The 71,291-nt window shown below is 47.3% G+C and overlaps 4 protein-coding genes across 4 annotated transcripts; 1 reads left to right on the top strand and 3 right to left on the bottom strand.

Annotated features, from left to right (window-relative positions):
- Positions 1-20,148: 20,148 nt before the first annotated feature.
- Positions 20,149-21,999, bottom strand: LOC109746743 (caffeoyl-CoA O-methyltransferase 1). The gene is made up of 4 exons (XM_020305848.4): positions 21,339-21,999; positions 21,141-21,220; positions 20,910-21,054; positions 20,149-20,823 (listed from the first exon to the last, which is right to left on the bottom strand). Exons 1-4 carry the CDS (start codon positions 21,468-21,470, stop codon positions 20,398-20,400), a joined length of 783 nt encoding a protein of 260 aa, XP_020161437.1. The 5' UTR covers positions 21,471-21,999; the 3' UTR covers positions 20,149-20,397.
- A 4,994-nt stretch (positions 22,000-26,993) lies between these two features.
- LOC109746746 (early nodulin-93) lies at positions 26,994-28,239 on the bottom strand. Its single transcript, XM_020305850.3, has 4 exons — positions 28,037-28,239; positions 27,830-27,891; positions 27,678-27,753; positions 26,994-27,283 (listed from the first exon to the last, which is right to left on the bottom strand). Exons 1-4 carry the CDS (start codon positions 28,098-28,100, stop codon positions 27,201-27,203), a joined length of 285 nt encoding a protein of 94 aa, XP_020161439.1. The 5' UTR covers positions 28,101-28,239; the 3' UTR covers positions 26,994-27,200.
- A 6,538-nt stretch (positions 28,240-34,777) lies between these two features.
- On the top strand, positions 34,778-43,934 carry LOC109746744 (uncharacterized). Its single transcript, XM_020305849.3, has 3 exons — positions 34,778-35,945; positions 36,407-37,387; positions 43,217-43,934. Exons 2-3 carry the CDS (start codon positions 37,295-37,297, stop codon positions 43,667-43,669), a joined length of 546 nt encoding a protein of 181 aa, XP_020161438.1. The 5' UTR covers positions 34,778-35,945; positions 36,407-37,294; the 3' UTR covers positions 43,670-43,934.
- Positions 37,014-41,634, bottom strand: LOC109746745 (putative receptor protein kinase ZmPK1). Its single transcript, XM_073504130.1, has one exon. The coding sequence runs from the start codon at positions 40,490-40,492 to the stop codon at positions 38,645-38,647; it is 1,848 nt and encodes a 615-aa protein (XP_073360231.1). The 5' UTR covers positions 40,493-41,634; the 3' UTR covers positions 37,014-38,644.
- Positions 43,935-71,291: the final 27,357 nt, after the last annotated feature.

Raw genomic sequence — 71,291 nt, 5'->3', positions numbered from 1 at the left:
TGTTATCATGTTCTACCTGCTAGTATTAATTTCGTATTGGTCATGTTTGGTAGTAGTACATGTTGGGTTGGTCATGTTCTTCGGTGCATGACTAACGTCGGTTACCGAGTACCGTTGATGTGCAGTGTTCCTTTGTTGTTAGTTGGTTAAGTGTTTACTCGATAATGTTATTGATGTGTTCTTGCATGGTACTTATTCTTGATGCTAGTGGTCATGTTATGCTATGAGTGGTGTTGTACTTGTGATATTCATGCTCGTCATTATGCCATGCTTAGTTGGATATGATTCATTATTGATATGGTTGTCGCACCCCATGCTTATATCAAGCTCATGCATTGTAAGTGCATCATGTTATTTTATCATGGCTCAGCATATTGCATTCAAGTTTAACCGGATTAAATTGAACTTGAACAACTGTTGGCTGAGTCATGGTGCCACCATATCGAGCTGACCAGTGCAACCATGCTTGCCTTTATGGGAGGGTCCTAACTGGGTCTATTGTTGTGCCTCTCACTGGTGCCTCCAACGAGGGAAGGTTATGCGCGGGCGCTACCTTGGCCAGGTAGGACATAAGCCTTGTGAGCCCGAGTTTGGTTATGTGCACATGTCCCCGTTTGGGACCGTTTATTGGTTTTGCCACGACGGTGGCCATTGGTGTCTTTGGTAGGCACGGGGCCACCCAGGACTGAACCCTGAGGGGGTGTTGGTCGGAGTGGCCGGGAGAGTGTCATGGCAGTAGGACGGTTTTGTCGGAACGCCGTTGGTCCACCCGAATGGGAGTGCGAGGCCATGGGTTCCGTGGTGTGGGTACAGTGTGCTAGCTCTGCGGAGTGTATATTAAATCTATTGATAGCCGCGCCCATGGATAAGGGCCCAGTTCGTAGTTGGTCACACTATGGGTCAACAGTATTAATAATAACCTGATTAATAACAACCCCGGTTCAATGATGAGATAAGTGGGTTATGTGATCCATGAATGATCACCGTTTGGTTACGAGGTAACCCGTTGGGCCAAGAATGGCTCCGTTTGTGATCCGTGAATGATCACCGTGGTATCGAGGATACCGAGTTGTTGGATATTCTTAATGTTGTGCGAGAATCGTGGGTAAAGATCAAGCTCCTTGTGGTCATTTAATGATTACAACGGTATTGTTTATACCAAGCTTGATTTGATCCTGAGATGATCGTGTGATGTCCGAGGTTGGTAAGTGATGACGTGATGGTTATGAGGTAACCCGAGCAGAATAAGTGGTGCATATAGTGTCATCATGTTGCATGCTAGTATCGTCAGATTTATCTGCTCATGCCATGCTCATGTTGTTCTAGGTGTATCATGTTCATGTTGTTCATGCCATGTTATACTGATGATCTCATGATAATTACTGCTTAACCTGTAATTGCCATGTTGTTGTTTGTCTTGAATGCTTCTGGTTATTGTGAGCTTGCAAGTACATTCAATGTACTGACCTAGCGTGTCATGCCAGTTTGCAGGTCATGTCATGATTGCTTGATTGCTTGTCATGGTTTCCCTTCGTGCAAGCTAGGATAAGCGTTCCAGCCACAGTCCTTGCGGAGTGGAGTTCACCATCGTCGTTGTTGTTCCGCTGCTAGAGTTTTTCTGCTGCTTTGAGTTGTTCTGCTGCTTGCATAGAGCAACTGAGGATGGCGTAGTGTCGTCGTGTCGATGTTATTCATTGTAATATCGGAGACCTTGTATCCATATTCGTGTAATAATAGAAAGCTGATTTGTTCTATGCTAAGCAGTATCGTATTCCTGAAGACTTCCTCGATCTCTGGGCTGGAATACGGGGCGTTCCGGTTTCTCTGAGCCAGGATGCCACACAAATGTTTCAGACTTATGTTTCATTAAGTAGATATACCCATGTCTGCTCAAATCATCTGTGAAGGTCAGAAAATAACGATACCCGCCGCGAGCCTCAACACTCATTGGACCACATACATCAGTATGTATTATTTCTAATAAGTCGGTTGCTCGCTCCATTGTTCCGGAGAACGAAGTCTTAGTCATCTTGCCCATGAGGCATGATTCCCAAGCATCAAGTGATTCATAATCAAGTGATTCCAAAAGTCCATCAGCATGTAGTTTCTTCATGCGCTTTACACCAATATGACTTAAACGGCAGTGCCACAAATAAGTTGCACTATCATTATTAACTTTGCATCTTTTGGCTTCAAATTATGAATATGTGTATCACTACGATCGAGATTCAATGAACCATTTATATTGAGTGTCTGACCATAGAAGGTTTTATTCATGTAAACAGAATAACAATTATTCTTTGACTTAAATGAATACCCGTATTGCAATAAACATGATCCAATCATATTCATGCTCAACACCAAATAACATTTATTTTAGGTTCAACACTAATCCTGAAGGTAAAGAGAGCGTGCGATGGTGATCTTATCAACCTTGGAATCACTTCCAACACACATCGTCACCTCGCCCTCAACTAGTCTCTGTTCATTTTGTAACTCCTGTTTCGAGTTACTAATCATAGCAACTGAACCAGTATCAAATACCCAGGGGCTACTATGAACACTAGTAAAGTACACATCAATAACGTGTATATCATATATACTTTTGTTCACTTTGCCATCCTTCTTATCCGCCAAGTATTCGATGCAGTTCCGCTTCCAGTGACCATTTTCTTTGCAGTAGAAGCACTCAGTTTCAAGCTTGGGTGTAGCTTTGGGCTTCTTCATGGGAGTGGCAACTTGCTTGCTATTATTCTTGAAGTCCCCTTTCTTTCCCTTGCCCTTTTACTTGAAACTAGTGGTCTTGTCAACCATCAACACTTGATGCTTTTCTTGATTTCTACCTTCGCCGATTTCAGCATCGCGAAGAGCTCGGGAATCGTTTTCGTCATCCCTTGCATTTTATAGTTCATCACGAAGTTCAAGTAACTTGGTGATAGTGACTAGAGAACTCTGTCAATCACTATCTTATCCGGAAGATTAACTCCCACTTGATTCAAGCGATTGTAGTACCCAAACATTCTGAGCACATGCTCACTAGCTGAGCTATTCTCCTCAATCTTGTAGGCAAAGTACTTGTCAGAGGTTTCATACCTCTTAACACGGGCATGAGTCGGAAATATAATTTTCAGCTCTTGGAACATTTTATATGCTCCGTGGCGTTCAAAACATTTTTGAAGTCCCTGTTCTAAGCCGTAAAGCATGGCGCACTAAACTACCAAGTAGTCATCATACTGAGCTTGTCAAACGTTCATAACGTCTGCATCTGCTCCTGCAATAGGTCCGTCACCTAGCGGTGCATCAAGGATATAATTCTTCTGTGCGGCAATGAGGATAATCCTCAGATCATGGACCCAGTCCGCATCATTGCTACTATCATCTTTCAACTTAGTTTTCTCTAGGAACATATAAAAAATAAACGGGAGCTACATCGCAAGCTATTGATCTACAACATAGACATGCAAAATACTATCAGGTACTAAGTTCATGATAAATTAAAGTTCAATTAATCATATTACTTAAGAACTCCCACTTAGATAGACATCCCTCTAATCATCTAAATGATCACGTGATCCATATCAACTAAACCATGTCCGATCATCACGTGAGATGGAGTAGTTTTCAATGGTGAACATCACTATGTTGATCATATATACTATATGATTCATGCTTGACCTTTCGGTCTCAGTGTTCCGAGGCCATATCTGCATATACTAGGCTCGTCAAGTTTAACCCAAGTATTCTGCGTGTGCAAAACTGGCTTGCACCCGTTGTATGTGAACGTAGAGCTTATCGCACCCGATCATCATGTTGTGTCTCGGCACGACGAACTGTAGCAACGGTGCATACTCAGGGAGAACACTTATACCTTGAAATTTAGTGAGAGATCATCTTATAATGCTACCGTCGTACTAAGCAAATAAGATGCATAAAAGATGAACATCACATGCAATCAAAATAAGTGATATGATATGGCCATCATCATCTTGTGCCTTTGATCTCCATCTCCAAAGCACCGTCATGATCACCATCGTCACCGGCTTGACACCTTGATATCCATCGTAGCATGGTTGTCGTCTCGCCAACTATTGCTTCCATGACTATCGCTACCGCTTAGTGATAAAGTAAAGCAATTACATGGCGATTGCAATTTATACAATAAAGCGACAACCATAAGGCTCCTGACAGTTGCAATAACTGTTTACAAAACATGATCATCTCATACAACAATTTATATCTCATCACGTCTTGACCATATCACATCACAACATGCCCTGCAAAAATAAGTTAGACGTCCTCTACTTTGTTGTTGCAACTTTTACGTGGCTGCTACGGGCTTATAGCAAGAACCGTTCTTACCTACGCATCGTGGCCGTCGTGGGGGATGCGTCACAGGAGTGAGCATCTACTCTTCAAAATCTGGAGCTTGGATTCGTAAAGAAAGCCTCTTGGTTGTGAAAATTCTCCTAGAGTGTGGCGCTACAAGTGTCTTCTTTCATGGTATGCTGCACTTGCTTGGTTGGTCGTGCCCCATTAACATAAACAATGATGCTATGCTGCTAGCAGTGGACATGCAGGGGAAGGTGTGGAAGACTAACCGTGTCCCGTCTGGTGGTTTGACTTGTGGCAGAATTGGTTTATCACAGGGGTGCTTGCACTACTCTTCGATACCCAGGGTCAAGAAGAAAAAGGAGAATACCAAGGTAGCATCAGTCTGGTTCATGGAGGATTATGATAGTAAAGAATGGGTCTTGAAGCATAGTGTCAGCAATGGTGAGTTGCGGAACATAAATGGGGTGGATTACAAGGTGGCTGCTTTTCATCCAGACTGCGACACCATTTTTCCGGAAGCACGTCGGACCCTTCCCCGGACCCTGCGCAAGTGGGAGCTACATGCACCGTGCTGCCCATGTGATGTCGATGCATTGGCATCATACGATATGCAGCATCAGAAATTCCATCGAATCCTTAATCTTGGGAAAAACAAGACATCGAACTATCTACCCTATGTTCCACTTTTCTCAGACTCATTAGCTGTTAGAGTACGTAATGGGCCTGGGCTGGCGGTATAGCCCACTAGTCTTAGGGTTAATTAGAGATAAGGGTCGCTTGCTTAGGAATCAAGTAAACCTCTCTATATAAAGAGAGGAGATGTATCAATCTAATCAAGCAAGAATTAAGAAGGAAATCCCTTTCCTCTTGCCCGGCCGTGGGCAAAAAGGCCCCGGCCGGCCCTCTCGCGCCCACCTTCTAGCAGCGCCATAACAATTTGGTATCAGCTAGCTTCGGTTCGATCATGTCTTCACCGCCGCCCAACACGTCTCTCCCGCTGTCCTCCGCCGCGCCCGCCCCCGCCGTCCTCACCCCGGAGGAGGTGTCCGGGGTGCTGCGGGACTTAACCCAGGCGGTCCAGGAGATCCGCCTGTTCTTGGCCGGGTCCTACGGGCCGCACCAGGCTGCACCGCCCATCGCCGCCACCGCGTCGCCGTGGCTGCCGTGGCTGCCGCCGCACCAGGCGGCCCCCGCCGCACTCGCCGGGCCGCTCCAGCTGCCATCCACCACCCCGCCCTGGCTGCAGCGGCAGCCGCCGCTCTTGGCGGCCTCCGCCGCGCTCGCCGGGCCGCTGCAGCTGCCATCCACCGCCCCGCCCTGGCTGCAGTGGCAGTCGCCGCTCCTGGTGGCCTCCGCCGCGCCCGGCGCTCCGCCGCAGCAGCGGCCCACGCCGGTCAGCTCTGGCCCCGCATCGACCGCGCCGGCGGGAGTCCCGATCCACCAGATCAAGTTCCCGTCGTCGCCATCACCGCTTTCCCAGGGCGTCCCCATCTAGCAGATCAAGTTCCCGTCGTCGCCGTCACCGCTTCCGGCTTGGATCGCTACCCTCCACGTGTCGGCGGCGGTAAGGCTGCAGGCTGCTGCGCGCGGCCTCCTAGCACGTCGGCGTGTGCGGAAGATGTGTGGTCTGCAGCTGCCGCTCCTCCCAGTTGTCCTTCGCTGCGCAAAGGACCTTGATCTCGTTCCCACGGACAGCGACCTCAAAGTCTGCGACATCGGCGGTTGGGGGGCGCACCCCTCCTCGTCATTCTCCATCACAAGCCCTCCACTCTTCTCTGTGCGGTGCAGACCAACAGCCGTCCGGCGGGGAGAAGGCAGGGTGTCACCGACAGGAGCGCACCGTGTCCCAACTGCTGTAGTGGCTGGTGTCCATGGGATCCAGGTGGCTGTACACGTGCACGTCCGACGTGCGGATGGTGTCCACTTTTTGTTAAGTGGTCTAAAATAAAGCGTCCCAGTCCATTTCAGGTTGAGAGTAATAAAACAAGCCGAGATGTAAAAGGCTTGTTTTTAGGTGTTAGGTTTGTGTTGCAAATCATGGTTATAAGTTAGTTAGGCTGCAGCTCGAGGACAAGCTGCATGTCCAGGTGGGGTGTAGTGTTAGAGTACGTAATGGGCCTGGGCTGGCGGTATAGCCCATTGGTCTTAGGGTTAATTAGAGATAAGGGTCGCTTGCTTGGGAGTCAAGTAAACCTCTCTATATAAAGAGAGGAGATGTATCAATCTAATCAAGCAAGAATTAAGAAGGAAATCCCTTTCCTCTTGCCCTACCGTGGGCAAAAAGGCCCCGGCCGGCCCTCTCGCGCCACCTTCTAGCAGCGCCATAACAATTTGGTATCAGAGCCAACGGCCGGGCAAGAGGAAAGGGATTTCCTTCTTAATTCTTGCTTGATTAGATTGATACATCTCCTCTCTTTATATAAAGAGGTTTATTTGACTCCCAAGTAAGCGACCCTTATCTCTAATTAACCCTAAGACTAATGGGCTATACCGCCAGCCCAAGCCCATTACATACTCTAACATTAGCAGGTGCAGATGGGCAGTAGTTTTACCTACAGCCCTTGCTCCTGCTAGCTTGATTTTTTGTTTGGAGCAAATCCCCGGAAACCTTAGATGTTAAGCATACTGCAATTTTCAAAGAACATGGTTACTTTTTTTTTGTCTAGATATCGTACTGCAGACGAATTAGTTTCATGTGGCTAAATTATTCTGAAGTCTGGTTTTCTTGTCCATGATACTATTAAGGATTATGTGTCCTAAATCCCAATATCAGTGCGTCTCATTTCTAAACATTTTAGTGTATTGACAGTCCCAATCAGACTAGTGTAATGTCTATTTTTTATGTTATAATCCTCTGGATTTCGGTGATGTGGTGCCACTTAGCGAATTTTTATCTGCTTTTGCTGTAGCTATTCAGTCTTCTGCATTTGAAATCCTGTGTTTATTCTGCCTGTTAACCAAGGGACTGAAAAATTGCATCAATGCAAACAAAATACCAGCTTTACTAGAAGTCTTCTTGCTGGGTGAGATAACACAAAGAAATGGCTCTTCCCTATGCTGCATTATTCTCAGTTGATTTCTGAACCAACTTTAGTGATGCCGTTCAGTCCACTGGTGCTAACACTCCAGCTATCTTGATTCTTTGTTCGAGACTTCGGAGCAATGTCTGGTATCCCTACAGATTAAGCATATTGTGCACAAACAACATGGTTACTGCTGTTGTTTGTTTACCTTTTGGCCTAGACACGGATTTGTTCCACATGGCTTGTATTTTGGGAAGGAGGAAGTACTCCCTCCGTTACAAAATGTAAGACGTTTTTATGCCCTATGCAAAACCAGAAATGTCATACATTTTTGTACAGAGGGAGTAGTATTTAAGGAATATGAAAGTCTCAATATCTTAGTCCTCAGCGGTAATGCACTGCATCCAACAAGTTCCTTGTATCTATTTTTGTTCGAGCTAATATTTTTGTTCGTAAATAAGAAGTTGCACTACGGGAACATGTTCCAGCCTTCCATCTGCACAAGGGCACTACACATATTAGATGGGAATAACACGTGCACAAGTTTAACCCTGGATCCTCCATGAAAATACAGAAAACAAAATAAACTAAGTGAGTCAAATAAGCTACACATCATCGTCAGATGAGAAAAAAATAGGCTCCCCTATGTATCTCCATAGTATTTCGTTCGCTGCACTTGAACATCACAATCCTTCTGATAGATTTCTTTGTATGTGTACAATAGCTGCATTTGCACTGAGTTTCCATATTTGTCTTCAATTCGTATTATCCAGTCTACTAACCAAATGAGTGTTTATTTATCTTACAAAAACAAAATAAAGTGTAGCTTTGTGCAGTACCCTAACAAAACACATTAGCTTATGATAATATTAGACTAGAAGGGTTGGGTGCACTTTGCTGTGCTGTTGGTGTTGTTGGGTTTTCATAAAAAAATTTACTCCCTATGTTTCAAAACTGAAGGCGTATTAGTTTTTTGAAAAGTCTAATCTTTAAGTTCGACCAAACTAGTAGAGAAATATAGATTCATCATCAATTGAATTTTTATATCTTATTTATATTTAATATTGTGGGTGTTGGTATTTTTGGCTTTGACCTTGGTCAAAGTTAAAAAAATAATTTCAAAAAACAAATACACCTTACATTTTGGAACTGGCGGGTGGGGGAGAGGATGGAGAAATTTTTGGTTTTGGTGTTTATATGTACTATATTGGTGTTACAATATCACATGTTCACGCTTTCTTTTAGGTGGTGAGAGGGTGCGTCAGACTGATATGTTTTTGTGAGCCGATTGCTCTCAATTGATTTGAAAAATCGTTGACCCGGTCAAAATCATGAACCAAATTCAAAATTGAATGCCTCTATCAAATGGAAAAGCTCCAAAATTAAGGACTATAGTAAACTAAAAGAATTGAACGAGAGTGCTCCTTGAGAAATTGTTGACCCGGCCAAAATCAGATGACTTGGTTCTAAATTGGAGACCTCAATTTATTGTGAGGCCTTAAAAATTAGGGAGCATAGTGTATTTACTAGAAGGGTTGGGCATTGCTGCGTTGTTTGTGTTGTTGAGTTAAAAAAACACTATGTTTCAAAATTTACGGTGATTAGTTTTTTGAAAAGGCAATCCTCTTTAAGCTTGACCAAATTTTTAGAGAAATATATCATGCTTTATTTAATTGTGGATGTCGATATTTTGGGCTTTGAACTAGGTCAAAGTTGAAGAAATGTGATTTTTTTTAAAACTAATACACCTTATATTTTGGAACTGGGAAATATTGGGTTTGGTGGGTGGGGATATGATGGAGTGTGTTTTCTTTTTATTTATAATGTGGAGTTTTGGTGAGCCTTTCTCGGTTGTTATGTTTTTATAGGCCAGTTGTTACTGATTGATTTGAAAAATCCTTGAGCCAGTCAAAATGTGAACCAATTCCAAAATTGAATACCCTAATCAAATGGGAGAGCACCAAAATTAGGGAGTGTAGTTAATAGAATTAAATGAGAGAAGTCCTTGAAAAATTATTGACAAGGTCAAAATTGGGCAACCCAATTCTAAATTGAAAACTAGGGAGCATAGTGTAGTTAATAGAATTAAAAGAATCGAATAAAAGAACTCCTCGAGAATTGTGGACCCGGTCAAAATTGGGTTGTGGGCCCTTAAAAATTGGACCCTCTTATCTAGCGAACGTTCGCCAAAAGATGTGTCATTTGCAAACAGTTTCTTCAGAGCGACATAGCATTTACTAGGATGAAGTCACAAAACTGCCATCTTTCCAGAAAATGTTGTGTGGCTCTGAAGAAACTGTCACCCCACACACAAATAAAAATGCCACCTTTCCCGTCTAACTTCCGCCAGGGAACATTACCGTAAAAATTAGGGAGCATAGTGTACCAACCATTCCACATTTTTTTGCCATAGACGAGAAGCATCCCACTTTTTGCAAAAGCATATTCACCTATGAATAGGCAAACAGAAATAAGAGAAGATAGAAAATATATTTCAGCAGTTCAACATTAATCCGGTGAATACTTAACCTTAGGCACATGCTGAGAAAGAGTCCATCTAAAACAAGAATATACTCCCTTTGTAAAGAAATATAAGACCGTTTAGATCTCTGTCCATGACATCGCTTTCTTAAAAAAAAAAAAGATGTTTTACTACTACATGACTTTGTTGCAATCCTGCATCTAGATGTAGAAACCCACACAATGTTGCTAGTTTCAGAAAATAAACGACAACTGGTGGCTTATAACCATGGGCCAACACACATTAGTAGCATATTCATACTATGGTACTCGTGATATAATTCTGAGGAAAACGCATAATACAAACAAAACAAAAGGAATACCAAGCTTTGGTCTTAGAAAAGGATGCCCTCAATGTAATCCAGTGCACCCTCCTTTTCAAATGAAAGACACCCTCTTATGGAATCATCACATATACCAAGCAAATTTGAGGCAGATAGTTGCATATTTCTCTTGTGACGTACTATTGAGGAAGTGCATGCTAGGAGCTGCAGGTTTCAATTGTGGGGTGGTATTCGAGAATTGCACATCAATTGCTGCATGTTTCCATTGTGTTCTATTTGAGAAGTGCAAGCTCACAAAAATGAAAAAATAAATAGTAGATAGAAAATCATTGTAGCTAGTTTATTCCTTTTTTCTTCATACATAATTCACAATGTAAACTAATGAAAACCATGACAGAAACCACACCATAATGATAACAATATCAAATATACTGTCACAATAAGAAAGTGCAAAACAATATATTATTAGATCGGTAATTGTTGGTTCAATGTTACCATCAAACTATGGATGATGCAGTAAATTATATTTATTATTATTATTGAGCCCTAGATTATTTTGCATAAAACACATATTTTCAAATAATATCATGGACAAATATCCAGAAATCGGGTTATTCATAACTTGCCACATAACATATGTTCTTACTATGCATTTGTCCTTCGGGCCGTCCTTCCATGTTTAATCTCATTGAGATACAATTTTAGCAAGACTTGGAAATAGTGATGCTAGATTCCAAATATTAAAGATAAAATCATGAAAGAAATCAAGAGCTTCAAAGTACCATATTGGATGAGCAAAACTGAAATTTCGTGAAAAGACACTACTATAATTATTGACAACCATGGTAAATTGTTTCTTTTTGCATGGCAACCATGGCAATTTGGGCCAGGAATTTCAGAGAACTAATGTCCACAATTATATATTGCCTCCTGAATATTGGTGTGATTGTCTTATTTCTTAAGACTATCACGAGCAAAGAGGGCTTGCTTCTTGTTGGGAACGTAGCATGCAATTTCAAAAAATTTCCTACGATCACGCAAGATCTATCTAGGAGATGCATATCAACGAGAAGGGGAGAGTGTGTCCACGTACCCTCGTAGACCGAAAGCGGAAGCGTTAGGTTAACGCGGTTGATGTAGTCGAACGTCTTCACGATCCAACCGATCTAGTACCGAACGTACGGCACCTCTGAGTTCAGCACACGTTCAGCTCGATGACGTCCCTCGAACTCTTGATCCAGCAGAGGGTCGAGGGAGAGTTTCGTCAGCACGACGGCGTGGTGACGGTGATGGTGATGTGATCCCCGCAGGGCTTCGCCTAAGCACTACGACGCTATGATCGGAGGAGTAAACTGTGGAGGGGGGCACCGCACACGGCTAAGAGAATAACTGTTGTGCTTAGGGGTGCCCCCCTGCCCCCGTATATAAAGGAGGGGCGGAGGAGGCCGGCCACCAAGGGGGTGCGCCAAGGGGGGGAGTCCTACTAGGACTCCACTCCTAGTAGGATTCGCCCCTCCCCCCTTTTTTCCTTTCTCATCGGAGGGGAAAAGGGAAGGAGAGGGAGAGGGGGAGGAAAAGAGGAAAGGGGGCCGCGCCCCCTTCCCCCTTGTCCAATTCTAACTCCCTTGGGGGGGGCGCCACCCTGCGGGCTCCCCTATCTTTCTCCCCTATGGCCCATTAAGGCCCATTACTTCCCCAGGGGTTTCCGGTAACCCCTCGGTACTCCGATAAATATCCGAAACGTCCCGAAACCATTCCGGTGTCCGAATACTATCGTCCAATATATCAATCTTTACCTCTCGATCATTTCGAGACTCCTCGTCGTGTCTGTGATCTCATCCGGGACTTCGAACAATCTTCGGTCACCAAAACACATAACTCATAATACAAATCGTCATCGAACGTTAAGTGTGCGGACCCTACGGATTCGAGAACTGTGTAGACATGACCGAGACACATCTCCGGTCAATAACCAACAGCGGAATCTGGATGCTCATATTGGTTCCTACATATTCTATGAAGATCTTTATCGGTCAAACCGCAATAATAACACACGTCATTCCCTTTGTCATCGGTATGTTACTTGCCCGAGATTCGATCGTCGGTATCATCATACCTAGTTCAATCTCGTTACTGGCAAGTCTCTTTACTCGTTCCGTAATGCATCATGCCACAACTAACTCATTAGCCACATTGCTTGCAAGGCTTATAGTGATGTGCATTACCGAGAGGGCCCAGAGATACCTCTCCGATACTCGGAGTGACAAATCCTAATCTCGATCTATGCCAACCCAACAAACACCTTCGGAGACACCTGTAGAGCATCTTTATAATCACCCAGTTACGTTGTGACGTTTGATAGCACACAAGATGTTCCTCCGGTATTCGGGAGTTGCATAATTTCATAGTCAGAGGAATATGTATAAGTCATGAAGAAAGCAATAGCAATAAAACTTAACGATCATTATGCTAAGCTAACGGATGGGTCTTGTCCATCACATCATTCTCCTAATGATGTAATCCCGTTCATCAAATGACAACACATGTCTATGGTTACGAAACTTAACCATCTTTGATTAACGAGCTAGTCAAGTAGAGGCATACTAGGGACACTTTGTTTTGTCTATGTATTCACACATGTATCTAGTTTCCAGTTATAAATATTCTAGCATGAATAATAAACATTTATCATGATATAAGGAAATATAAATAACAACTTTATTATTGCCTCTAGGGCATATTTCCTTCACTTCTAAGCAAGATGCATAAATACGTGGCAACATACAAAATTAAATCAAATCAGAGCATAGAGGGCCTCCTTTTAAATAAGATGTACCAATACATGGGCTAGAGTAATTAGTAGTAAAGCAGAGCAAGGCAAACCAATTCACGGTTTACATACCAAAGGAAATCAATTGCATATGCAATAGCTGAATCAACATCAGTTAGATCAAGCGATGTGGATGTAGAGGGTGAATAGCTAATGCTTACAGTTGTGAGTGTCAAGGCCACGCTCCTGGTTAGAGTGAGACCATGGGCATGTCGAGGAGCCTGACAAGAGGAAGCTGCATAGAAAGGAGAGTGCGTCGTAGTGCTGCAGGCATGGTTATGGTGATATATGACTCGGAGAGGACAAGGAGGGTGGCCGTGGAGCTAGGGCTTCAAAGCTTGTTCATTTGGGAACGATAACATATGGCAATTGCTGGGGAGACGTGCTGACTCATGGGCAATGGAACTGGTGTGCTTCTTGCTTGGCTCTATCACACATTGCTGAGGAGAGTATTTGTCTGATATGGGGAAAGTTGCAGTGGAGGCCGAGCTCCGCGGTACCACTATCTGTATGGTTCACGTTCCAAGGGATGTGTGCCACTAATAGTGCTGCAGCAGAAGTTAGCAGTGCTATTAACAGAAGGTGTGATGTGTGCCGTCTGATATGTGGATAGAGTGAGGACTCATGGCAACATTCACTATTGGAATGCAGAATGGCACGCTGTGTTTCGGTGTGTGTCAACGAGGATTTGCATGAACAGGCGCGCAAGGATGCAATTCATGAGTATATTTCAGTCACCATTTGCAACGAGCAAGTTCATTATGAACTTTATTGGGGAGTGTGGGGCGGATGCTATAAGGACTGCATCCAAAACAGTTGAGCCGCCGATGCATGGTGTTGCATGGATTCCTCCAACCAGGGGTGATGTAAAGGGAAATGTTGATGGAGCATTGTCTGTGGAGCAAGGGAAGTTCTCGGCTGTAGCATTTCTTCATAGGGAAGATGGGAAATTCTTGGGCGCCTCTGTTCTAGTCATGGGAAATTACTTGTGTGGTGTTCTCCCTCAAACTTAACTAAAAACCATTAGTATACTCTTTAGATTTTACAGTTGAGCGACTCATTCCAGACTTTGTCGAGATTTGTAGTTAAGTTTGAGAGAGAACATGACACAAATAAAAAAGGTTAGAATAATAAGGTTGCCTTGTGGAGTTCAATTAGCTTTGTATGTTGATCCTATTGAGAACTACAATGGCAAGTAACGTGTTTGAGAACAGTGTTTGCTTGGAAAAGGGAGAAAAACCTCCATATGAATCCTTGACTCCTTTGAACCCAGCTTAAAAAACAATTGATAGTATAAAAGAATCAAAACAATTTCACATGTTTATATATGTGTATGTGTGTGAAATCAAATTCCTGTTCTCTTCAAGCTTACGCTAGTTCTTCTGTATAAAAAATGATGGAAAATTCAAATGAACAACATCATCATACACAACTTTCGAATATAGATACTCATGCATGTTATGAACGGTATGGTACTGATACAAAGTAAGAAGAAGCCACCCTCCCACCCCCACCCAACACATGCGCACACTACCCATCCGGAATCTGAAGATCAAAAAGGGGAAATTTGACCAGACGGCACAAACAATGTAATAGAGTGGTGGAGAGGATTCGAGAAATAAACTACATGTTGATAACTCAAACATGTTAGACATATTTATCTAGTTATTACACCTAAACTTGGTATTATTGCACTTTGGAAAACTCAATGAAGTTATTTGTTAGGTTTATACACTCTAGAACACTCTACCAAGTTAATATAAGGTCACAATTGATAAGGACACAGAACACAATAAATAAGGATACATAAACAGACCATATTACTATAATAAAAAATGCATTGATTAATTTGTGAAGTAATGTGGTACTTTTGGTTTGCTTACATGGGTAAAATTTCTTATAACAAAGTATTTTTCTTCAAAAAAAACTCCCATTGAACTAAAAGACATGGTTTTCGACAAATATAATTGCAGTTTAGCTCAAGAGATTTATTTAAGTGGATAATGCTATAATCATACGACGAACATGTATATATTATTGTACATAGTATGATTCCATTATTAATTCCAATATTTACACCTAAATATTATTGAAGACATATATCAAAGAAATTTTTGAAATATATTTAGTGAACATTAATTTACAGAAAAATTAAAAAGTTTAGTATAAATATGTGTTAATATTTATTTTTATATTAATTTTACTTAACAAAACCAAAAATATTTTGATTGTTTCAAGTAGCTGCATTAATTTTTATTGCTACAGCTTAACTCATTTATCAGTAATTTGTTTGTGATCGGTGATGATTGTGAAGATCATATATTTGAGTATTTTAGTACATTATATAAATATGAGAAAAATGCAAATGTAATTAAATTTCATCGATTCCCAGTGTAACAAAACATAAATAACCAAATGTATTTAAATAATTTTATGCATTTGGTTACGGTTTTGGAATAGTTATATTTTATATGTTGAATTCAGAAAACATGTATTGTCTTACAAACGTTTTAGTAATACTTGGCAGATTTATTTTCAATAATTCACGAGTTTAACGTAAATTCTAGAATATAAGTGGTATCATAGATAGCTTCAAGATCTGCTGAATTTAAATGGCAATTATGTAAGAATGACCAAATTGCTTGATTTTTCAAAGTGTGATTACTAAACTATTGTCATAAAAATATATTAGAATTATGTAATTCAATATTTTAACTGGACATGCTGAAAGAGTTGGATATATTCAAAATATGTATTATGTAATATTTAGATGGATAAAATTACATATACATATATATATATATATATATATATATATATATATATTATCAGTTTAATTATGAAAAAGATGATTGTCGTCCAAATTAATATAAGGCTTAACAAAACACTTGCAGTCATCTTACGTGATGACAGAAGTCTAAGGTTTAGTAGATACAAAGCCCAGGCAATAGATTACTAAGATGTGATTGTCACAAAAAATGATGTGATTCTCAACTATAGAGTACGGATCAACGCCGAAAGTACGAATGGTTTCCATTCAGGAAAACTGGAGCTGAAGCTTTCCATCATTTCAGAAAAAGTAAATGAAAATATAGCAAAAATATGAAAGGGAAATGAAAAATTATAAAATTGAAGCACAAACTATAGAATGTTTTTTGCTGGACAGGTGTAGAATGGAACTCCTGTATAGTCGTATGTGGAAATTTCCCTTTTATATTTTGTCAATATAGCCCACTTGAGCCCAGCCCATGTACACTTCTAGGCCTATAAGAAAAACTAATGCTCCCCTACTTATCGGGGTAGCACGGTAAGTGATTTGGAGCTGGCCGATGTGCGCAGGATCACTCTTCCTCTTTTGGGACTTTTTCGTTTTTTTCCTGTTATTTTTCCTTTTTCCTTTCCTCTTTTCTTTTTATTTTTTTATTGAATTTTATTTTTTATTTCACAATCATTTTTTCTCATTCGATTAAAAAATGTTCATCAAGTCCAAAAAGTGTTCATTGAATTCAATTTTTGTTTATACAATTAAAAAACATTCATCAAATTCAAAATTTGTTTATCTAATACAAAAAATGTTCATCATATTTTCCAAAAATTTCATGAATTTCTCAAATTGTTCATCAAACTCAAACATTTTTCACCAATTCAAAGTTTCTTCATCAAATTGAAAAAAGTTCATTTAATTCAATTTTTTTCATTGAATACAAAATGTTCCTTTTTAGAAATTCATAATTTTTTTCTGAATTGAAAAACATTTAATTAAATTCATGAACATTGTTTTGAAGTTGGAACATTTGTTTTCAAATTTATGAACATTTTTCCAAATCCATGAACATTTTTTAAATTCGTAAAAATGGTATTTTCTAAATTCATGATTGTTTTTAGAAATCCCAAATTTGATTTAAAGAAGCAAGAAACAAAATAAAAAATAAAAAAGGGTTGCCCTGCCCCACACATGGGTCGGCCCAAAAGGGTGCACGAGGGACTGGGTGTGTGTGTTTCAGCTATTTCCACCGTGTGGGTCGTCAACCCGGAGGTCCCCTACTTTTTTTTAAGGAAGGAGGTCCCCTACTTATCTGATACTCATCACTTTGACTACACGCCTCCTACTCCCATCCTCCACTCCCGCTCGTCAACGCACAACATTGCATCTTCATGGGTGAATAACTCAATAAGTTGTTGGTTTCGTTGTGTTTTCTGTATGGTTCCCGTGGTTTTTGAATTTCCGCAGACTTCAGTTGCATATTGTATCTGCACCATATTTTTCTGTATTCGTGTTCATCCTTGATATTTCATATTCGTTTGTGCTTCTGATAAAAATCATTAAAAGAAATGTGGCAGCACTCGCCTCCGTTCGTTCCAAATCTGTTTTTGCCTCTAGCTTTTTTTATCATACCATGGACTGAAATTTTTGTGATCGGCCGAATGTAAAAACTATAAACATCCGCCTCTTTTTTTATCATGATCAGGTGCTATGAATACCACAATTTAATTTGCTCATATTCCTATGCATTTGAAATAAAGGAGGCCAGAACTAGACGAACTTTTAGAGGATGCGGTTGGATGAATGACTCTCTTATCCGTGTCTATGAAGGAATATTGTGTCCATTCTGACGGTCGGCGTTGCCCTAAATATACTCTACAAAACTAGTACGTCTGGACTGTTCAAGAAGGTGGACGTTGTACAGTTACGGACTTGCACTACAATTAATTTTCGGTTACTTGTGAGATCAGGTTGGCAATATTTAAGTTCCTTGGCCGAGATGTGCATGCTGGAAGACGGGGAACAGAGATCTGAGTGTTTCCTATTGGGTCTTTTTACTGTTTTTTATTCATTGAAATTTTCCCAGATGGAAACGTCTCACCAACCATACACCAACAAACATGTGAGACAGGGACACGAACCCAACCAAAGCGCGGTAGCTGACTAAACTGCCATAGCTGCAGGAATAGAGTTTCATGGGTTGATTTGCTTTCACGCCGGCACTAGCGTGGGATAGCACATCCAGTATGTTTGACTCGAGAGTAGCAAACGGGGCCAGGAACTCACTTCATCTAACAGAACTTAGAGCACATTTGCAAAAAAAAAAAAAAAAAAAAAAAAAAAAAAAAAAAAAACTGAACTTAGAGCAAGGAATTTGAAGATTCAGAGCAATTCAGCTCAATTTGCCAGGGTTTATCTTATCAAAAGGGGAAAGTGGAGTACTGTAGATCGCCTCTACCAGCCAGGGTTACAACCCAGTTACAAGACATGATCCCGAATGAAAGAGAAATGGGGCTTTATGGCCAATACACTTAGGGAGCAGGTGAAAAGCAAACAGAAAAGGAAGAAGTCTTAGTCGGAAGTTGAACAGCGATGCACGACAGTCTGAGAGATGTCCGATCCTTGATCAATGGCTGAGAGCAAGAACAGTTGAGCGAACCTGTATCTTGCTTGCAGAGCCGTCCGGATGCGACATGCATGCCAACCACCTCATCGAAGACGCGGCAACAATAGAAGTGTCAAACAATCTTCAGATATTTCAGACAAGTTCCTGACAACTCTTGTCCATTAGTACATGTTGAAGAACACTCTTGTTCCTTTGAAAGAAAAAACACTTGTTCAGTACACTTCAATACACAGGTACACGGGGAAGATATCACATGATACCAAACGTTACATGCATGGTATCATGTTTCAAAACTTAAATTACGACGTGTCAAAAAAATCTGAAAACATTGTGAATGTTCACAAGACCTATGTCTACAATCCCTAAAAAATTCAGATTGAAAATCGAAATAACAAATCCACAGGTGAACAGTGTCATGTTTGCATTTGTCTCTTTGTGACAGTATTCATGCTGGATTTGTCTTTTCATTTCTCAATGTGTATTTTGAATTTGAATCTGATTTTTTTTTAGGGATAGTAGACATATGTCTTGTGAACATTCATAAAAAAAATCAGAATTTTTGTAACATGTAGATTTGAATTTTGTGACATGGTATTATGTAAAACATGGTATCACAGGGGAAAGATATCACATGATACCATGGTACCTGATGCTGCATCTGATCGTGTTAACTAAAGTCAAAGCAATAATCGAGGTAACCAAGTGATATGACAGCAGCCAGCAAGTCTCAACTCTTCACGTGAACAGCTCAACAACCGAACAAACCTCGACTTTTTCAGCTCAAAGCATTAATGGATCTACCTCAGACCAGCCTAGGAGCAAAGGACGCTTTATACTGGTCGGAAATACAGTACTCCATCCGTTGGACACTGTAGCGCCTATACATTGATGATATTTCTCTGACAAGTATTTTCAGACGGAGTGATATAAGGGAGTATGTATTTGTTGTTACTCCCTCTGTCACATAATATAAGAGCGTTTTTGACACTAGCGTAGTATAAAAGCGCTTTTATACTATGGGACGGAGGGAGTACATCTGAGTGTGTTAACTAAAAGTTAGTGAAGCAAATTGTAAATAGGCACAAGTTGATCTCAGAGAATGGGATTATCGTACGGGAGCCTAAAATAATGGGTTTCACCAACACCCTTTTCCAGTCCAGTAGTATACTACTCCATGTTAAAGAACACTATGGCTCAGTACACTTCAATCCAAGCACACGTACCATAACATGTACTGTACTACTACATGTTGTTAGATCTGAACTTATTTTAAGCGAAATCAAAGCAATAGTTTAGGTGACCATGTGATGTAACATCAGCCATTCAGCCAAACAAGTCATAAACTCCTCACATGACAGCCCAAGAACCGAACAAACCTTGACTCTTCAATTGGAGGAAACTTCTCCTTCCAACCTACCCTTACTCCAGACTTTGACATATGTGGAAGCCTTTGTCATTCAGCGATCGATCGACTTGTAGACGACCACATGCATCTGCATCATGCAGATGCAATGCCAGTCAGTCACCTACTTGTAGAAAAACAAATGTCAGCAAATATCTGCGCAACAACACAAGGCTGTCGCCGTCGACGAACCGTCCTCGAACCCCTGTGCATCCCCGTCAGAAGATGGAAATCTTCAACCAAAGGAGTAAAATTCGGTCAAATTTATTGTGCCCTGCCATGATTCATTCAACAGATTCAACGAAGGCGCCGCATCTAGACATGTTTTTCCTCCAAACACGCAGGAGAACGAAATGGAACACTCCGATTTGCACAATTGGATCATCACCTGCGCCGGCGGCCGCGGCGGCGGCAGCCATTGTCGCAAGCAAACAACAAGAAGCCTTTTTTATAGGAGTAATACTATTGATCATTTGTCTGGAGAAATCTTTATACGAATTGCAGAAGATAGATATAGAGTACGGAAGGCGAGCAAGAAAGACAAAATGGGGGAAATTAATTAATTCTTGTTCTTGGCATCTACGGCGGAGCGCGGAGACGGGTGCTCCGTGTCCGTTCACTTGGCGCGGCGGCAGAGGGTGATGCCGTCGCCGACGGGGAGCTGGCAGATCTCGACGCGCTGGTCGGCGGCGAGGGCCTTGTTGAGGTCGAGGACGAAGTCGCGGTAGTAGCGGATGTACTTGCGCATGGGGGCGTCGGCGGGGAGCACGACGGAGCCGTTCCAGAGGGTGTTGTCGTAGCCGAGGAGGCCGCCGACCTTGACGAGCTTCATGAGGCGCTCGTGGTAGTTGAGGTAGTTGTCCTTGTCGGCGTCCACGAAGACGAAGTCGAAGGTGCCGTGGTTGGCCTCGTCCTCCAGCAGCGCGTCCAGCACCGGGAGCGCCGGGCCCTCGCGGAAGTCGATCTTGTGCGCCACGCCGGCCTTCTCAATGCACGGCAGCCCCAGCTCGTAGTTCTCGCGGTTGATGTCCATGGCCAAGATCTGCATTTCCGTTTCATTTTCATTTTTCTTCAGTTTCTTGGTAAATTGGGAGTGGTAGATCTGGAGTGGAGAAGTTAGGAGCTTACGGTGCCGTCTTCAGGGATGGCGAGCGCGGTGGCGAGGAGGGAGTAGCCGGTGTAGACGCCGATCTCCATGGTCTTCTTGGCGCCGATGAGCTTGAGCAGCATGTTGAGGAACTGGCCCTCGTCCGCCGACGTCGTCATCAGGTTCCTGCGCACAGACGAGATCCAGATCAGAATATGTCTCGCCAGATCCGGCCGGGCCGAGACGAACACGGATGAGGAAGAACTCCGTACCATGGGTGGTTGGCGGTGATCTCGCGGAGCTCCTTCATGCACTCGTGCTCGCGCGGGTACACGCTCGTCTCCAGGATGTACTGCGCAGGAACAATCAGACCAAACCACATCAGAAACCGCGAGATCTGGCCGGCTCGCCGGAGACGGATGGAGCGGAAGAAGCGATTTTTTTTGTGCAGTAGTATAACTAAGTACTACCTGGTAGAGGGCGTCGCTCTGGAGCAGGCTCTTGTGGCCGACCTCGGAGTGACGCGTGACCTGCTCGCCGCCGGTGCTGGCGGGCTGCTCCTTGGGCGCCGCGGCCGTGGCGTCGGCTGCCGTGGTCGCCATTGGTGATGCTTGGTTCGAGGAAGGAAGGAGACGAGATCTGGGCTGAGCTTGCAGGGGAGGGGAGAGGTGGTTGGCTGGGTGATTGGATTGACGAGCTTGCCGGGAAGAGACTCAACGCGTGGCTTATATAGGAGCGCTGGCCCGCGCGCGGCAGCAGGAGGGGGAGGGGCGGCCGATGGCGAGAGGGGAGGAGGCAGGAAGGAAGGAAGGGAGGAGGAGGTGGAACAGTCAACAGGTGGTGGTCCGGGCCCGGGCGTCGGCGACAACACGCGACGCACGGAGCGGACGGTGGAAACACGGCGCTGGTTGGGTTGGTGAGGAGACTGGTGCGACTCGACTGGTGCGGGGCGGAGACCGAGCGAGCCAGGCCTCGCTGGGTCGGGGTGGGTGGTGCACGGGCACTGGCGGTAGCCGCGGCGTGGACGGACGACGGCGAGTTGGAGGCGGAGGCGGAGGCGGAGGGGGAGGGGTTGGTGGGAGAGAGACGGGTGGCGTGTTGGTCGTCGACGGTGCGGCGGGAGCTCGGCTCGGGTTACCTACCAACCATTGCTGCCTTTCGCGTGCATCATTCAGCCGTCGTCGCTTTCTCGAGTGGAAAACACTGACGCTCGCCGGAGTGCTCGTCAGTCTTCTTTCTAGTGCTAATCGGTAGATTTGGTGAGTGACTACTCGTGGAGTCGTGGTATCATGAGCTCCGTTTGTATACAGTCAGGGACTTTTTGACTTGCAGGGGTCCTCAAGGTAGTACTATTAGGATAGCAGTGGATAGATACTAGAATAAAGTAAAATGATGACGGTATGTGTGCGCGCACACATGTGATTGTAACGCACGGAAATGGAGAAACGATATTGTATATCTTACTTAAGATTCTCATCTCAACTGCGTCTAGTGTCTCTTTGTTAGTTTTCGTTGATTAAAGCCAAAATAGTCAAATGACTAATGTGTTTATGAGTACTACCATACACTTTGAACTTTTTTTATAAAATGACATTGTGGCTTGCTATATCTCTGCTGTTAAAGAGCAGTCTGTCATCGTTGTGGTCGGAGTGGTGATGGCTACTCCCCCTTCTCCTACTGCTCCCATCGTCTTACGATCCATGCAACAAAACCAGCACACGATACACCATGTTAATTCACGTCCCTATACGTGTAGGTTTTTGCCCCGCCTTATATATAAAGAACACATCAAACCACACGATCGAACGATACAATGTGACTGGGAAGCCGTCACAAAAGTAGATCAAAAGATCCAAACATAAAGCCTAGAACTAGCCTAACACCTCCTCGAGGCTCGATCGACGAGGCATGGGCTCCACATCAACGCCTCAGGAGGGTGACGACGCGTAGCGTCGCCATTGCCAAGTTTGAGCAAGAAGACAATGGTTTTCACCCGGAGGCCTAACACAAGGTCGAGATCCACGACAACGTCTTCATGAAGAGAACGACACCCATGGCGCCACCATCGCCGGCTCCAAGCACGAAGCTTTCGCTCGAACACTCGCTTGTACCATCACCGCAATGAGGGCCACTTACACCAGATCTGGGCACTGTGGGAGAAAGCTAGAACCTCCCACTACTTCACCCCTTGTCGCTCATATCACCAAGAGGTGCAGCCACCACCGCCACCATGGAGCCTGCCGGAAAAGCAACCGAGCCCACCATCCGGGGTCGCCACCGTGACGTCCTCAGGCGAACTCGTCACCACCGTCATAACACGCGGCCGTCACCCCAACCAAACAACAAAACACCGTCTCAACATGGGCAGAGCGGGACTAGAGCATGCGCGGGGAGCAACCAACCTCCGACATGAGGACCAAGTCCAACCCCTTCACGGGAAGTCAGCACATGCCGCCAGCTGGCTGCCAGCCGGCGCTGCCGGGTGGAGGAGCATCGCCCCGTCAGACATGACCACTCTAGATCCACATGTGGGAGCCCCATGGCAACCAACACCTCTGCCCGCCAAGCATCCACCTCCGTTGGCTCCCCACGGCTCGCTCCGCCACCGCCATCGCAAATGCCGAGGACTATCACGCCAACCTGCAAAAGCCCCACCACCAAACGCGCATGGGAGAAGAACGTCATCGCTAACCCAGCTCCATCAGGAAGGCCGGGCTGTTCGGTCCAGACAGACGCGAGCGGTTTAAGCGTCAGCGTTGGAGGTGCCCTTATCCCAGTTGGGATGTTCTTTATACGTATAAATTGCTCGAGGTGCTGGACTCTAGAAGAAGCAACAAGGGAGAGGTGATATGTCTCACTTAGAGCGAGACAACGGTTTGTGACGTCTTGCGTTCCCAGAATGGGCTAGCCCAATTAGGTTTTTCCTCACACCCACGTTTTTTCTGTTTTTTTTTCATGTTTTTGTTTTTATTTATTTATTAAATTTCATTTATGCTTTCAAATATTCTAAATAAATATATTATAAAAAACTTTACATAAAACATTTGAACAATGTTAAATGTGCATAGAGAATATGTTTCTCATGTATACGACAAATGTATTTTAAAAAGTTAATCCAAGCATTTGAAAAAATGTTAAATAATTATTTTCAAAATGTAGATCAAGCATTTGAAAATGTTAAATGTGTATAGCAAAATTTTGACCATATATTATAAAAATGTTAATGTTAAACAAGTATTTCAAAAGTATTAATCAAGCATTTAAAAATGATAAATATGTATAGAAATTTGTTGACCATGTATTAAAAAATGATTAACTCTATTGGTCATGTGTTTAAAAAATATTAATCAAGCATTTGAAAAAATGTTGAACAAGTATTTGAAAATGTTAATCAAGCATTTGAAAAATGTTAAATGGGTATAAAAAAATGTTGAGCATGTATTAAAAAATTAATTTTGTATTTGAAAAATGTTAATCAATCATTTGGACAATGTTAAATGCATATAGAGAAAATGTAAAAAACGTTGTAGAAAATATTAATCTTGCATTTAAAAATGTTAACCAAGCATTCGAAAAATGTTGACCATGCATTCAAACATGTTGATCTTGTATTTAATTTTTTTAACCAAGCAACTGAAACATGTTTAGAATGTGTATAGAAAAAATGTTGACCGTGTACTCAAAGAAATGATAAACTTGTAATTGAATGTTATCATTCAAAAAAATGTTGATAGTGTACTGAAAAATGTTAAACTTGAAAATTTGGAGAAAGTTAAACATGTAACTGAATAGTGCTCTTGACGTATACGAAAAATGTAGAATGATTAGTAAAAGAAACAAAGAAAAATGAAAGAACCAATGAAAACCAAAAAAACAAAGACCACCAAATAAAAATTTATGAAAAGGAAAACCGAAGAAACAGGTGCAAATAAAATGGAAAAGAAGGGAACCCGATAAAGAAACCGATGAAAATCAAACGAAAAACTAAAAAGACGAAGAAACCTAATAAATACAAAAAAAAAGAAGAAAAAACTATGAACGAAGCGCAGCAGGCTAACTCGATCGCGACACCTAGCGCGGACAAAAAACGCAAATGGCCTGGCCAAATAACAACGTCGCAAGGGAAAACTGTTCAGCCAGACAGAAGAAACTCTCGCATGATGCGAGATATAGTAATGAAGGCAACAAGGTTGGTGCAGGTGAACAAACACACAGCCCAATCAACAGACGGATCAGATCCAGAGCCCACTTGATCAAAACCTATTCCAAATAGTACACTACACCACACCATACTTAAGAGCATCTCCAACAGCCGCCGCGCTAAACAAGCGCCGCGCCGCAAAATTGCCTATTTTAGCGCACGCGCAACCGGTAGAGTGGCTCCAGCGGGCGCGCAAAAACCGAGCGCGCGGCATATCTAGTTCAGCGCGCGGGCCGAAACTCCATCGCGCTACGCTTATTTGCTGCGCCCGCTCCCGCGCGCTGGACTCTCGCACGCTCGCTCCCAACTCGGCCCCCCCATCCAGCCGCGGCGCCGCCGCCGCCCGCGCCACCCGGCGACCGTTCCGGCGCTTCCCTGGCCTATCCCCGCGCCGCGGCGGCTTCCTCCGCCCCCCTCTAGTCACCGCTGCCCCTCGCACGCAATCGGTGGTTCGGTTATGGGCCAGCAGAAAATTTGGAGGGATAGGATCGATACCCACAACAGATTGATCACACATTATTTTGCGGAGAATCCCACATACCCCGAGTCGTATTTTCGTCGCCGGTTTATGATGAGCACCGAGTTGTTCGGGCGCATTGTAGAGAAACTAGCGAGCCATGACCGGTTTTTTCAACAAAGGAGGAATGCCGCCGGAGACCTCGGGCATAGCACCTTTCAGAAGGTGACAGCCGCTTTGCGTATGTTGGCATACGGTATCCCGACTGATCTAGTTGATGATCACTTGGCTATGGGTGAGAGCCAAGCCATCATGTGTGTCAAGCGCTTCGCAGTCGAAATTGTGCAAGTGTTTGGCCAGGAGTATTTGAGATCTCCCAATGCTGAAGACGCCGCAAGGCTATTGGAGATGAACAAAGCTCGCGGCTTCCGTGGTATGCTTGGCTCAATAGATTGCATGCATTGGAGTTGGAAGAATTGTCCAAAGGCATGACATGGGCAATTTCACGGTCAAAAAAGGTTCCACTATAATCCTTGAAGCGGTGGCCGATCAAGAGACTTGGATTTGGCATGCTTTCTTCGGAATGCCTGGATCTTTGAATGACATCAACGTTGTCAACCGGTCACCACTGATGAATAAGATTGCAAATGGTGATTTGCCACCGGTGCAGTTTGTAGCAAATGACCGTACGTACAACTATGGCTACTATCTTGCGGATGGGATCTACCCAAAGTGGCAAACATTTGTGAAGCCGTTGAAAAAACCGGAAGGTAAGAAAAATCTTGATTTCCACAATGCTCAGGCGGCGGCTAGAAAAGATGTGGAGAGAGCTTTTGGGATTTTGCAAGCTCAATTTGCTATTGTGAGAGGACCGACTAGATTTTGGGATCAAAAGATGCTTTGGTACATCATGCACGCTTGTGTGATCATGCACAACATGATCATCGAGAATGAGCATGGCCAAGATGTAGACTATTCTTAGTATGAGCTCTTGGGACATCCCGTGCGAGTGCGACGGAGGGCTGAAAGGGTGGCCCGTTTTGTTGCCTCCTATCATGCCATCCGACGTCCCGCGGCGCATGATGATCTTCAGGAGGATCTCATTGAGGAGTGGTGGGCTTGAAATGGGCGACAAAGAGCATCATGATTTGTGCGTTTGGTGTTGTATTCTTGAACTATGTGTTGTATTGTTGAACTATTTGTTCTATTGAATGATAAACTATTTGTTTGAGTTGTAATAACGAAATTGAACTATTTATTTTGTTGATTTATTTTGTTTGTGTTTGATCTTTTGCATGTGTTTGAAATGCATAAGTTGTTTGTGCGAGTGTCGCGCGCGCTGCATTTTAGCGCGGCTGCTGGAGCCAGCGCTGCCCGCCGTGCCAAACCAGGCTGTGGGTGCGCGGCAAAGTAGTTTTTAAGGCGCGGCGCGTTGGGCGGCTGTTGGAGATGCTCTAACACTTCACGTGGGCACAAGGAAAACATTCCATCTTTTATTCCACTTTCAACTGGGAGCAAACGGGATCCACTGCCCTAGAAAACAGCAACTCTCATTAGTCTTCTTTACACTGCAAGGTACAGAAAAACTGAAACTGAAATTCGACGTCTCCTCATGCAGCACCATCAATGGATCATGGATGGAACAGAGGGCCAGCGATTCTGTACAGTCCTGGATCAGGTCCTCCTCCCGATGGTGTTTTGCCTTGCGTTTCGCAGAATGGTTTTATCCGCGGTGATGAAGAAGCCGGCGACACAGGCTGACAAATAAATAGGGATATTGTTTAGTAAACTGCCAATTGTGTGTTGCATGAGCATGACAAACAAGAATAATCTTCCTTTAGACCTACAAATGGCCTTCAAAAGTTCAAATTCAATAGTGCTAAAGCAATAGGCATGATCCTTGAAGAAATGACTGTCAATCTGTCATCATCAATCAAATGTACGGTAGCACACTGATACTGATCTCATCGGGATGGCCGAATCATCCAGTGCAAATAAACATGCATAATCGCATAAATCTGGCAAAAACGTGTGGAGCTTGCAGTAATTGCAAATTTGCACTTTAAATTAAGATGGCGGAGCTACATGACAGTCAGAACTAGTACTCATATGCTAGCTCGGCGACGATAGTTTTCAGTAGCATGGTAGTACCTGTCGATATGATGAGCGCTTGCGCGGTGTAGTTCAGATTATGCTTAGCCCAAGGAAGGACGCGGCAGGCAACGAACTGCACAAGATCAAATCTGACAGAAGTCAGGACATATGCAAGTGCGCACACTAGAATTCCGCACACAGATACGCACCGTGGGAACCGCGACCACGGTGCCAGCAATGGCGGCGTTCTTCCCTCCCAACAGGACAGCCTCTGCAAGAAGAAAACGCACGCAGGATAGAAGCATAAGATGGAGAAAACACAAAATTAACAGCATTGGTTTCCAGATGGATCCGGGATGATGGTGGAACTGAAAGAGAGGGTGGGAGAGGGTCTTTTTTCTCTTCTGGGTGGGTACCTCGGATGGCGGCGCTGGATTCCTCCTCCTTGGGGGATCGGACGAAGAAGTTCCTGGCGGCCATGGCTACTCGCTCCGTTCTCTTCCTCCCTGGCGACGGCTCCTATCCCTTATAGCCTCTTCTGATTGAACGACGCGGTTGGTGACCCGAGTTGCCATGGCCGCCGGGAACTTCTTAAATCAAACACGAAAGGGAACACGGGTGTCCTTACTGCGCTGGATGTTATTTGAATATATATACAGGGATGCCGGATGCCAATTCAACATCCACTGAATCCAGTCCCATGTGCAGCGGCGGCTACTGAAAAGGCTTGGCCCACATGGGCTGCTATCTGAACTTTTCACATTTACAAACTAGATATACTCATACTATGGCCGACTCTACTATGGCTAGGGCTCTTCACGGTACACACAACAAAACCATTCAGTCACGCGACGTCACTCTTAAGCATGAAGTCTGGTTTAAACTTTAAATAAAGTTGTAGTGCTCATAAAAACGAATACTCACCTTCAAATCCTGAAAGTCTATACACCGTCCCCTGGATTCCCCCTTGTTTTTAGACTAGCCACAATGAAGAGTAACATAAATTAGTAACATACACATATCCCTAGACTATGTTACTATCTTCATAGTGGGTAGTAACATAAGTATGGTAACATGCAAAGCCTCATTTATTAGGTTATAGACTCGTATTGCATTGGGACATGTGATGTTACAGTAACTAGCTAAGTTACCCAAACTACCTCTCTCCTCATTAACTCATTGCCACATAAGCAAATTTGCTGAGTTGGACTCGATGTTACTGCTAAAGTTACTCCCACTATGGCTAGTCTTAAATCGTATCGAAACAGGAATCTCCTACGTGACAGCCGGAAAGACCGCGATGGATGGATTTAGGCAGCATGTGTGTGGGGCCCAGTTGTCAGTGAGTGAAATATGTTAGCCCAAACAGTGACTTGGTCGGCGACCGAAGAAGGCGTTGAGCGTTGGTGAGAGCGTGCCCGAAAAGACGAGCGAGCAGAGGAGAGGAGGATGAAGTATTCTTATTTTTTTTATTTTAGAAAAGGAGGAGGACCCCCGGCCTCTGCATCTGGATGATGCATGCAACAACTTTATTAATTATTCACACAAGACCTTACAAAGTTATACAACAGTAAGACTAAAGCCACCGTCTAGGCAACATCTGTCGCTACTCCTATCCGGTTGATGTAGGGATGTTGATAGTCTGGGCCTAATATCAAACAGACCTCGCAGCCAAACCTAACATCTAAGACCTGAGGTCCCAACCAGGACGTCTGCCGGGTATGAGGCCGCCGCAGCCACCTGCCACCAATCCATCTTCAGTGTTGTACTGCTGCACGTACCTTGCCCGGTCTAGCCGTCGTCGACGCCACCACGACGCCAGACAACGCCACCATTCCTCCCCTGCTTCGCCTCCTTCGCTGCCCTGGTCCGGCCGCAGTCTGCAAGTCCTAGGTCAAGAACCCAATATGGGAATGGTATTCGAAGATGTTCTTCACCCAATTTTTTTATGTTCCGAATTATTTTGTACGAATGTCTTTGATCATAGTTTTTCTTATTCATTGTAGACGAACACTCTTGTTCAATCTTTTTCCACGACCCATCCTCCGACGAAGATGAAGAATCGAGCTTGTGATGGCTTTGGATGCATACACGATGGCAAACAAGAAGCCGTAATGGTAAAAATCGAGTGCACGTCTGGACGCCTGGCGGATTGAAACCACAACGTATGTGACTTCCGCGGATCAAAGGCAGCATGCGACGCCGAGACGCCCAACGGATTGAAAGGACTGGGCTAGGCAGCTGTAGCCGCGCCACACCTTTGTCTTTGGCGCTGCTGCGGACAGCAAGCAAGCAGCACACCCGTACCATGCACAAAGACAAAGCTCTTATCCCTGCCAAAGCAGTGCTGTGGTACTCTACTTTTGACTGTTCATAATGGTGATAGGCGTGACGCTGAAAGATATAGCTACAGGAGTGCGACTGTTGATAACATCGCCATCACTTGGCTTTTTCAAATGTGCCGGTCTGCTTGCAAAGACTTAGATTTAGCATGTCCAATAATAACTCACTTATTAAAATGTTGATCTTAGCATTATTTTTAGTAGGCGCTTAAGTGTACTTTGCCGGGTATTTAAGATACACTTGCCAGATTCCACAGTTGCGCTAGAGATTTAAGGTAGAATTGTCTGGTTCCATATTAGAGCAACTCCAACAACTACCTCTCTCTAAAGTGGCTTAGGATAGATCCCTCAGGAAAAAAAAGTGGCTTAGGGTAGAGGTCTATCTTCTCACTTTAAAGCATGCTTGAAGTTAAGTTGTATGTACTACCTTTGTTTTTTTCCTCCGCATATAAAATTGTCTGGTGTCATACTTCGTAAAAGTTGATCGAATTTAGGTCCTTCGAGATGGTGGTGAAGAACTACCGGATGAGCGTGGCGTCGATCGCGGTCCACTCGGAGTCGCCCACCATGGCGCGGGAGTCGACGGAACCGTCAACGTGATCCATGAGGTTGTTCTCGCGGAAGAGCAGCGAGAAGTACATCTTCCACGCGAAGTACGTGGCGGCGTCGTTGGCATCGAGGAACGGGGACGCGGTCGTGGATGTTGATGTCGCGGATGTTAGCGGGGTCCGGCCCGGCGAAGGGATTGGAGGAGGAGGAGGCGGAGGAAGACATGGCGGCTCGGCGGTAGTGCGGCACGGCGGAGGTGCAGCGCGGCGATGCAGGACAATGAGCGAGCGGCGCGGGCGTGGCAGGAAGCTAGCGAGTTGCTACTTGACGAGATGCACATGCGAGAACACAGGAAATTGAGCTTCACGTACAATTAGCACATGCACGTATGAAACAACCAGCAGCTGGCGAGGCGTAGCAGCGGGCGTAGCTGGTGCGGCTCGTAGCGAGGCGTAGCTGGCGGCGGCGCGTAGCGGGATTGGGACGCGAGCGCGTAGCGGGATCGGGGCAGGCGTAGCGAGCGGCGGCGCGTAGTGGGATCGGGACGTGGGCACGTAGCGGGATAGGGGTAGCGGGAGCTAGGGAGATCGGCTGGCGGGCGGGCAGCGGGATCGGGACGCGGGAGTGCACGGCGCGGGAGGAGGTGCGGCGGCGGCGGCGGCAGATCGTGGCGGCGGCGGCGGTCCGAGGTGGCGGCTAGAGTTAGGCGAAAGCGGTAGAGGATAGACTTGCGATAGATACATGTAGATAATGATTTGATGATACATGTAGATAATGATTTGATGCATCGATAATTGATTGATCGTGCACTACGTACAAGGGGTGCGACCGGTATCTTGTCTCCTAAAATACACGTGCATACAGAGGGAGACAGACACTACAGATACTGCATATGAAACCCAGACCTACGTATATGTACCATGTCAACAAGAGCTAAAGGTGTTGCTCCCAGATCCTACGTTCTGGCCTTGCGTGCTGCCCCGCGGTCCGGAAGACGAACGACGAGGTGCCTGACATGTCTAAAACTACGGAAATGTTGTGTGGTGGGCTGGTGGCTGAGTGCGACGCGATGCATGCATTGGCGGGTGGATTCTAATTTTGTTCTTTTGTTTTTACTGCTTGCCGGGGAGGTGCCAGCAGCGGCGCGACTAACATGCATTGGCTGATCGCGGAGCGCGATGTGGCAGCGAGGTCCAGCGTCACAGACCGCGGGGGGGGGGGGGGGGGGGGGCAGTATCCAGCGTCGGGCATCTGGAGGTAAAGCATGACGATTCTACCGCTAGGATAGCGCGGCCCCGGCGCAGGTGCTCGAAAAATCCGCGTCCCGACATGGCAGCTAGCTACAATGACGACGACGTGGAGGCGAAGGACGGCGCCGGACGACAGGGGTCTGGCAACCTGGGCGAGCGCGATCGTGATGCTGACGGCCAGGTGAAGATCCATCACCAGCGCCCCCCATGACCTCTACATGAAAACTGAATACAGGCAAAAAGAACTACCGATGAGTAGATTTCAGAGAGCAGAGAAGAGGAGAGCGGCTCTCGAGGCCGAGGGCTCTTGTAGTGCCCCCGCGGTCGCCGGCCTCCTTGAAGACCTCGCGCCGTCCGCATAGTCCAGCGACTCGTCCAACTCCTACCCGCCCTTGGGGAACACCATGCATGCTTCTGTTAGCTGATCACCGGCACCTCTAGCTCGCCGTCGCTGTCATCTCCGTCATACACAACATGGGGCACCTCCTTCATGATGCGCTGACCAGGCCACACAGGCACTTCGCGAAGGCATGCTCCGCGGGAGCGCTGGTCTCCAGTCCGTGCTCCTCCATGGGCGCAAGCAACGACTGCACCGACGCGTCGTCGGCCGGTCAGTCGATGGGTCTCCCCACGTCGGTGAAGCGCGTTGTCGTCGCCGTCGTCGTGTTTCCTCGAGTCTTGTTGTTGCGTGTCCGACATTAATTAACATGACAGCTGCGACGGGGTTGTGGTCGAGGCGGTCCTTGAGGAACTTAGTGGCCTTGCGCAGCGTCTTGCCGGAACACCCGTTCTGCGCCTGGATGCTTCTGCCCCAGCGCGGCGGCACACACCACCAGCCGGTCGAGAATCGATGGCGCCATCGCTGCCCCTGTGTCGATATCGGCCGCAATCGTCGTCCGAGAAGGCCATGACGGAGAGTCGGCGGGCCAGGCTGGACTGGCGGTGGCCAACGGCGAGGCACGGGCCGACAATATACGGCCAGGGTTAAATTCTACCGCTAAATGCAGTGACGAACGTGCGACTGGCTGGAACCGGAATGGGAGGAAGCTGGATGGGAGGGCCGGTATTTATAGCAGGCGAGACGAATCGAAAGACAAATCGAAGACAGCCGCTGCATGTAAAAAAGAAGCGACCAGAAGAATAAAGAAAGGCGGCAGCCGACGAAGTACCAGGCCTGGAAAGCACGGCCGAAGCGGCAGCCGACTTCACAAAGGCACACACGCCACGAAGAAAAATCCAATTTTGAAACAGCACACGGCGTAAAAGTTGGTCACGCAGCATGGGATCCGCAGTCTCCAGCAGTCGACAAACGGAAAAAGACAAAATCGTTGGGAAAAGAAGGAGGAACATGCACACAAGTCGACTGCTGGAGACAAATCGCACATGCAGCCTAATGGAAACTGCGGATCGTGCATGCACATGCAAGCCAATTGCATGCTAGAACCAGGGACCCACCCAGAATCGCTACATGAACACGGGCGCGCACACAGCCAGATTCCCCACTAAAACACCTGTCGCACACCCATTGGTGCAATTTCTACTGATAAGAAAAAGTCAAAAAAACAGGGTAAAAGAAACCTGGCCAGATTTAGTATATTTAGATTAAATATTGCACATCTAAGCTCTCTACCACATGATCAAGTGCTATTAGACTCGTGCAAAACTTTTCATGGGCACGCGTTGTCGCTGTCGTTCACGATTCGGACTCCCGCAGCCCGCCCGTGATTTGCTTTTCCATTTGTTGGGTCGGTTGTGCGTCTCCGTTTCACTTTGTTGTGGGCTGCCATTTGCTTTTCTTTTTTCATTTTTCCTTTGTTTATTTATTCAGTGCAGCGGCATGGGCTGAAAAAACCGAAAGTCAAGGCGACATCGTCCATTTGTTTATTCAGTGCAGCGGCATGCTGCAGAGGTGGACGTGTGCGTTTTGGGTTTCTTTCTTTTTTTGTGTTTTTCCATTCTCATCAAATTTCTGAACATTTTAAGTTCTTCAGCATTTTTCCAAATAACAATTTTTCTCTTCCAGTTACAGGTCCATTGCCGACTTTTTTTGCCTTAGTTGCAAGCTCTCACTCGAACTGGTCGTGATCTATTTTTGTCTCATTTACAAGTCTACTATGGACTCGCAACTGGGCATTTTTTTTTGTCTCAACTACAAGTCCACCTTTGAGTCATAAATGGGGCTCGACCTTTTTTTTGTCTCAGTTGCAAGTCGAAACTCGACTCACAACTGGAGTCTGACCTATTTTTTTTCTAAGTTGCAAGGCCACCCACAATTCGTAACTGATTGCTGACCCTTTTTCCCCGGTTCCAAGCCCGTCCTTGGCTCGCAATTGGGTCTGACTTTTTTTTGGGTTCCAGTTGCAAGCCCATTGTCGATTAGCAATTGGGCCCGACTTTTTTTTGCCATCTGCTTCTCGACCTATTTTTTGTTCTAAGTTGCAAGTTCACTGTCAACTCGCACTTGAGACCCTGACATTATTTTTTTCATAGTTGCAAATCCACACTCTATGCGCAACTAGGCCCAAGTTTTTTTTGTTCCAGTTGCTAGTCCACCCTTGACTCGTATCTGGGACTATCATTTTCTTATTCTCGCTGACTTTTTTTGCCCCAGTTGAAAGCTCATCCTTGACTCGCAGTTGGGCTCGACCATTTTTTGTCCCAGTTGCAAGCCCACCCTTAACTCGCAGCTGGCCCCAGATCCTTTTTTCCACTTTCAAGTTCACCCTGAACCGACAACTGGGCCCGACCTTTCTTATTTATCGTAGTTGCAACTCCACATTTGATATGCAAATGGCCTTGACTTTTTTTCCTGTTTCAAACCCACGCTCGACTTGCAACTAGGCAGATATTTGTCCGCCCCAGTTGCAAGTCCACATTCGACATGCAAATGGCTTGACCTTTTTTTTTCCTGTTTCAAACCCACGCTTGACTTGCAACTAGGCCGACATTTGTTCTTCTCAGATGCAAGTCCTTACTCGACACATGCCACCAGCGAAAACCTATTTTGCCCAAGTTGCAATACCGCGGCATGCAACTAGGCCTTGACCTTGTTCTCCTTAGTTGCAAGTCCACCCTCAACTCGCAACTACGCTTGATTTTTCTGTCCAAGTGGGAAGTCCACCCTCGACATGCAACTAAGCTTGATTTTTTTGTCCAAGTGGGAAGTCTACCATCGACACGCGACTAGGGGGTCCAGCTCCTTTTTTTGTCCTAGTTTCAATCACCGGCAATGAACGAGCACCCTTGAGCACATTGTTGAAACATTCAACCAGGTTGCTCGTCATGTCGCCAGATCGCCTACCTCCATCGTCATGAGCGCGTGCCCACTTGTGCTTCTCATTGAAATTCCTAGTTCGTTTTCCAGGAAATTGCCTGGTCTGTTCATTTTACACCGGTCTTTAGTGCTTACAGAACCACCCCGGTCCTGATTTCTTTTTTCTTTTTGAACTACGGTTTGGTTGTCGGTCGGAGAAAACACAGAGTCAAAACAAACGGACAAAAGAAAACAACAACACAAGTTTCTAAAAAAAAGAGGAACAATCAACCTATGACATCACTTAGATGTGACATCATCTATATGTACAGACACACATTCATATGTTAGGCTTATGCATATGTCAATTATTTGTGAGATCATTACAAACAGTGCGAGGTTACTCAGTACACAATTACGATGTACTACTATAAGAGCATTATAGACTTCACATGTCATAAATAAGAAAGTAGTCTCAAATCATATATAAAAACCGAAAGAAAATGGCGAGTAATAGGCGCCGGCGGACCGGCTGGAGGTTCGGCCGGTCGCGTACGGGCCCTAGGATTAGATTGATGTCAGGCCTTAGATCCGTCAGTTAACCCCCACAGAAACACATCTTCTCCAAAACGCCCACTCCTCTCTTATCCATCCAGCGCACGCGCTTGCCGTCGGAAAAAAACCTCCGCCAGAAGAAATCGGGCCACCGGCCGGCGTTACTCGGCAGCAGCACCGCCCCTGGCTCATTGGCCAGCGCCACTTGCACCAGCGCCGCCGAAGATTAGTAGCATCTACTGGCGTCGCGTAGCAGCCATCCTCGTTGCCGGTTGCATCGCCGCTCGCGTCGGAGCACCGTGTCCCCGGCCGCAGCACCGGCGAACGCCCCCGCTGTCCTTGCAGCTAGCTGCAACGCTCGCTACCGTCGTCGCATGTAGGTCCATGCTGTCTTGTTCGCTGTCCGCTCGCCCGCAGCTTGTTCTGCCAGTTTATGGTTGAAGCTTTTTTCATCTACGGTTGAATCTTTCCTGTCAATGGTTGTATCTTTTTTAGTTCGCAGTGCTGATTGAAAGCTTTCTCCATCTATGGTTGGAGCTATTTCTCTACCTATGGTTGTAGCTTCTTTCATCTATTGTTGAAAGCTTTTCTGTCAATGTTTTTCGGTTGCGCATACCCATTGAAAGCTTTTTCTATCTATGATGGAAGCTTTCTTCATCTATGGTTGAAGCTTTTTTTGTCAATGGTTGCATCTTTTTTTTGATTGTGCGGTGCCGTTTGAAGCTTCTCTATATGTGTTTGAAGCCTTTTTCATCTACCGTTGAAGCTTTTCTATCAATGGTTGCAACTTCCATTGGTTGGGTGATGCTGATTGAAATTCTCTGTCTATTGTTGAAGCTTTTTCATCTAGAGTTGAAGCATATTGCGTGCGTCACCGTTCGTAGCCCCATGCGTCACGGCTTGTAGCAATCGGCTGCCGGCATGGTCGTGGTCCGGTTGCAAATCTCCACAGTCAACGCTCGCACCCCCATGGATGCAAAAAAAAGCGGGACGGAGGAGGTCGTTCGAGGGAAAGGGAGAGAGAGAAGGATGGAGGAGGTTCTCCAGCATAGTATGGAGTCATGGGGAACCAGCGCCGGGTAGATGCACCATGGGCGAGATGCACATGAACTCCAGAGGATGAAGAAGATGACTCAGCGTTCGTGGAAGAAGATAAATAAAGTATAAAAAAGGAGATGCGGTGTGTTGGCCTCATGGCACTTGGGCCTGCAGATAATAAGTGCGGCAGCTGCGTAGTCTGATCCAACGATGAGCGCGCGACCGGCGCAACGCTTAGCCGGTCGTCCGGCCTCAAACATTTCCCAAAGAAAATAGAGTATTTCTGCAGTTCTAGCGACCCTATCGAATTGGTGCGTGTCGCCCCTCCTCCTCTGTCCCTCGCAGAGACGCGCCGCCGCAGCCCTCACCGGCGTCACCGCGAGCACCAGCTCGCTGCCCGTGCCGACCACCACCCGCTCGCCTTCTACTACCTGTCATTCCTCCTCGACCCTCCTCGCCCTCACCCGCCTTCCTCTCCGAGACTCCGACCCGACCAGCACCTCCTCCTCCCCTCTCCCTTCATGCGGCGGCGCGCTTCGACGGCCGACCGGCGCATCCTCCCGCCTCCTCTACCTCCCCGCCGGCTTCCGCGTCGACCGCGACGACCTCGAGGTGCTCAGGCTGCTGTCTCTGTACAGGAGCTGGAGCAAGGGAAGGTGCTTGACCCCGTGCAGTACTTGGTTGGGGATGGAGGCTCCGTTCAACGCCGCGCACAAGGCAATGCGCTGCTCGGTGGCTATGCCTATGCGGAGTCCATTGGCAGCAACAATGAGTGAACTGGTGATTGTTTTGACACTTCCTGTCATTGTTGATTCCTTCGAATCATATAACTTTTATAGCTGTGAGTAGTCTAATAATTTTGTTCTTTAATCTGTTGGCTGTACGATAAATCAGGTAATAAAACTGACTATAAATTTATGCAACCTACCACTATTCATGTTAGATTCGATACATTTCTGTTTGCTATCAATCTAGCTCACTAGGATTGCAGATTTCTTCAAATAACTTAAAGTAGATGTGTTTTGTTATACAGAATTTAGCATCCAAACAGAAAGACAAAATGAAATACTACTTACCAGTTAGTACTCCATCTTAAGAAACTAGGTACTGACACAAATCCGGAGAGCTGCTACATATGGCAGGGATAAGGCTTGCAGCAACTTTTCTGCAACATCACAGAATATTACTCTTACTTCAGCTAGATGTAACACTAGTAAATACTCCCTCTGTAACTTAATACAAGACGTTTTTTGACACAGTCATAGACTCTAAAAACGTCTTATTAAAAGTTACAGAGGTAGTACAGTACTGAACATTATTCCACAAGTGAAAGCAGAGTTTCGACCACATGGCTCATGCTCGGTCTTCTGCTCCTCTCCTCTTGCACACATAATATTGCTATCTTAAACATTACTGTAGCTTCTGAATGGTTGAACTGGCGATTGTTTTCACACTTCCTGTCATTGTTGATTCTGTTTAATCATATAACTTCTATAGCTGTGAGTACTGAGTAATCTATTACATTCTGTTCTTTAATCTGTCAGCTGCATGATAAATCAAGTAGCCCATCTAGATTTGATACATTTCTGTTTGCTATCAATCTAGATCACTAGGATTGCATATTTCTTCAAATAACTGAAAGTAGATGTGTTTTGTTATATGGACCTAAGCATCCAAACAGAAAGACATAATGAAATACATAGTACTCCTAGTTACTGGATAGTAGTCCATCTTAAGAAACTAGTTATTGGTACAAATCCGGAGAGTCTCTAGACATGGCAGGGAAAGGCTTGCAGCAATTTTTCTGCAACATCACAGAATATTGAGGAACGGAGGGAGTAGTTAGTACTCCCTCTTAAGAAACTAGGTATTGACACAAATCTGGAGAGCCGTTACATATGGCAGGGATAAGGCTTGCAGCAACTTTTCTGCGACACCGCATAATGTTATTCTTATATCAGCTAGATGTAACAATAGTAATACAATACTGAACATTACTCCACAAGTGAAAGCAAAGTTTCGACCACGTGGCTCATGCTAGCTCCTGTCCTCTTTTACACATAATATTGCTATCTTAAGCATTACTGTAGCTTCTGAGTGGTTGAATTCTCCATCCAGTCTGTGGTCAACAAACTCCAGAAGCCATGACTGGTCTTCGCCTGCTAGTTTTTCTTGAAGGATTTCAATAGAGCATATACCAGCCATTTCAACCTCCTCCTCGCCCTCAGCCACCCATCTGGAAAGACGAACCCCCTTCACTAACTCAAGAAGCACTATGCCGTAGCTGTAAACATCGGCCTTCTCATTGATTGGAAGATTTAGAGCCCATTCTGGTGCAATGTAGCCTCTAGTCCCATGCACTTTTGACAACATTTGTGCGCTTGATCCTCGCTGTTGTAGCTTCATCAGTCCAAAATCTGCAATCTTGGGCTGAAACTCTCTATCTAACAATATGTTCTCTGGCTTGACATCGCAGTGCACAATCCATTCAAGACAGTCATGATGGAGATAGGCCAATCCTTTTGCCACCCCAAGTGCAATATTGTACCTTTGGCCCCATTGGAGCACATGAGAATTACTCTGGTGATCAAAAAGAACTGCGGCCAAAGAACCATTCTCAATGAACTCTGAAACCAAGAGCCTGTGCGTCTTCCCGACACAAAACCCCCAAATTCTGACGAGATTCATATGATAGATTCTGCCTATGACACTTAGCTCAGACCTGAACTCCTGCTCTCCTTGGATCACATCGTTTAGCTTCTTCACTGCGACCTTCCTTTCATCATCGAGGACTCCCTTGTAAACTGCTCCTGATCCACCACTTCCTAGCTCTTCTTGGAAGCAATTGGTTGCCTTCTGTAACTCCCTGTAGCTAAATATTCGGAACTGGCTGGAAATTATCGTGTAACCTTCGTCTATAATCTCTGGTCTTCCCTCCCATTTGTGAACAACCCAACAGCCGGCGATGATTAATACCACTTCAATGAAAAGCAGTGTTAATGCAGAAGAAAGGAAGTAGCCAAACTTGAAGTTAGAAGGGCCATCTTGGAACATTAGCGATGAAGTGTTGGCCTCCTTTTGATGAACTTTGCACGCATGGGTCACTGTAGAAGCCAATTCTGACGAAGACAACACTCCCTTGGGAACTTTCAGATAAATGTCAGTGTGAGGGTTTGGAAAGTTCTTGTCATTAAAAAGATAGACCTTTGTGAAACATTTGCCTTCTCCCTGATGGTAACCAAAAGCTTGGCAATTAGCATTGTCCAAGCACAAATCTTTGCAGTTACGAATTGTCACCCGCTCCCAATAGAGCAAGTCATACCCAATGAAATCAGCTCCCGCGACCTTTCTGAATGAGAAATCCTTGGTGGCCCTGAGGTTTGCCTTGCGCCTGCACCCTTTGCTCCAGTCGCTTGCATCAACCACCTCAAAGCCTCTGAGGCAAGAGCACTTGAGCTTGAGTATGTACTTGCAGAGGCTGTTTTTGCCCCAGAGTCCATGAATATTGCAGACTCCACGGAATACCATCCAAGAGACCGACCAGTTGCCGGTGGTCAGGTTCAGACTGTAGAGCCTAAGGTTGCCGTCGTAATCCAGAGTCAACCTCCTCATGACCTCATCACCAAGATCAGAAGCTTCAAACTTAAAGTTGTCGCTCGCGACAAACCGACCTGTCTGCTCAAGAACTCCATACTGGCTACTGTTATAGGTAGTCCTGTGATTTACAAGCGGGGTGGTGAAAGGGTCAGGCCAATATACGCTACTGACCTCAGGGCCATTGTAGATGAGCTTGAGCTGATTGTCATTGTCAAAGTAGAATGTATACAACCCTGAGTAGAGCAAACCCCTGGCAGATGCAGATACCAGCTTTGTGTGCCGGGTCATCGGCTGCGACGGCAGAAGCGTGTCGGTGGGCGAGTCGAAGCTCCCCCAGAGGCGCCTTCCGTCGGCGTCCCTGACGACGAGGTCGCCGCTATCGAGGAGCTCCGCGCGGCTGGCTCAGGTCGCGGTCGTGTTGGTGCTCCAGACGGCCGCGCCATTGTAGTCGAGCAGGGCCAGGGCTCCGTCCTTCCGGAAGGCGAGCCTGGAACCCCCGCCGTTCACCGGCGCGTCGCGGTTGGCCGTCCACGCGACAGTCTTGGCCGCCGCCGAGCCAGTGAACCAGATGGAGAAGGTGTAGGCGTTGGTGGCCACCCTGTAGAAGCCGCAGGCGAAGGCGCCGTTGGGCGACGCCAGGATGTGGTGGTGGTGGTGGGCTGGTGGCCTTGGTGCCGTCCTCGATGTACACCGAGGTACCTCTCGCGAGGTAGTTGGTGCCATGGGGGTGACCCTTTGCGAGAGCAACAGGTATCATCAGCAGGAGGAGTGAGATGGATGTGGTGAAGGCGTATGCACTTTTGGTGGCCGCCATCGCCATGGCAGTCGTCATCTGGTTCTAACTATCTACGGATGAATTCAGTGCTACAGCCATGTATATGCCACTCACATTAGTGTGTGAAGCTTTGAAAAAAAGAGCGTGCAGTACAGGGCCTTGGCTCACATGTCAAGTTGTCAAGTTGGTGTAGTAGCATGTACTCGATCTCTCGTGCTATGGACCTGGACGGCAAGTCCGTACAGTACGTGGACCCCGAATATTACCGGATGGAGTATAATAATGAGTGAAGATAAAGGTTAGGAACGCGATGGTTCCAGGTATTGAGCAAGAGCCGATAAGGTTGACCGTGGCTTGTCTTGAGTGAGAGACGAGCACGTGCTTCATCTGCCTGACGGCTTCCCTCTGAATTCTTCCCTGGCTCGTACTAGTCGGTGTGATGAAGTTATTAAGGTGTGCAGAGTTTTATACCAGAACTGAGTAGTAGCATTGTGCTCGCTAGCCGTTGTGCTTCGGCCGAAAACGTGGCGTCGGTGGTTCACCGAGGGCGTGTTTGGTTGCGCGCATGCAGTCTAACCAGACCCGCGCGGGATGTGCGCGGTCTGTTTGGTTGCCTGGGCTGCATGCGGTTTGAGGTCCGCACGGACTTTAAAACAGCCCGCAGCCTGGTCCGGTGGAAATTGCCGAATCGGCAGTTTCCCGCGAGCCTGGCCGCGCGCGGCCACGCGTGCGAGACAGTTGCACGCCTCGGGCAGCGCGGGAGACGGAGGTGATGTCTCATTACTCGCCCCCCACTCTCTTGTCACCGTCCAGACGCACTGTTTCCATCGCTCCCTCTCTCTCCCTCACCGTCCCTCCCTCTCCTCTCCTTCGATGGCTCTGCCACGCCCATCGCCGCGCCGCCCTCTGACCCCCGTCGACCAGCGCATCGCTGGCATCCAGGAGCGCTAGCTGGCCGGGCTTCAGAACTCGGGCCGCGACCTGGCGTCGGCGCTGCGAGCGCCGTCCCCCATCTGCTGTCGGCCACCACGAGCGCCGGACAATGCGGTGCCGGCCGCTCCTGCTCCGCCGCCGATTCCGGACCTCGTGGTCCTCGGCTCGGCGCCGGCGCCGTCGACGGAGCCGCCCATTCTTGGGACCCCATTGGCCACGGGGTTTTCTTGACCCCCCGTCCAAGGGTTTTCTCCTGTCGGCGGGCCGTCCTTCTCGACCTCTGGCGTGGCGTTGAGCACGGGGCCGATGCCGCAGGCCGTCGCCAGGGCCGGCTCCTCCTCTGCTCCGCCCCCTCTCTCCTTCCCGCCGGGGTTTTCACCCCGGCCTCGGTTCGCCGCGGCTGCGCGTGCTCTTGTGAGTCAAACCCCTCAATCCTTGCTCCTAGATGTAGATTAGGGGTTTATTTCTTAGGCATGTGGTAGGAGTCAGTGGATTCGATAGGATTAGATAGGATTCTAGCAGATCTGATTGGATGGGATCCCAATCGAATCCAATCGGACTGATCTGTTCTTATTTTGTACAGTGTGTGTGCTAGGATAATTTTTCTTGTGCTACTGCTTGTGTGTCCTATGATTTGTGTTCATGCTAGTAGGTGTGTTCATGCTAGAATCATGTTCATGTTCAGTGATGAATGTTATACTGATGGCATGTTTATATTGAGTGATGAATGCTAGAATCATGTTGACTGATGGCATGTTCATGTTCTAGCTAGGATTATGTTCATGTTTCATGTTGCTAACATACATGTTCAAGCTAGGGTTTGTGTTGAATGTTATACGTGCATGTAGTAGGAGCATTTTAGGATGGTGCCAAATCTGCATGGCTGCACATGGGTGCTATTGGCACTTGGTGTTGCTATTTTTAGATGTTTCCATGTTTAGGATAGTGCAGTGATGAGTGCCAGTTGCATCAAAGAAGATGGAAATGATCAGTGGACTTGCCTAACAGCAAGTCAACTGATCAGTGCCACTGATAAGTGGCATTTGCCCAACAACAAGTGCCATTGATAAGTGGCATTTGCCCATAGGCAAGTCAATGACACTTGCTGTTGGGCAAGTCCACTGATCAGTGCCACTGATCAGTGGACTTGCCCAACAGCAAGTGCCATTGATAAGTGGCATTTCCTCAAAGAGTTTGTGAACTGATTAGTGTCATTTGCTCTTGGGCAAATGTCCCTGATCAGTGCCATTTTGCAAAGAGTTTGTGCACTAATACTTGTCATCTTACCTGACAAGATATTGAAGACTGACTGGGATGTGCCGGGAGGAGGAGCTCATGTGGTGGCCGGAGCTGAGCGCGCCGAGGATTTCATCCTCACGAACAGGTGGCTCAGGAAGGTGGACCTGCCTGGCAGGATCGCCTTCATGAGCGTGCCTCGTTCAAGGGGACGATCTCCGAGGCAGGGCCACGAGGAGGGGGCCAGGGAGCCGCTGCGCTTCTACCAGCAGATCAAGGACAACGAGGACCTCGCCATGCTCGTCGTGCCTCCCAAGTTTGTGGAGGTGATGAACACCTGGCTGGTCATCAATCGGCTCCCGCGCGTGGTCAGGCTGTCGGCGAACAAGCGGTGCGTGTTCTGGATGCAGGTCCAGAACTTCGAGGGGCACATGGTGCTTGGCCGAGGCTGGAACTACTTCTGCCGCCGCCACCGGATCGTCCCCGGCGACCTCGTCGTTGTGCACATCTCAGGACTCTGACTGAAGGTTCAGATCTACAACCACGACTCCTCGGTCATGTGCAGGTTTCGTTGCAGCAAGCACAATTGCGTTGGTAACATCGAGCAGGCTATGTAGTTAACTTAAGTAAGGTGTTAGTGGAGAACTTTTATGGTGTGCGACGAGACTTGTGTTGGTAACTTGTTCATATTTTGGCCAGGAGCAGCATCCTGGCATGGAGCAGGGAAGGAGGATGCCCCTGCTTTTAATCTAGACTTATGCTATGTAGTTAAGTAGTTTGCTGTCATTTCCTTGCTTGCTGTGTTAAGTTTGCTGTCATTACATTGCTTGCTTTGTTTTGATCTTGCTGTTCTGCTGTTGCTGTTGTGCTGATCATGTGGTGGCACCACCACATTTGAATGAGGTGAGCAAAACACAAACGATGTTTGCAACCAAACAGCTGAAGTTTGCATTTGCTCACACCCTAAGCACAAAAACAGCAGGGGGGAAATGCCTCTCCATGCGATGTAGGCAACTAAACAAGTTGCATCTGCTGCATATGAGGCTATATATTTCATCAACTAGGCTGGCAGGAGATGGACATGCAATGCAACTACTATTGCAAACTGCAACCAAACACGCCCTGAGAAATGCTGTGATCTGGCAAGAAAGAAAGTCTACCTGTAAACCTTCACGGGCGACTGGACAAGTTCCACTCGATCACATTAAGTCAGCGAAGCATCCAATGACGAGGACTTTTTCAATTCTGATTACCCCGGGGCTGTTGCGGTGTTGGCAGGTTGGATGTTTTGTACCTGGACTACCTTGTTTAACGCTGGTGTTCATGCTGCGATCCTTTACAGCAATGGGCCCACAGGTCAGATGTCATCAACCAAGCTTAGTGCTTGCCTCCTCATTAGTCAAGGATGCAGTGGTACGATCCTAGAACAACAGATCGTGTTCAAGTAAGGTCCTGTTGCAGTGTAGTGGGAATCTCCTTTTAAGCTGGTTCTGCTGAGCGTAAGCAGCCGAGGTGGTACTAAGGCCGCGCTTGGATGCGATGTATTGCAATACGGAGGTGTCAAATTTACAGATGTATTATACTGGTCACGACTGATTTTCGGCCTGAAACAACCGGAGGCGTGTATCTTTAACAGGTGTATTCGAAAGAAACACGCTAATTCAAACACGGCCTAATGTAAACGACTCTCTGCCCTGTGTAGTAGTGTAGAGTGCTTGGACGTTCAGCGTGTAACGGACCGGCCCAATATGCTATGGTGTGGTCTTGGAGTCCGGGCCGGCTGGCCCGCTAAAAATCTAAGTCGAGGCTGAAGACTTCCTAAAAGAAAAGTCGAGGCTGAAGACCCCAATGTTACAGATAGACAGGCTATGCTCTTATTTGTTTCTCAAAAAAAGAGAGGCTATGCTCTTTTCTTTTTGCTGATTTTTCTTAAGACTAGTCACAATGAAGAGTAACTTACACTACTAACATACACACTATCCTAGACTATGTTACTACATCTATAATGGGTAGTGACATATGTGTAGTGTTATGTAAAGCTTTGTTTATTAGGTTATAGACTCATTTTATCTTGATATGTGTGATGTTATTCATAGAAAATTTACATATCTCCTCATTAACTCATTGCCACATGGCAAATTTGCTGAGTTGGACCCGATGTTACTCTTGAAGTTACTCCCAATGTGATCAATCTAACTCATATGCATATTACTAGTCTAAGTTACGTCCCACTGTGGCTAGTCTCATACTATGAGTATGAGCAACAGTAGTAGACTAGTAGTATCATTTGCGAAAAAATAATAAAGATGCGGATAAACATGCCTACTACGCGTAGTAGCCTAGTAGGACTAAATTAAACCATCACCAGATGCTTGGGGCTTGTTTGGTTGCATCGATTTTGCTTACATTGCATGTGTTTTTTAGATGGGCTTGGCTGAGAAAAAACAGTCTAAAAACAACCATCTGCACATAGTTTGGTTGCCCGCATCTAGGCTAGCAGCATAAGAGAACTAATTTTGACCCGTTGTTTGATTGGTCGCGTTGCATTAGGCGCATATAGGTGTTTGGCTGCAATCTGCATAAGGTGCTCTTACCACTTCTCACTAGCGATGATCTTATCACACACGATCTGAACATAGTTTCGTTTCTATGTACGAAATATATCCTAGCTACTATCAAATAACAATACACATTATTAAAAGCCATATGTCTGAATAGGGGAAAGTTCATCATTGATGCTAACTAGATGAGAAGTACATCGTCTTCCTCTTCTGTTGTTTCTGCTGCTAGTTCTTCCTCTTCCTCTTTTGTTGCTGCTTCTTCCTCTTCTTCTGCTGCTGCTCTTGCTATTCTTCTTCTTTTTCAGATTCTTGTCCGACCTCTGTTATCCCACATTGCATGTGCCCATTTCATCCTTTTGTTCTTTCAGGTTTCGTTGTCAAATTCCTCCACACCATGGCCGGAGCTAACAACATCGTCAGGCATCACATCTTCCTCCTCAGGCACCAGTTCATCACAACCCCATTGTAGGATCCAGTTATGCAGAATGCAACAAGCAAGAACAAGCTTAACCTGAGTGGGGAAAGTGGGGAATGACTTCTGATCTAGGATCCTAAACCTATTCTTCAGAGCTCCAAAGGCCCTCTCAATAGTAATTCTAAGGCTGGAGTGTTTGATATTGAACAGCTCCCGTGGAGTCCTAGGATAGTTCCTACCAACGAACTTGTTCAGATGGTACCTGGTTTTCCTGAAGGGTGGAAGAAGACCTGGGCGACATGCATAACCAGCATCTCCTAGGTAGAACTTGCCATTGGGGATGTTGATGCCATCAGGGCGACTCATGCTGTCACTGAGAATGTTAGCATCATGTGCTGACCCTTCCCAGCCAGCCAGCACATATGTGAACTTCAGATCGAAGTCAACAAGAGCAAGCACATTATGGCTTGTGTAGTTGCCGGTGTACAAAAAGAGGGGTGCGTTTTTGTACCCCTTTACCTGTACACGGGCAGTCGGAGCCGCGCCCGCGGTCACACCAAGCAGAACAGGGGAGATGAGCCAAGGTAAGACCGAAGCCCAAGGCGATCAGAGCAACGCCAAGGCCAAGACCACAAAGAGCAGAGGGACGAAGCAGGTTCCCCCGGCAAGACCCTTGCCGGGGCAGCCTCAGCAGCCCCGGCAAGACCCTTGCCGGGGGAGCTCGCCCCACACCAACAGAGCGAGCCACCCTTGAGCCCATGGTCCCCAACGCCATCATCCACGTGGGGCCAGGGCTCGGGAGGCACCTCCGTGGTGGCATGCAGATCTTTGTGAAGACATATTCAAGATCAGATGAGGATTAGAAGACGACGATCCTCAGCAAGATCCTTGCCAAGGAAGGCCACCAGACCACCGGCAAGGCCCTTGCCAGGGACGACAGCGCACCACGGCAAGACCCTTGCCGGGCTACACGGCAAGACCCTTGCCGGGCCACCCGGCGAGACCCTCACCAAGGACGCCAGCAGGGCCACCGCCAGGCCCGTGCCAACCAAGCTTCCACCGCCGTTCCCATGCAGCTGCCAGCCCAACCAGCTGGGCAGGCACCTGCGTGGCAACATGCAGCTCCCAGGCCAACTCATCGAGCGCCTGCGTGGCGGCATGCCGATCTTCGTGAAGGCTCCACCACTGCGCCACCTCAGCTGCCTGCCTGCCTACATGGCACCACGTGCCTCGCTGGCCAGGGCGCGTGTCGAGGCGAGGAGGAGCGGCGACGGACGGGACGGGCCTCGCCCCCGTCCCCAATGAAGCAAGGGGACACCTAAGCTACGCATTAAATGCGTCATGTCCTGTAATACGAGCGATAAGCTCAGGGCACTGTACGCCTTTCCACCTCCTGTGAGCCACTGTGGCAGCCCCTTCCGACTATAAAAGGAGGCCCATGGCATACTGGAGAAGGATTCGGCTCTTTCGAACCACACACTCACCACAACTAGTTCGAGAGCCCAAGAACTCTCTGAAATACACCCACCAAAGCAGGACTAGGGTCTTACGCATCCTCGCGGCCCGAACCTGGGTAAACGATCCTTGTGCTGGCTACTGAACCTGCTCTTCTTGCAACCCCGCGCCCCGGCAACCATAGTAGGGATTCTTGTGATCCCATAGGTGTCGTTCCACACCGACATCTTTGGCGCGCCAGGTAGGGGATGGCGCAACTGTGAGAATTTGGTCTAGTAGTTAGCCTAGCAGTTCTTCGTCGCCATGGCTCCTAAGAAGAAGACGGCCACGATGGTCGGCTCATTGGGAGCCGAACGGCCCGTGCCGGTGCGGGCGGGCAGTGGACCGGTCGCAGACAGGACCCGGGCCGCGGTCTGCGAGCACCAGCATCGCCCTGGTAGTCAGAGCCTGGCGAGCGGCGTCGTTCGAGCACCAGACGACCGGCCGCACGACGCCAGATCCAAAGACGGAGCTGGCCCCCCCGCAGGCGGCGCGGGGCCTCCAGGGGTGTCGTTGTGCCACCTCCGGGCGGCGCAGCGACCTCCAAGACACCCACGCCGGCGACCACTGCGCGCTCTTCCCATGGTGTGCGCGTCGAGCAGCGTCACCACGCTGGTGACCCTGGGCACCGCCGTGGGAAGAGCCCTGTGCATCATCCGCGGGATGAAGGGGTTCAGCATGCCCACTGAAGCGCTGGCGAAAATGGCACGCAGCCGCTGGGTCATAACGGAGCTCCTTCTAACATAGTTAGAAGTCGAAGCGCGCCGCGATCCACGCAGCTGTCGCCGCCGCCCACGCCAGCAGAAGCTTTGGCGCGCGCGCAGCTGCTCCTCGACTTCCCTCCTGCTGCAGAGAAGCTCGACGAATGGAGGGCCACCATCCGAAGCCTCGTTGCTGTCGCCAACAAAGACGATCCACGACCAGCGGGGCCCTCGGGTCGGCGCTCCACCGAGCCACCACGTGCTGGCGCTGGGAGGACCGGGGGAGCTGCGGCCACGGTGCACTCTCCTCCTCCTCGCCAGCCGCCGCGGGCGTCTGCCCGTCGTGACGACGCTTGTGATAACATCTCTATAGTGCCGTCCGACCCGCGGACCCACCGCGACCAGCGCCAGGTCCTTCGGGAACAAGCTCACGAAGACGGTCGAACCACCGTCGAGCACCGGCGCGAAATGCGCCGCCAGTCGGACAAGCGGGCGGGACCCGCTATGGACCACCCGGCACCGGGGGGCTCCGGCGGCCTACCTTACGAGGTGGGCTGCCCGGCCTTTACCCGTGAGCTGCGGCAGTTCCAGTGGCCGTCCCACCGCACGTTCAAGCCCGATGTTGGCGAGAAGTACACTGGCAAGACCCATCCGTCCGAGTTCCTCAGCATCTACACCATCGCGATGCAGGCTGCCGGGGCTCGCGACGACAAGGTGCTTGCCAACTATTTCCCACTGGCGCTCAAGCCCAATGTGATGTCTTGGTTGATGCACTTGCCGGTGGATTCCGTTTCTTCTTGGTCGGATCTGTGCCATGAGTTCGTTGGCGCCTTCACAGGAGGCCACCAAGCTCATGGCCAGGCCAGTGATCTGCATATCATTCCCCAGAAGGAAGGGGAGACCCTGCGCAAGTACATCCAGAGATTCAGCCGGGTGCAGTACAACATCCCCGACGTTCATCCCGCCACTGTGATTAGCACGTTCCACCAGAACGTGCGCAATCGCAAGATGCGCGAGGAGCTGGCGATGACCAAGATTAAGGATGTGGCCGAGCTCTACGTTCTAACCGATAGATGCGCCCGGGCTGAAGAGGGAAGGAAGTACCCCGGCGAAGACGCCGGCATGGAAACCGACTCTACCGATGAAGACGCCACCACCCCGACGAAGAAGGGCCGGCGTCGCAACAGGAAACGCAAAGGCAAGGCCGTACTTGACGTTGAGGGATCTGACGATACCGGTGCCGGCAAGAAGGTCAAGGCAGACGCCCCCGGCAAGGAGATTGCCGGGTGCGCCGCCTGCCGGGCCTTGGCGGTTACCGACAAGCCAGGAAGCTCCGGCAAGCAATACTGCAAGATCCACCGCACCAAGGGCCACGACCTCCAGAACTGCCGACAAGTCGAGCTGCTTGCTGAGAAGCAAAAGGCTGAGTACGAGAGGCGGGACAAGGAGAAGGACCAGGATGGTGCCGAGGGATCCAGCAAGAAGCGTGGCGGCCAAGGAGGCCGCCTCGGCAAGGACAACTAGCAAGAGAGGCCCGCCCGGGGCCGCGACAAGAAACAAGAAGACGATGATCACGATGAGTCTGGTGAGCAAGGGTTCCAGAAGGCTACGGAGGCCATGTGCGTCGATGGCGGCGCCTCGCTGCATACCTCTCACCGCCAGCTCAAGCAGTGGGAGCGTGAGATTACAGCAGCAGAGCCGTCGTTCGACGCTCAGAAGCCGCTAAAGTGGTCCAGCACGCCCCTCATCTTTGACGCCGAGGACCACCCTGACCGCACTACCGCGGTCAGGTGTTTGCCATTGTTGGTCTCACCAACGATACGCAACCTCAGGGTGAACAAGATGTTGGTTGACGGCGGGGCCGGCCTAAACCTGATCTCGCCTGTCGTGATCAAAAGGTTGCAAATCCCTGATGGAGACCTCGAGGAAACGGGCATGTTTCAAGGGTCAACCCGGGGAGGAGCCAGCCGAAGGGAAAGGTCACACTGCCCGTGACATTTGGAGGAGAGTTGAACCACAGGACGGAGAGGATCGTCTTCGACGTGGCCGAGATCCCCTTGCCCTACAACGGGATCCTCGGCCGCCCGACACTAGCCAAGTTCATGGCGGTGTCACACTACGCCTACAACATGCTAAAGATGCCCGGGCCGTTGACCATCATCTCCGTCCCCTCTGACAAGAAGGACGCGCTGATTTGCGCCGACCAACTCTACCGGGAGGCAGTTGCAGCGGCTGCCGCCAAGGCACCTGCTCCTGCCGCTGAAGCCCTGGGAGGGAGGAAAAAGCCCGGCAAGACCTCTCGCACCCACTCCGGCAAGCGCACCTCTTCGGAGTGTTGTGCAGCCGTCGAGGACGTGCCAGAGAGCTCTACCGACAAGGGCAAGAGATCCAGAGCCGAGCCACCGCAAACTGAGAAGGTGTCCGCTAGGGAGGATGGCACGGGAGGGGCCTTCACCATAGGCTCCACCCTCGGCAGCAAATAGGAAGGCGCGCTCGTCACCTTCCTGCGGGCGAATGTCGACGTGTTTGCATGGCAAGCATCCGACATCCCCGGTGTTCCCAGGGAGGTGATTGAGCACCACCTAGCTGTCTGCCCTCATGCGCGGCCCGTCAAGCAGAAGGCCAGAAAGCAGGCTCTGGAGAGGCAGGAGTTCATCACAGAGGAGATCAGGAAGTTGGAAGCGGCAGGTTTGGTGAGGGGAGTGCTCCACCCGACGTGGTTGGCCAATCCGGTAGTGGTGCGCAAGGCGAATGGGAAGTGGAGGCTGTGTATTGATTACGCAGATATCAATAAGGCTTGTCCTAAGGACCCCTTCCCGTTGCCGCGCATCGACCAGATTGTTGACTCCACGGCCAGGTGTGATATGTTGTCATTCCTCGACGCCTACTTGGGCTACCACCAGATCTTCATGACAAGAGAGGATGAAGAAAAGACAGCGTTCATCACCCCATGTGGTACATATTACTTTTTACGGATGCCTTTTGGGTTGAAGAGCGCTGGCTCAACTTTGCAAGAGCAGTCCAGATTGGTTTTGAACCTCAGCTCCATAGAAATATGGAGGCCTACATGGATGACATAGTGGTCAAAACCAAGGACGGGCCAACTCTTGTGCAAGATCTGGAAGAGACATTTGCCTACCTGCGCGAGATCAACCTCAAGCTGAACCCTGAGAAGTGTGTCTTCGGCGTTCCGTCCGGCAAGCTTCTCGGGTTCTTTGTGTCACAGCGCGGGATCGAGGCAAACCCAGACAAAATCAAGGCTATTGAGCAGATTGAGGCGCCCAAGCGGATCAAAGATGTGCGTCGGCTCACCGGCTGCGTCGCCGCCATGAGCCGATTCATCTCCAAGTCCGCTGAGCGCGCCCTTCCTTTCTTCAAAATCTTGAAGAAGGCGGGCCCAATGGAGAGGACCCCAGAAACCGAGGCAGCATTGCAGGATCTGAAGAAATACCTTTCCTCCACACCAATACTGGTTGCGCCTAAACCACAAGAGCCGTTGCTGCTATATCTGGCGGCAACGAATCAAGTGGTCAGCGCCACTGGTGGCACAGAGGGAGGTCGACGAGGAGGCAGTGACGGCGGCAGGACCAGCGGATGGCAAGCCAAAGATTCCCCCGGCAAGGCCTGGTGCCGGCAAGGCGCGGCCCCCGGCAGAGTCTGATGCCACCAAGGCAGTGCCCGCGCAGTCGAGTGAGGTGGTGCAGAAGAAGAAGATGTAGGAGATATGCCCTAGAGGCAATAATAAATGTTATTGATTATCTCCCTGTTCATAATTATGTTTATGTTCCATGCTATAACTGCTGTGGTTCCCGAGCCCGTATATCCATAAAGGCTCTGGGGAGAACCCATATGCACGTGTGGAATAATAAACGGTAAAATGTATTCCTAGTCGTGCCTCTAAGACTAGCTCAAGTGTTGCATGATGATTATGTTTTCCCAATCATGGGCATGTCTATGCCAAGCAACTTTGAGGGCACAATGTCAGGAAGGACATTTGTGTTGAATCGACCCGAATTGATGTTATGCTATGAGATACATTCGTCACAAGTTAATGGTTTATAACACAGAGATAGTTAATGTTTGCATAATTCCTTAGACCATGAGAGTATCGAGTTTCTTCATGCTTGCTTCATGAACTTTGGGGTTTGTTAAACGTCATCCGTAATTGGATGGCTATTACGGCGGCTTACGGGTTCATGGGAAAGTATGTTAAGTAACTTGATAGCTCGAGATTGGGATTTGCTCCTCCGACGATGGAGAGATATACTCGGGCCCACTCAGTGTTACGGTGTCCATCATCGTCTGGCCAGACACTTTGTGATTTGATCACGGGGATGCCGGAACACGAAACGAGAAAAGAGAACAAAACCGGTAACGAGGTAACTTGCATAATGGACAAAGTGTTGGCCCACGGGGATGCAATAAATCTTACCTCAAGTGTTTGTGATATATCGTGAAGCAACAGGAATAGCTCACCTCAACTGGAGGTTCACTCGAATATTCATTCGTGTGGGTATAGGGGTCAATATGGGTGTCCACGGCTCCGATGTTGATCATTGATCGGAAGGGGTTCCAGGTATGTCTATACTTCACCGAACCTATAGGGTCACACGCTTAAGGGTCATCTGTCTGCTGAATACTAGACAGGGAGTCTGAGAGAAAATCACCGAAAAAGTTTCGGACACCGAAAAGTTTCGGACAGCGGAATCGTACCGCAAAGAGAGGTCACCGGATGAGTTTCGGTGAAACCGAAAAAGTTGTTTCGGGGTATGCCATTAAGTCAAAATGGTTTCGGCACATGCCTGATAATTCTTGGAGGGTGCCAGAATCATTCTGGAAACTTTTTGGAATTTTCAGAAATAAAAACCGAAAATGTTTCGGAGCTGCCGGTACCGCTTTGGCTGTTTTTCGCAGATGAAATTCACTAATCTGAAATTGTTTCAGAACGAATCCAAAATCATTTTAGTGGGTTCTGGAATTATTCTAAGACCCACAGAAATATTTTCGGATTTAGTGGACGCGAAAAATTGTCTTCATGAATAGTGAAAACGCATTCTTGTTTGCTTTTCGCAGATGAAAATTACTAAACCGAAATTGTTTCGGAACGCGTTGAAAATTATTTTAGTGGGTACTGGAAATGTTCTGAGCCCACATAAATATTTTCAATTCGAACGGACGCTGAAAAATGTCGTCATGAATAGTGAAAGTGCTTTTTGCTTGGCTTCTTGGAGAAGCCACCTTGAGGGCCTTTTTGGTATTTCCCCCCTTGGCTTCTTGGAGAAGCCACCCTTGGGCGTGGCCTATAAATAGGGGTGGAGGGGGCTGCCTAAAGGATCATACCTTCTCACATACATGCCATTGCAATGATCTGGCTTCTTCTCTCCCTCCCAGCGAAATAGTTCCGTAGAGCCGAAAGGCTGTCTGGGTTCCGGCAGGAACTAGTTCTGGACGGCGAAGCCCTACCGGATAGCTGACACCGTATGTGTGCAACTCTATAGAGAGGTCGTAGTTTCGATCTTAGTGCCCTGAGGGGCTGTTCGAGAGTGCCTCCCGAAGGGCTGTCCAAGTGACGGTCCGAGTTCTGTGGGTCCTCCCGGAGGGCTGTCCGAGTGACCGTTCGAGTTTCGAAGGTCCTCCCGAAGGGCTGTCCGTGACACCGTCCGGGGGACTGTTCGACCGCCTCCCGGAGGGCTGTCCGTATGGCGGATGAGGGTATACATCCTCGCGGTTGGGAGGTTGTAAATCCTAGCTGCGGGGATCTGCACCGCCGATCGTCATCGACTCTACTTCCCGCTGCGCTACGAGTCGGTAACGAAAAAGATCAAACCTTGTATGCAGTCTCCATAGTGGTCCTGGGCTGGTGCGTAGGTCAGAAATTTTTTGTTTTCTGCTACGTTACCCTACAGTGGCATCAAGAGCCGTGCTATGCGTAGATGCAGGTTTCGATCTAGAATACATGGAGATGTATGGGTATTGCATAATATAATTAGGTAGTAGATGAGATCTATTGCTGAAAATTATTTATGCGGGTGACAGATGAAATCTGTTACCCGACGTTCTTGTTGCTTCCCTAGAATTTGCGTTTGCTCAATCTCGAGACAGCATGGTGGAATTTGACAAAGTTCTGGCAATCCGTAATCCTGATTGATCATGGAAGTGCTATCAGTTCTTTGGGTTCTGCCGTAGTCAAAAGAAAGATGAAATTCGCAGATGAAAGGGCATTGTAGATATTATCTGCACGGGGGTCATGCGTATGACGAAGTTTAGTATGGGGCTCGAGATTTAATTATCTCGTGTTTCATACACCCCGAGATGTTAATCTAGCAACTTGAATAATCAAACTTGATGATAAAACGTTGGTAGCTGCGGTTTAAGTCAAAACCTTAGAAGCCACGTAAAATAAATTTTTGCATAAACCGATTAGAGGTGTCTAACTTGGTTTTGCAGGATGTGCATGTGATGTGGTATAGCAGTGATCATACTGATTCGATTATGTATGAGATGACTATATGATGTAATTTGATTAACATGACCTGCGTGTCATGGTTCGGCATGATGGCTGGAGCCATATGATTGCACTTTAATGACCTGCGTGTCAACCTTAAGTAATGCATTAATTTTATACGCTATGGAGATAGCAATATTATCTGGTGCATCGACAAGGTGGTGGCAATCTTCGCGAAGGTGAACACCAACACGAATGCCGAAGACGAAGAAATGAAATACTTCTCCGTCAGAAAGGGCTATACCATATCATGCTATTATGAATTGCCTGAGATGTTTATCCCTTATGTTGCACCCTTCTTGATTGCGCGGTAGTTGCTTTTTATTAGGGTGATCTCTCACAAAAATACCAAGTAGTTAGTGTTCTCCCAAGTGTAGCACCGTCACGGCACCTATCTTTTCGGGGTGCGCTGTGTCACACGGGTACGAACGATTAGAGAAGTGTGAGGCGGGTGAGTTGAGACCTCGCAGCGAGATCACTTGGTTGTCTTGACGTTCAGGCATGACCGTCATGAGCTCGGAACACACGCATCGAAAGATGAACAAGAGTCACATAGAGATGTGATTGGCAAGTTGGCCTACCGGTTGAGATTTTTCATCATAAGTGGTGTTACACCAATGGCGAACAATTGAAATGTGGGTCTTGTATCACTCACAATCAATTTTGAGAGATATTGATTTGAGTGGGAGCGCACTGTTGGATTAACATGTTTAATTCTCAGTGCAATTAATTATGAACACTGTCTAAGTGTTTCTTGCAAAATAGTTGTAGAATAATGGCTCGCGTTCACCTTCCCTATTAAAATTGAATAACTGTTAAATATCTGGTTAAAACTTTACGATTGGTAACGTAATATGAGGATTGTCCTCAAAAGTGCCGAGTAGGACTTTGTCCTATCGCATGCTTTCCGTATCCTCCCGCTAATGCTATGGATCATGTGACTCTCGTCCTTCGATCCAAAAGCTATAATTCCGTTTCAGTGAAGTGCAATATGTTTGCTTCCATGAAACCCAAACTTCGAAAGTTGGGATAGTTATATGATATTCATGGAACTGAAAATTATTTTCAGATACAAACAAAGCAATGTTTGTTTGCAAGTATTAGTAAAAGTGTTTACTATGCATTTGACTGTTGGGAAAGGGATCCAGAAGAACGCCTGTCATATAATGAAAGGTGAATAAAACAACAACTTAAAGAGAAAGGAAGTGTCCAAAGGGTGTTAGTATGACTTACACGCCTAGGAAGTCCGGGGCTAACGCCACTCTTAAGTTGGGTGCTTCTTTTGCGAGTAGGAGAAATACTAAAAGTTAAACTGTTAGAAGTATAAAGGCAGAAAGAAAGATGACTGGAATATCCAGCTCATGTATGAATGTCATACAAGTTTTTGATGTATAGTAGGCTGGTCAAAGATATAGTTCTTGGGAATTATGGTTAAACATGTTAATCACTAATTCTTGGGTATTGTGAGTTAATCACAAAGATACCCGCTCGATTGCATTCAATTGCGAATCACTGTAAGAGCTACTGTGGCCTAAAAAGACTAGCCAGAAATGAGGTTAAGGTATACACAGGGAACATAGTAAATGTTACTATACCTTCCATCGATGTATTGCCGTCTGTATTTATTTTCATAATTCATTTAGAGTTTTACAAACTCTAGCCCATTGCATAAGGTATCTTGCAAGAAGGTTGTTCATAAGAGAACCTTTTATGTTCGATGTTATGAATAACACAAGGGCCATACTTTCATTATGAATGAGATGTATGTTATGAATATTGATAATAATACAATACCTCTGGGTTTACTTTCATAATTCATTTTAGAGTTTCATACACTCTAGCCCATTGCACAATGTTTGTTGCAAAAGAGTTGTTCATAAAAACAACAATTGTTGTTAAGTATTATGAATAACATGAAGGGCCATGCTTCCATCCAAGATGGGACGTATGTTATGAATATTGAGGGTAATATGATACATCCATAACACTGACGCTAAATGTCGCAAGACTAAAAGAATACCACACAAGTGTGGCACTACATTTGGTCACATTGGAGAAACCCGCATGGAAAATTCCATTATGATGGATTTTGAAGTCTTTTTGATTTTGAATCATCTGACACTTGCAACTTTCCTCCGAAAAGTGAAGTGACTAAAATACCGTTCACAGGCCATAAGGAACGAACAACAAACTTATTAGTGATCATACATTTGATGTGTGTAGTCCGATAAGTGTTGTTAGTGGTGGATTTATTTATCTTCAGAAATGACTCAAGTAGATATATGGATATTTACTTGATGAGACGTAAGTTTGGATCTTTTGAAATCATTCGAAAGGTTTTCAAAAATGAAGTAGAAGTTATTGTAACAAGAAAATTATGTTTCTGCAATTTGGTTGCACAAAGGAATATTTGAGTTACATGTTTAGCGAATGTCTGATGAGTTGTGAAAGGGGTTTCATAACTTGCACCTCCCGGAACACCACTGCAAGTGAAAAGTCCGTGGAGATGTAATCTAACCATTTATGACATGGTAAGGTCAAAGATGACAAAAATAAATTTGCCATTATCCTTTTTAAAGTGATGCTTTAGAGACTGCGGCTTTTACACTGAAAAGAGCTACATCGGGTCTGTTGAAATGAAGCCATGGTATGGTACGCCCAACCATGTTGTATCTTTTCTTAACATTTGGAATATGGGGCTTGTGTAAAAGGTTACAAACCTATTCCAAATCAGACAAGTGCTACTTTGTAGGTTATCCCAAGTCATTGGGTATTCCTCCCTCACTATACCGAGGCAAATAGGTTTGCCACAAAGAACGGTATGCTTTTAAAGAGAATGGTTATTTCTAAAAGGTGAGTGGGAGAATAGTGCAACTCGACGAGATAAACAGTATCTTCATCAGATCAAAGGAAAGAGACCTTGGAAGTAATTCCAGAGTTTCCTACTGCGACTGATACGGAAGTCTCTACAATAAAATGTACGAACTTCGGTCGAACTTGCAGCTGAACCACGTAGGCAAGGCTCGTGCAAACCTCTCAGGTGCGCAAACGAGATATTGTTGTTAGACAACATTATACCTACGATACACAAGGAAGCGTTGATGGGCCCTGACTCCAGAATTGGCTAAATGCCAATACAACCCGAGTTAGTTTCCATATAAGTGATTCAAGATTAAAACCTTGATACACCTTTCGGAAGACTTAGAGTCTAACGAATATTTATGGAACTTAAAACTGATACGGATAAAAATGTTTTATCCATAAAGCTCGACTTGTTGAAATAACAAGTTCAAGAGTTGACTACGATGAGGTTGTTTTCATCGTAGCGATGCTTAAAGTCGGTTCGGGTTGAACTAGCAATTAATACATATTTCAATCATGAGATATGAAACATGGATGATAAAAGGATTTCCATCTGATGGAAATGAAAGCTAGGACTTGTATATGATACAGTCCAAAGTAATTTGTCGATCCAGAGGATGCTAGTAGGTATGCAAACTTCAGAGTTCCAGCAATGGACAGAAGAGAGCAAAATGGAGTTGGAATCTTCGTGTTTTGATGAAATGGTCAAAGGGGTTTTGACTTCATCAATGGGTAACGAAGATGCTTGTAATTCAAGAAAGTAAGTGGGAGCGTAATAATATTTCTAAAAACCATATGTGCTTGGCACATTGGTAACTGGAAATAAATTTCTTGACACAAATTAGGACTTCATTTGAAAATAGTTTTTTCGATGAAGTGCTTAGGCTAAATAGCCTCAATATTAGGCATGATGATCTATGGAGATAGATTTACCTAATGGGGCTAAGCAATGAATACATATTGACAAGATGCTAAAACCTTTTAGCATTTAAAACGCCAAGGAGTGATTCTTGCCAAAGTCACATGGAAATAGTTTTTGCAAGACTCGGTGTCCCAAAACACTGATGAGTAAAATACATGATGCAGATTCCACACACTTTTGTGTTTGGATTAATCATGTATTCCATGGTATGTAAAACAACCATATATGTCCGATACTCCCAAGGTGTTGCGAGTATGGATACCAAAGTGATCAAATTACTGATCATGGGACAACAGTGAAAGATGTCACAAAGTACTAGAGTAAGTACTGATGACATGGTTTTCTCGCAAGCAGAGATCATGAAGAGTTCGTTGTAAAATGTTACATCGATACAGTCTTCATCTTTTCTCCATGCGATTTTCGATTTAAATTAAGGGTTTTGTGTAACACACAATGTGGTGGCACAGTTAGTTGGAATTTGTTCAAACTAGTTACTGTGGCGAATTCTATAACAAGGGCTAAGTATGTTGACGCTTTAGAAGCGACAAAGAAGATGTTGAATCATATAGTTCATTCATGAACTTAGTATAGTTCCAAGATGGCTTTTACAATGGGACACTACTGCAGGTAGTTGCTCCATAACTCAGTCTGAGGAATCCAGGTTCGACCTGTGATTCACATACATACAAAGCCAAGTCCACACAAAATATGAATTTTGTGAAAACGCGAGGACATGCAAAGATACACACGGAACTGAAGTCGTCAGATCCGTTGGACATCAGGCTTTAGCACAAGCGAAGCATATTTACACCGGTGTGCCACAGGTGTGAAGTGCATTAGCATAAGCTAGATTATTGTCTCTAGTGCAAGTGGGAGTCTGTAGGAGATATGCCCTAGAGGCAATAATAAATGTTATTGATTATCTCCCTGTTCATAATTATGTTTATGTTCCATGCTATAACTGCTGTGGTTCCCGAGCCCATATATCCATAAAGGCTCTGGGGAGAACCCATATGCACGTGTGGAATAATAAACGGTAAAATGTATTCCTAGTCGTGCCTCTAAGACTAGCTCAAGTGTTGCATGATGATTATGTTTTCCCAATCATGGGCATGTCTATGCCAAGCAACTTTGAGGGCACAATGTCAGGAAGGACATTTGTGTTGAATCGACCCGAATTGATGTTATGCTATGAGATACATTCGTCACAAGTTAATGGTTTATAACACAGAGATAGTTAATGTTTGCATAATTCCTTAGACCATGAGAGTATCGAGTTTCTTCATGCTTGCTTCATGAACTTTGGGGTTTGTTAAACGTCATCCGTAATTGGATGGCTATTACGGCGGCTTACGGGTTCATGGGAAAGTATGTTAAGTAACTTGATAGCTCGAGATTGGGATTTGCTCCTCCGACGATGGAGAGATATACTCGGGCCCACTCGGTGTTACGGTGTCCATCATCATCTGGCCAGACACTTTGTGATTTGATCACGGGGATGCCGGAACACGAAACGAGAAAAGAGAACAAAACCGGTAACGAGGTAACTTGCATAGTGGACAAAGTGTTGGCCCACGGGGATGCAATAAATCTCACCTCAGGTGTTTGTGATATATCGTGAAGCAACAGGAATAGCTCACCTCAACTGGAGGTTCACTCGAATATTCATTCGTGTGGGTATAGGGGTCAATATGGGTGTCCACGGCTCTGATGTTGATCATTGATCGGAAGGGGTTCCAGGTCATGTCTATACTTCACCGAACCTATAGGGTCACACGCTTAAGGGTCATCTATCTGCTGAATACTAGACAGGGAGTCTGAGAGAAAATCACCGAAAAAGTTTCGGACACCGAAAAGTTTCGGACAGCGGAATCGTACCGCAGAGAGAGGTCACCGGATGAGTTTCGGTGAAACCGAAAAAGTTGTTTCGGGGTATGCCATTAAGTCAAAATGGTTTCGGCACATGCCTGATAATTCTTGGAGGGTGCCAGAATCATTCTGGAAACTTTTTGGAATTTTCAGAAATAAAAACCGAAAATGTTTCGGAGCTGCCGATACCGCTTTGGCTGTTTTTCGCAGATGAAATTCACTAACCTGAATTTTTTTCAAAACGAATCCAAAATCATTTTAGTGGGTACTGGAATTATTCTAAGACCCACAGAAATATTTTTGGATTTAGTGGACGCGAAAAATTGTCTTCATGAATAGTGAAAACGCATTCTTGTTTGCTTTTCGCAGATGAAAATTACTAAACCGAAATTGTTTCGGAACGCGTTGAAAATTATTTTAGTGGGTACTGGAAATGTTCTGAGCCCACATAAATATTTTCAATTCGAACGGACGCTGAAAAATGTCGTCATGAATAGTGAAAGTGCTTTTTGCTTGGCTTCTTGGAGAAGCCACCTTGAGGGCCTTTTTGGTATTTCCCCCCTTGGCTTCTTGGAGAAGCCACCCTTGGGCTTGGCCTATAAATAGGGGTGGAGGGGGCTGCCTAAAGGATCATCCCTTCTCACATACATGCCATTGCAATGATCTGGCTTCTTCTCTCCCTCCCAGCGAAATAGTTTCGTAGAGCCGAAAGGCCGTCTGGGTTCCGGCAGGAACTAGTTCTGGACGGCGAAGCCTTACCGGATAGCTGACACCGTATGTGTGCAACTCTGTAGAGAGGTCGTAGTTTCGATCTTAGTGCCCTGAGGGGCTGTTCGAGAGTGCCTCCCGAAGGGCTGTCCAAGTGACGGTCCGAGTTCTGTGGGTCCTCCCGGAGGGCTGTCCGAGTGACCGTTCGAGTTTCGAAGGTCCTCCCGAAGGGCTGTCCGTGACACCGTCCGGGGGACTGTTCGACCGCCTCCCGGAGGGCTGTCCATATGGCGGATGAGGGTATACATCCTCGCGGTTGGGAGGTTGTAAATCCTAGCTGCGGGGATCTGCACCGCCGATCGTCATCGACTCTACTTCCCGCTGCGCTACGAGTCGGTAACGAAAAAGATCAAACCTTGTATGCAGTCTCCATAGTGGTCCTGGGCTGGTGCGTAGGTCAGAATTTTTTTGTTTTCTGCTACGTTACCCTACAGAAGATGATGCATCACCCGGTTTACTTTGTCAGCTCCCTCTTGCAGGGGGCTAGGTCGAGGTATTCCGGTGTGCAAAAATTGCTCTTCGGCCTCCTTATGGCCTCGAGGAAGCTGCGTGATTACTTCCAAGCCCACGAGATCACTGTCGTCACCCGCCTCCCGTTGCAACGGATACTGCATAACCTAGATGCAACCGGAAGGATTGTGGAATGGGCCTTGGAGCTATCAAGTTTCGGTTTGAAGTTTGAAAGTACCTCGACAATCCATAGTAGAGTCTTGGCGGAGTTCATTGCAGGATGGACCTCGACGCCTGACGAAGAAATCCAGTAGACCACTCTCCCAGGCAAGGAAGCAGACCGCGACTGGATCATGTACTTTGATGGGGCTTTCTTGCTGCAAGGCGCCGGTGCCGGTGTGCTGCTCGTCGCGCCCACCGGAGAGCACCTCAAGTACGTAATCCAGATGCACTTCCCCAGGGAGATGTCCACCAACAACACTGCTGAGTACGAGGGATTGCTCGCCGGTCTCAGGATCGCGGCAGACCTCGGGGTCAAGAAGCTCATCGTCAGGGGTGACTCGCAGCTTGTTGTTAGGCAGGTCAACAAGGATTACCAGAGCCCATTGATGGAGGCCTACGCAGATGAGGTGAGGAAGCTGGAGGAACGCTTTGACGGTATTCAAGTGGAGCACGTCCCCCGAATGGAGAACGACATCGCCGATTACCTGTCAAAGCGTGCTGCATTCAAGCTACCTGTGGAACCAGGTACCTTTTTACTCCGGTTAACTCAACCAACCGTCGAGCCATCAACGGGGCAGAACAAGCGGAGGATGTCAGGTCCCGACAATTAATTTCCTACCGAGCCCCCTGGGGCTGCCGGCAAGGGTGCTGCCGCGGACGCTGGGCCTGCCCAAGAGCAACTGGCTCCGGCAGGGCATCAAGCCCTGGCCGTAGAGCCCCAGGCTCCGGCATGGGCGCAGCATACCGTCCAATTCCTCCAAATAGGGGAGCTTCCTGAGGAGCAGGAAGAAGCGGAGAAAGTAGCCCGTCGATCCACCCTGTACCAGTTCGTCGATGACGTCCTATACAGGAGAAGGCCGAACGGTGTGAAACTAAAATGCATCCCCCGGGAGGAAGGACTGGAGCTGTTGGCGGAGATACATGGAGGCATATGTGGCTCCCACGTAGGGTCGAGGGCCCTTGCCGGAAAGGCGTTCCGACAAGGTTTCTTCTGGCCCACCGCCCTCCAGGATGCGACGGCACTAGTAACCAAGTGTGAAGCGTGTCAGTTCCATTCAAAGAAGCTTCATCAACCAGCAAGCCCTTCAAACAATCCCTCTCTCCTGGCCATTCTCGGTCTGGGGGCTCGATATACTGGGCCCTTTCCCTCACGTTGTCGGGGGCTTTGAGTACTTGTATGTTGCAATCGACAAGTTCACAAAGTGGCCAGAAGTGGAAGCAATGAGAAAGGTGACTGCTCAGTCAGCCGTCAAGTTCTTCAAGGGACTGGTCTGCCGTTTTGGTGTGCCAAACAGAGTCATCACCGACAACGGCACGCAGTTCACAAGCCGCACCTTCATGCAACACATTCAAGACCTCGGTAGCAAGGTCTGTTTTGCTTCCGTGGCACACCCACGGAGCAACGGCCAAGCGGAGAGGGCAAATGCTGAAGTGTTGCGAGGCCTGAGAACGAAGACCTTTGACAAGCTGCACAAGAGCGTAAGGCACTGGATTGATGAGTTGCCGGTGGTTCTTTGGTCGATCAGGACGATGCTAAATCAAGCCACCAGCCAGACACCTTTTGCCCTGGTCTACGGGGCAGAAGCAGTTCTCCCCACGGAACTCATATACGGGTTACCTCGAGTGCTCGCTTATGATGAGCTTGAGCAAGAGCAGTTGCACCAAGATGACGCGACGCTCCTTGAGGAAGATCGTCTTCGGGCGGCTATGAGAGCAGCGCGCTACCAGCAAGCCTTGCGCCGCTACCATACCCGCAAGGTTCATGCCCGTAGCTTTGAGGAAGGCGACCTTGTTCTTCGGTGCGTTCAGTCGGCCAAGAGTACCAACAAGTTGACGCCGAAGTGGGAAGGCCCTTATCGGGTAATACGAGTCACCAGGCCCGGCGCAGTCCGCCTGGAGACCGAAGATGCCGTCCCAGTGAGCAACTCCTGGAACATCGAGCATCTTCGCAAGTTTTACCCATAAGGCGCGGCTTGCCGGGCCTCCCGGCAAGCCACCTTTTTGTACAAGCTTTGCCGGCAAGGCATGTGACCCTTTGTACAAAGCCAGGCGCAGACCCTAAGCATAAATAAATGAAGCGCTGACGCCCTAAGTCATAGCATGCATGCTAGGTCAAGTCTCTTCCTTGGTTAGGGTTGATAGTGCTTAGCGGCGACTAACCCCTAGCCTAGAGGTCGAGTGCGCGTCTGTCTGTTGCTGTTCTACCTTCCTTTGGTTCGCAGGGCACATGAGCACTTCTGCTGAGCCATTTGAAAAGAAGGAAACGGACCGGCGTCCCGACCCCGGCAAACCAGAGCTGCCGGGGGTTGCGAGCACAAGGATCCAACCGTGGCAAGATGAGATTGCTGGGGGGCTGCAGATCCAGATAAGTCTTTTATCCTCTGTCATGCATTTCGGAACCGAACTGGGGCATGTGAAACTTCGTTTTTATCTCTAGGCTGCCATGCTCCCCTTTTTCCTATACCTAGGGATTATTTCCTGGGTCCGGATTTGGTTGTAGCCGCGGTGGCAAGGAGGTAGAACGAGGAGCCTAAAGCCCACTTCATCCCTGCCTCCGCCGAGAGCGCGAGAACGGTCGAGTGGAGTGGGGGGGACGGCAAGGCCTGTTGCCGGGCGAAAAACATTTATCTTAAAACAATAACAAGGATTCGATCCTTGTCGCGGGATTTACCCACGAACGAAAAACCCGGCAAGCATCCCTTTTTCATTAAAAACATCCCATACAGGTACAGTTCGTACAGAATGAAAAACATGAGCAAGGGGATTACAAGTTCTAAATTTAACGAAGGCCCGCAGGCTTACAAACTAAAAAAGAGATAAGATGCCCGTAATCCCTTTCTTGTCCCTCTCCTCAGGAGGTAGGTCAGGGAGGCGAAAGGACAAAAGGGGCGCCTAGGCGAGCTATGAGCAGCAGAAAGCACCAAGAGAACACCTCGGTGGCCGCCCACGGGTGGGCCGGTGATGACGGTGCCGGGAAAGGAGCTGGAAGACGAGGCGGCAGGACCGGCAATACGCGATGAAGGCGCCGATGCCCGCCTACTCCGAGTTGACGGCCTCGCCGCCCGCCCTCTTCCTCTTCCACAGCCTCCCGACGCCAGCCGCCCAAGGAGACGGCCCCGAGAAGTTCAAGGAGCTGGCCCCGCCCTCGGCAAAACCTTGCCGGAGGAGCGGCCAGGTGCAGATGCTGCTGCTGCCGCACCCGCCCAGGCGCGGGGCGTCCGACGCCTAGTCGGACTCATCCCCGTCATTGGCCCCGCTGTCCTCCTCATCACTTTCGCTCGAGGAAGAGCTTCCATCGTCGGAATCTCCATCGGAGGAGCTCTCCACGCAGCACTTCAGGCGAGTCCCGAACTCTCCGAAGACCTTGACGGAGAGTAGGCCGTCCTCCATTAATTTGAAGTAGAGGACGAGCCCCGCCGTCAGGCTGTGGATGCGAGTGAACGTCTTCCACCCGCGACGGAGGTACATGACTCGAGGAGCCGGGAAGTCGACGTCGACCCGCGTGCCCCCATTCCCGCAACCCCTCATGTGCAATCTGAGGGAATGGAGCCGGTCACGCTCCATCTCCCGAGCAAACGGGGCGGGAAGAAGAAGACGGCGACGCAGAGGCTGGCGCAGCCTGATGAAGAACTCACGGGGCTGGTCTCCGACATGGCCTTCCATCGGAAAATGCATTATTGTCGGGGGCGAAGCCGGCGCGCCGCCCCGTCCTCCTCTTCCCCGAGCACTGCGACCTCTGCCCCAGCCTCGCCCATGGCCCCGCCCCTCCCCCTTCCCCTCGCGGCCGGCTCCACCACCGCGGGCTCAGGAGGAGGAGGGACGCGTTGTCGAGCGGCGACCCTCGCCGCCACCGTCGAAGGACCAGGATTCCCTTTCTCCATGACGAGTGAAAGGAAGAAGCAGAAGCAAGAGGAGATAGATGACAGAAGAGTGCGGGACGACATCTCCCCTTCCCCCTCCTTATAAAGGAGCGGGGTCGGGGCTCGGCCGCCCCGCTCGGCCAATCCAGCCACCAGAGGCGCATGGAATCGGGACCGACCCGCTGCCCCAACCAGCGACGGCCCAGTTTCCCGCCTCCACCGCTTGCCACCCCAAGTGCATGGAGGACGCGTGGCGGACATGTAGAACCGAGGGGACGGGCGAAGCGACCTCTCCCCACCCCGTGATCGTGGGGAGTGGAGGCCTTGAAGACCACGCCCTGACCCCGTTCAGTAAATGAGCCGCGCCTCCACGCCTCCCTCTTTTTACGGGGAAGGCGCGAGCCGCCTCTTTACTGTGATGTGACACATGCGTGTGGAAACCGCCCCACGCATGCCGCCCATGTCACGCACACCCTCCACGCTGCGCCACGCGCGCGGGTCGTGGGAAGCGCCGCGCGCGAAAAGTCTTACTGCGGTAAAAACCGCCCGCCTACCCGCGCACCATTTTGGGCCTGGCCCAACAACGTGTCGCGCTTATGGGTGGCCCAGGCCCGGGGCTCCTGTCGGTGTACAAAAAGAGGGGTGCGTTTTTTTACCCCTTTACCTGTACACGGGCAGTCGGAGCCGCGCCCGCGGTCACACCAAGCAGAACAGGGAGATGAGCCAAGGTAAGACCGAAGCCCAAGGCGATCAGAGCAACGCCAAGGCCAAGACCACAAAGAGCAGAGGGACGAAGTAGGTTCCCCCGGCAAGACCCTTGCCGGGGCAGCCTCAGCAGCCCCGGCAAGACCCTTGCCGGGGGAGCTCGCCCCACACCAACAGAGCGAGCCACCCTTGAGCCCACGGTCCCCAACGCCATCATCCATGTGGGGCCAGGGCTCGGGAGGCACCTCCGTGGTGGCATGCAGATCTTTGTGAAGACATATTCAAGATCAGATGAGGATTAGAAGACGACGATCCTTGGCAATATCCTTGCCAAGGAAGGCCACCAGACCCCCGGCAAGGCCCTTGCCGGGGACGACAGCGCGCCACGGCAAGACCCTTGCCGGGCTACACGGCAAGACCCTTGCCGGGCCACCCGGCGAGGCCTTCACTAAGGACGCCAGCAGGGCCACCGCCAGGCCCGCGCCAACCAAGTTTCCACCGCCGTGCCCATGCAGCTGCCAGCCCAACCAGCTGCGCAGGCACCTGCGTGGCAACATGCAGCTCCCAGGCCAACTCATCGAGCGCCTGCGTGGCGGCATGCCGATCTTCGTGAAGGCTCCACCACTGCGCCACCTCAGTGCCTGCCTGCCTACATGGCACCACGTGCCTCACTGGCCAGGGCGCGTGTCGACGCGAGGAGGAGCGGCGACGGACGGGACGGGCCTCACCCCCGTCCCCAATGAAGCAAGGGGACACCTAAGCTACGCATTAAATGCGTCTTGTCCTGTAATATGAGCGATAAGCTCAGGGCACTGTACGCCTTTCCACCTCCTGTGAGCCACTGTGGCAGCCCCTTCCGACTATAAAAGGAGGCCCATGGCATACTGGAGAAGGATTCGGCTCTTTCGAACCACACACTCACCACAGCTAGTTCGAGAGCCCAAGAACTCTCTGAAATACACCCACCAAAGCAGGACTAGGGTTTTACGCATCCTCGCGGCCCGAACCTGGGTAAACGAGCCTTTTGCTGGCTATTGATCTTGCTCTTCTTGCAACGCCGCGCCCCGACAACCATAGTAGGGATTCTTGTGATCCCATAGGTGTCGTTCCACACCGACAGTAGTGCTTCCTCCCCCTGTATGCTGCAGATTGTGACCTCGGCACTCTGGCAATGACATGAGTACCATCTGTTGCCCCAATGCAATCTGGAAATGGCATTACAAGATTGTGTTAGTGCTCACCTTAGACAATACAGGCATATCAAGCCATGAAGTACATACTGTTAGTGCTCAACTTGAAGTATGGATACCATCTTGGGCTAGTGCGAATCTTGGTAGGAGTCCGGTCAGTTAGGGACTTGATCATCTCTCCTCTTAGCTCCCCAACAGCACAGAGCACTTGCCTGAAGTACCTTGAGATGGTCACCGTTGATCTCCTGGATGTTGTGCACAACCCTGAACCTCTTGTTGTGGCCAACATGGAGGAACATGGCCACTTGCTCTTCCACACTGTTATGGATGCTATCTTATAGCAGCCCCCTGCTACTGATCACTTTGTTGCGGATAATTAATCTCCAGGTGTGGTCGAATTGACAACTCAGCTGCTAATACTTGCAAATATTGTTTGGCTCCCCTTGTGTCGAATTTATAAATTTGGGTTGAATACTCTACCCAGGAAAACTGTTGCGATCCCCTATACTTGTGGATTATCAAGACCTTTTTCTGGCGCCGTTGCCGGGGAGCATAGCTATATTTGTTGAGTCACCTGGGATTATTATCAATTTATCACTATGAAGAATCTGAAGGATGCTAAGACCAAGATATTTCCCTCTAAGACGAGAGGAGGTAAGGAACTGCCATCTAGCTCTGCTTTAGATTCACCTTCTGTTATAAGTAAACTTGCAACCCCACCACATACTATTAATCCTGATATGTCGCAAGTTATTGATGATGCTACTTCTGCTATGAATGATGCTAGTACCTTGCCGGATGATGATGTGCCACTAGGTGCATTTCTTGATGAACAAATTGCTAGAGTAAGACAACATGACATTGTTGAAACTGATGATGAGGTTGAAACTGAAAATCTTGAAACACCTGCTAGAACTAGCCTCCCTAGATATGAATTGCCTAAGGTACCGGAAGGTTATATTATGAATGAGGAGACAACTAGAGATATTCTTGCTTGTAAGGATAGAGATGATCTAGAGAAATTATTATGCAAGTATAAAGAAAAATCTCTGAATGCTAGAATGCAACATCATCCTTTCCATGGTTATGAAACTAAAACTGTTGTGGCACATCTTACTAAGTTGAATGACATAGCCACCCTTTTTACTCATGATGAGAAAACTCGCTATTACTATATTCTCAAGTTATTTCCATTCTCATTAAAGGGTGATGCTAAAGCTTGGTACGATACTCTTGCTCCTGGTTGTGTGCGTAGTCCCCAGGATATGATTTATTACTTCTCTGAAAAATATTTCCCTGCTCATAAGAAACAAGCTGCTTTGCAGGAAATATTTAATTTTGTGCAAATTAAAGAAAAGAGTCTCCCACAAGCTTGGGGGAGGCTTTGCCAATTGCTTAATGCTTTGCCTGATCATCCTCTTAAGAAAAATGAAATACTTGATATCTTCTCTAATGGACTAATCGACGCTTCTAGGGATTTCCTAGATAGTTGTGCTGGTTGTGTTTTCAGGGAAGAAACTGTTGGGCAAGCTGAAGAAATATTGAATAACATATTGAAAAATTATGATGATTGGACTCTTCCTGAACCATCGCCTAAACCCACTCCGAAGAAGAGGGGTATATTATATCTCAGTCCTGAAGATATGCAAGAGGCAAAGAAATCCATGAAGGAAAAAGGTATTAAAGCTGAGATGTTAAAAATTACCTCCTATTGAAGAAATACATGGGCTTGATACACCACCACTGCCTAAGGTGGTAGAGGTAAATTCTCTAATGAAATTCAATGATAATGATAATCCTCACAATATGCACCCTAGCCAATGCGTTTATGAGTATGAGAATTACATTAGAAAGCAAGATCACTTCAATGCAAATGTTATGAAACAATTGAAATACAATTCTGATATGATTGCTCGCTTGAGTGACTTGTTATTTAGAATCTCAAATGATGTTAGAGATGTAGGAAAGAATGCTTCTATGGTTCAAACTCAGTTAGTTGCTTAATCTCAAAGAGAGTTGCTCGATGAAATGAATAATAGTATACATGACTTTGCTGTTAGAGTTGCAACTAGAGGAGGTAAAATGACTCAGGAACCACTTTATCCTGAGGGACACCCAAAAAGAATTGAACATGATTCACAAAGGAATAATACCACTGCACCTAGTCCGTCTAAAAAGAAGAAGAAAAAGAAAAATGATAGGACTTTGCATGCTTCTAGTGAATCTGAAGTAGAAAAACCTCCTGATAATGATAATGATGTTTCTATTTCTGATGCTAAAACTCAATCTGGTAATGAACATCCACCTAGTGATAATGAAAATGGTAATGATGATGTTCATGAAGATACTCAACCAAACAATGAAAAGGAACCAGATAATGATGTTGAAATAGAACGAACTGTTGATCATGATAACCCACAACCCAAGAATACACGATATGATAAAAGAGACATTGTGGCTAGAAAACACGGTAAGGAAAGAGAACCATGGGTTCAAAAACCTATGCCCTTTCCACCTAAGTCAACTAAAAAGAAAGAAGATGAAGAATTTGAACGCTTTGCAGAAATGTTGAGGCCAGTCTTTTTGCGTACTCGCTTGACTGATATCTTGAAAACGCCTCCTTATGCAAAGTACATGAAATACATCATCACTAATAAGAGAAAAATACCGGAAGCTGAAATCTCCACCATGGTTGCTAATTATACTTTTAAAGATGGAGTACCTAAAAAACTTGGAGATCCGGGAATACCAACTATACCTTGCTCCATAAAAAGAAACTATGTGAAAACAGCTTTATGTGATTTGGGAGCTGGTGTTAGTGTTATGCCTTTCTCTTTATATAAAAGACTTGACTTGAATAAACTCACACCTACAGAAATATCTTCGCAAATGGCTGATAAGTCAACTGCCATACCTATCGGTATCTATGAGGATGTGCCCGTTGTTGTTGCTAATGTTACTATTTTGACTGACTTTGTTGTACTTGAGATGCCCGAGGACGACAACATGTCGATTATCCTTGGTAGACCCTTCTTGAATACTGCAGGGGCTGTTGTTCATTGCAATAAAAGCAAGGTCACTTTTCATATCAATGGTAATGAGCATACGATGCATTTTCCGAATTCCAAGTGAATGGTATTAATGTTATTGAAAAATCTCCGACAATCACTATTGGAAGTTTTCAACTACCTCTACCTACTGTTAAAAAGAAATATGAAATGCTCATTGTTGGGGACATTCATATCCCCATTGAGGTAACTTAGTGATTTACGAAAGTTCTTCGGTTTCATGCTAATCGAAAGTGGTTGTTAATAAGACTTGATCAACCTTATTAATGGATCATTTTTGAGAGGTATGAAGTTGATGAATTTGTTGGGGAACGTAGTATTTCAAAAAAATTCCTATGATCACGCAAGATCTATCTAGGTGATGCATAGCAACGAGAGGGGAGAGTGTGTCCATGTACCCTCATAGACCGAAAGCGGAAGCACTAAGTAACGCGGTTGATGTAGTTGAACTTCTTTGCGATCCAACCGATCAAGTACCGAACGCACGGCACCTCCTCGATCTGCACACGTTCAGCTCGGTGATGTCCCTCGAACTCTAGATCCAGCTGAGG

This window comes from Aegilops tauschii, chromosome 7 (genome assembly GCF_002575655.3).
Source record: "Aegilops tauschii subsp. strangulata cultivar AL8/78 chromosome 7, Aet v6.0, whole genome shotgun sequence".
NCBI lineage: Eukaryota > Viridiplantae > Streptophyta > Magnoliopsida > Poales > Poaceae > Aegilops > Aegilops tauschii.
Note: the sequence above shows the minus strand (reverse complement) of the source record. Positions and strands in the feature narration are given on the sequence as shown.

Coding starts and splice junctions, on each gene's coding strand:
- LOC109746743 (XM_020305848.4), bottom strand. CDS start 21,470: ATGGCGACCACGGCAGCCGACGCCACGGCCGCGGCGCCCAAGGAGCAG. Junction 21,221..21,338: donor AGAGCGACGCCCTCTACCAG/GTAGTACTTAGT, acceptor GTTCCTGCGCAG/TACATCCTGGAGACGAGCGT. Junction 20,824..20,909: donor CCATCCCTGAAGACGGCACC/GTAAGCTCCTAA, acceptor ACGGAAATGCAG/ATCTTGGCCATGGACATCAA.
- LOC109746746 (XM_020305850.3), bottom strand. CDS start 28,100: ATGGCCGCCAGGAACTTCTTCGTCCGATCCCCCAAGGAGGAGGAATCC. Junction 27,754..27,829: donor CCGTGGTCGCGGTTCCCACG/GTGCGTATCTGT, acceptor GATCTTGTGCAG/TTCGTTGCCTGCCGCGTCCT. Junction 27,284..27,677: donor AGCGCTCATCATATCGACAG/GTACTACCATGC, acceptor TTTATTTGTCAG/CCTGTGTCGCCGGCTTCTTC.
- LOC109746744 (XM_020305849.3), top strand. CDS start 37,295: ATGGAGGCTCCGTTCAACGCCGCGCACAAGGCAATGCGCTGCTCGGTG. Junction 37,388..43,216: donor CAGCAACAATGAGTGAACTG/GTGATTGTTTTG, acceptor AAGATATTGAAG/ACTGACTGGGATGTGCCGGG.
- LOC109746745 (XM_073504130.1), bottom strand. CDS start 40,492: ATGACCCGGCACACAAAGCTGGTATCTGCATCTGCCAGGGGTTTGCTC.